General features: G+C 47.0%; 14 non-coding genes and 2 pseudogenes across 14 annotated transcripts; 8 read left to right on the forward strand and 8 right to left on the reverse strand.

The window, feature by feature from the left end:
* Positions 1–5256: 5256 nt before the first annotated feature.
* trnav-cac (transfer RNA valine (anticodon CAC)) lies at positions 5257–5329 on the reverse strand. Its single transcript has one exon. It is a non-coding gene; the product is annotated as a tRNA-Val (tRNA).
* A 2656-nt stretch (positions 5330–7985) lies between these two features.
* On the forward strand, positions 7986–8057 carry trnad-guc (transfer RNA aspartic acid (anticodon GUC)). Its single transcript has one exon. It is a non-coding gene; the product is annotated as a tRNA-Asp (tRNA).
* A 14099-nt stretch (positions 8058–22156) lies between these two features.
* LOC148812128 (U1 spliceosomal RNA) lies at positions 22157–22320 on the forward strand. Its single transcript, XR_016086358.1, has one exon. It is a non-coding gene; the product is annotated as a U1 spliceosomal RNA (small nuclear RNA).
* A 623-nt stretch (positions 22321–22943) lies between these two features.
* On the reverse strand, positions 22944–23062 carry LOC148812129 (5S ribosomal RNA). The gene has a single exon (XR_016086364.1). It is a non-coding gene; the product is annotated as a 5S ribosomal RNA (ribosomal RNA).
* Positions 23063–32947: 9885 nt separating this feature from the next.
* Positions 32948–33019, reverse strand: trnah-gug (transfer RNA histidin (anticodon GUG)). The gene has a single exon. It is a non-coding gene; the product is annotated as a tRNA-His (tRNA).
* A 2504-nt stretch (positions 33020–35523) lies between these two features.
* On the forward strand, positions 35524–35596 carry trnaf-gaa (transfer RNA phenylalanine (anticodon GAA)). Its single transcript has one exon. It is a non-coding gene; the product is annotated as a tRNA-Phe (tRNA).
* A 742-nt stretch (positions 35597–36338) lies between these two features.
* Positions 36339–36410, reverse strand: trnah-gug (transfer RNA histidin (anticodon GUG)). Its single transcript has one exon. It is a non-coding gene; the product is annotated as a tRNA-His (tRNA).
* Positions 36411–37829: 1419 nt separating this feature from the next.
* On the reverse strand, positions 37830–37901 carry trnad-guc (transfer RNA aspartic acid (anticodon GUC)). Its single transcript has one exon. It is a non-coding gene; the product is annotated as a tRNA-Asp (tRNA).
* Positions 37902–39406: 1505 nt separating this feature from the next.
* Positions 39407–39479, forward strand: trnaf-gaa (transfer RNA phenylalanine (anticodon GAA)). Its single transcript has one exon. It is a non-coding gene; the product is annotated as a tRNA-Phe (tRNA).
* Positions 39480–40221: 742 nt separating this feature from the next.
* Positions 40222–40293, reverse strand: trnah-gug (transfer RNA histidin (anticodon GUG)). Its single transcript has one exon. It is a non-coding gene; the product is annotated as a tRNA-His (tRNA).
* Positions 40294–41712: 1419 nt separating this feature from the next.
* On the reverse strand, positions 41713–41784 carry trnad-guc (transfer RNA aspartic acid (anticodon GUC)). The gene has a single exon. It is a non-coding gene; the product is annotated as a tRNA-Asp (tRNA).
* A 1500-nt stretch (positions 41785–43284) lies between these two features.
* On the forward strand, positions 43285–43357 carry trnaf-gaa (transfer RNA phenylalanine (anticodon GAA)). Its single transcript has one exon. It is a non-coding gene; the product is annotated as a tRNA-Phe (tRNA).
* A 109-nt stretch (positions 43358–43466) lies between these two features.
* On the forward strand, positions 43467–43539 carry trnav-aac (transfer RNA valine (anticodon AAC)). The gene has a single exon. It is a non-coding gene; the product is annotated as a tRNA-Val (tRNA).
* Positions 43540–44099: 560 nt separating this feature from the next.
* On the reverse strand, positions 44100–44171 carry trnah-gug (transfer RNA histidin (anticodon GUG)). The gene has a single exon. It is a non-coding gene; the product is annotated as a tRNA-His (tRNA).
* A 2974-nt stretch (positions 44172–47145) lies between these two features.
* Positions 47146–47264, forward strand: LOC148812140 (5S ribosomal RNA; annotated as a pseudogene).
* A 537-nt stretch (positions 47265–47801) lies between these two features.
* On the forward strand, positions 47802–47920 carry LOC148812141 (5S ribosomal RNA; annotated as a pseudogene).
* The last annotated feature ends 23277 nt before the right edge of the window (positions 47921–71197 follow it).

Raw genomic sequence — 71197 nt, forward strand, 5'->3', positions numbered from 1 at the left:
CAAAAACAACTCAGTAGCAGGCTATGTGGAACAATTGAACACATTAGAACTGTTGTGAATGCAGTGGAAATAATTTAGTCACTAAATAACAAGCTTATGCACCACTCTGATTTGTTCTGATTTGCCTTGAAAATATTTTTTATGATGGCAAAATGATTTTTGAACTGAAAATCCACCACTCGCTTGAAAATTATTATATTTAACAAAAATTGCTTTCCAGACACCACAACTATTCACAATAATTTTATCAATACATGTCTTAATGAAAAGTGTATTTTTTTAATAATTAACTTTAATGTCCATCTTTATTAGTAGATGTATTACATGTACAGCCTTTAATATGCGATAGTGAATTTTCAGGTATCCTGAGGAGGGAAGAAAACTGAAATAAAGGAAATACATATTTAAAGGGGTGTGTTCTGTCATATCTGGGTGTTTGAATAGATTTGTTGTATAAGTTATTGTGATTTCACTCTATACTTGTGTTTTTCAGGAGAAAGTAGTTACATTGGGGATTTGAGGGTATAGAAAATACGTTGTGCTGTACGGGTAAATGTAAGGATATGTTGAAAAAAACGTATTGTCACCTTCGTGAACGTCATTATTAGATACCTGTTGATCGTTTAGTGACCTAGGCCTCCCTCTGGACTCTGCACTGAGTTGAAAGCTACGGGAGCTCCTCACTGCTTGTCCTGTATTGTTACCTGTGCTCTTGTCTACATTATCTACGTGCAGCACAGCACCAAGAACACCATAAACTTTGTGACGGAAAGTGCTTAAGAGCATGAAAAATATTGAACAATTCAAACATTCATAGAACAACTTGAAAAACTGAGGGACAAAAGACCATCTATTTCGCAGGTTCACAGTAGTTGCAAGAAAATCAGTCGCCTGACTAGGGACCTAGAGATAAAAAGTTCGATATTCTACTGACTGGGCTATCCCTGTCTACTCAGTTTCTCTCTGAAACAACGTTTTTCAAGAAATTTGCAAAATTTGAAATACAATACTTGCTTAAAAGTGCAGATTATTTTTTACCCAAAACTGCAAATGGAGAAAACCAACTCGTTGGAGTCTCTGTGGTACAATTGCTTAGTCCGGCCACGTTGGGACTAAAATAATAGTAAGGTGATGGTTCAACTGCATCCAGGTATGCCTTTCTCACTGTTCCAAGGTGAACATCATCTATGGAAAAAATGGCATAAAATGTTTAACAGATTATTGACCTTATCGATACCGACGTCTTACCACTTGGCCACCACGCCTGCAGTTCCGCTTACTTTCCCATCAAGGCTAGCACGTTTTTTTAAAATACAAAAAAGTTCAATCTTTGAGCACAAATTGCCATGGTAGGAGGAATAAAACAAATATGACTGTTCAAATTAATTCTATTGAAACTGATTTAATCGCGCAGAATCTACAACAACAAAACCATGATTCTTAACAAGGAGATACTGGGCAGCAGTGGGATTCCAACTCACGCCCTCGAAGAGACAGCGCTTTAATCCAGCTCCTTAGAGCACTCGGCCGGGTTACGCTTGATAGCAGCTTTTCAGCACTTGTAGTCTGTCTTTGTGGTGTTATGCTGCATGGAAGAGACTGCACCTCCTTTTTCCGAGATGCTTTCTCTCACTTGGTGAAATATTCACTTCTTTGGCCCTCTGAATATAGTTCTTCTGTTAAGCAAGCTTCAGACTCTGCGTAATCGTCTTTTATCTTTCCCTCTTCTAGCTGTACTGTGGTTATTTTATATGTTCATCACTTGTATTTTCTTTAGTGTTTCCTTTCACAAACCGAAAATGTTCAAGGTGATCTTCTCACCACACTCCACGTAGATAAATTAAAAGAAATCACAGTAGAGTAAAAGACACGCAGTGAGGAGCTCCCGCAGTGAGTACCCTTGAATTCGAAAAGAGGAAAGGCGCACTGCACATCTGCGGAACATCGCAAAGTAATTTTTTTTATTAAAGGTTCAAGGAAACCTGAATATGTTTACTAGAAGTATTTCAGAATCACAGTCAAATCGAGTACGATTGCTGCACTGATCTGCCGTGTGAAATTAGAATACTGTTTGTGCGTTGTATAAAATACGCTGTTCAAAGCTTTTCTAAAACTACAGAGATACGTTTCGGAATGCGTCTTCCTGTAAAAATAAAATCTCCAAAACCGTAGACGAAGGAGAGAGCCGATAGTCCAGGGGAAGCCAGAGATCCAAACTCCAAAAGAGGGGAGAAACCAAAGTCGGAACCTGAACAGTACGAAGAGGTAGAAGGCGTAGCGCAACTAAGTAGCTCGAAAGGTAAACCAATACTGACCGAGGAAGTAGGGAAAGACTAGTGCTTAAATATAAAAGGAGACGGAGGTGTGGTGGTGAAAGCGTACACTAACAGGTAGACTAATGAACTAAGACTCCGCCTTCTTCTGCCTCTTTCGTTGCTGGGAGGCAGGGATCGTAACACATGGTTATAGTGTTACTACTGCTATTACAGCTACTACTACTGCTGCCACTGATACAACTGCAACTAATAAAATTTTACAGCTACTCCTACTGCTACTACTAATGTTTCTAAAGCTACTAGTAGTACTGTTACTGCTCCTAATACTGCTGCCACTGACACAACTGCTACTACCACTACTACCATTACTACTACGACCATGACTTCAGATTCTAATACTAATTCTGATACTAATACTCCTGCTACTATTACTGCTGTCATTACTACTAATAGTGATAAAAACAGAGCACTCACAGCTCTGTAGACATTGGTCTGGACTCTAGAAAGTGATTCGATTTGCATGCAGCTCTGGACCTCAACACCTGTTGATGGGTCACTTCTATCAGACACAACATTGGAGCCCAAGCCCACCTACAAACACATTCACACACACTGAGAGATACAGTATACACCTACACACTCACACACATTCACACACACAGACACTACACATACTGACTAACACCATACACATTTATACACACAATCAGACACATACATGCACAAATACAAACTAGCACACATTCACAGACACACACATACTGTAGACACTACACTAAGAGATACACACGCACACACTGATACGCACATTTACAGAATCACACATAGACAGTACACATACTCACAGACACAAACTCACATACTGACGGACACCACATACACTCTTACCTACAGTTACACTATTACAAACACTAACAAAAATACCACTAATATTACAACAGTAACACTATCACTATGACTAACACTATCATTATTACTAACAATAACACAAAGTTACTACTACACTACTAATACTAATAATAACAGTAATAATATCACTAAAACTAACATGACTACTAGTGTAAATAGTCTAACTGTAAATCTATAATAAGCACTAATATTAACATGAATACTAGCATTAATATTAAAACTACCAGTTGTACTCTCACTAATATTAACATGAATACACTAGTATTAGTAGCTGTCCGTGACGTCACACCGCTCTTTGTGATGAAGGCGAGACACCTAGCCGGGCACAGTGACTTGGTGCGTGTCGCCGTGGTTACCAAACTTATGATTTGTAAACAAATGGAAAATGCATTTAAACTGTTACTTAAACAAATTTATCAACTTGGAATATAACTATCTAGCTCTAGGATTAAATTCCTAAATAATAATTTGAATAACCATTCTTTAATTTTGGATTGAACATTATTAACACTAAACGCACTATGGTACTGTAATTGATCGATACAGGCGGTATTGACCGTTTTCTAGATATTTAAAACAGGGTCAAGAACGGGAAAAGAATCAGTACTCACCAATCGGTGAAGTTAATCGTTAATTCTACGGTTCTTCAGCTGAATTAATAGGTTGTCGATAGATAAGTGATCAATAACTCTCCACCGCAGTCTCGCTCTCTGATCCCGGCGCTCTGGCTGGTGTCTCTGACGTCACAGTGCTCTTTCTGACATATATAACATCTCCAAAAAAAAACACACCGGGCTTTGAAGAGAGGCGATTCATAACAGCTGGAGGAGGTGTAATATTTGTGTGCGTCAGCAGTAAAACTGCATGTTGATTGATGGAGGGCTGAGTGGGGAATAACGGTTGCTCAGGGTCACAGGTCATAGTGAATTTAGGAGCTAACTGGTTCGGAGTTACAGGTTAAATAATAAAGAGTTTCTTCGAGTGTCACATCTTCGTCCTGGGTTCTTAATTTTTACACTATACGTGTACGAGAAACAAGACAGTGTGTGTGTGCCCTTGTGATTCTGGGAGACAGATCGAACCTGGGCTAAAAGAGAGATGGCTTAGCCCTCTTCCATTCGCTAGTTCAAAGTTGTACAACCCATTTGTATCTGCTTGGCAGCACAGTCGTCATGCACAAAGAACGCTTTGAAAAGCGTCAAAAGCAAGTCATTCCGAGTTGGTCGTTTGTGTTTTCGAAATGCTGAATTGCTGCGAAATGCTGAAATGATCTCACGGCTCCTCGGTTGTCATTTCTGCTCCGTAAAGGAATCACAGCACGCGTCGCCTTCCAGCACGCTGGGTCGGGACACGATGCCGGGGATCGGAAAGTGCGATGTCTTCCTCGTTAGTAGAGTGGCAAGTATCCCCGCCTGTCACGCGGGAGTCCAGGGTTCGATTCCCTGACGGGGAATAGAAAGCTTCTCTTTTACCTCCTTAGAGAAAGGACTGCCTTTCACTTCTCTGTTTTCTTTCACAGCGCCGTGCACCTTTTCATTGCTCTCGCTTTCAGAGCCTCCGCACGGCACACGACTCGACATCAGGAAGCACATTGAAGTGAAAGCAGGAAGCGCTGCGACATGCACTGTGCAGATCCCGCCACACTAAGAGGTGAGTGGGTCTGTTCGATGCACAAAGAACGCTTTGAAAGCATCAAAGGCAAGTCATTCCGAGTTGGTCGTTTGTGTTTTCTGTTCAGACGCGAAATGCTGAATTATCTCTCGGCTCCTCGGTTGTCATTTCTGCTCCGTAAAGGAATCACAGCACGCGTCGGCTTCCAGCACGGTGGGTCGGGACACGATGCCGGGGGTCGGAGAGAGCGATGTCTTCCTCGTTAGTATAGTGGTGATTATCCCCACCTGTCACGCGGGCGACTGGGGTACATCAGGACGCGCATTGAAGTGAAAGCAGGATGCGCTGCGACATGCACTGTGCAGATCCCGCCACACTAAGAGGTGAGTGGGTCTGTTCGATCACAGCGCTAGGCGAATCCCCAATCCCCTTTTGTGCGTGCCGACAAAAGAAGCCGGTCTGTTTCCGCCCGGTTTCGAACCGGGGACCTTTCGCGTGTGAGGCGAACGTGATAACCACTACACTACGGAAACGGTGGCAATCCCTGCCCAGCGGCCCAGCGCTGAGCTTCGCCAATGCGATTCAGCTGCTTCCAGTGCCTTTATTGGAGTGCGCTGATGGACCGTGCTCTCTCTCCAGAGACCAGCACGCCTGTCATGGACGGAGAAGGAAAGGCGGCGCCACATTCTACAGCCCTCTCCACGCAATCGACGAAATCGGGCTACTGAAGTGGAGAAAATCGCCTCTCCAGAAAGTGCAAATATCATCTTGGAGAGTATAAATCCTATTGCCGAAGGTCAGCCCTGTCTACCAGAGTAACCCTCCCACCTCCTGCAGGGATGATCAGCTCGTCTCACACGCGAGAAGTCTTCGGTTGGAAACAAGCGCCCCCTCTTCTCACGCGTTTTGCACGTTCGAGTGGTTTTAATGCGGCTCCTTCGTACACGGTGCTGATCTTTTGGAAAGCAGGAGGCAAAACTGACAGGTTTCCATACCTGGAGTCGAATCCGTGCCGCCGGGGTGAAAACCAGGAATTCTAACCGCTAGACCATATGGGAACACACAACCCCGCTCTTCCGGGCATCATGCAAGCAAACTACATAAATATGAGAAAACGCGCAAGAGAGTTGTCACTCAGAGTGTCGAAGGGTCGATGTATACTGGGGCTCAGTTGACATGCAACGTCAGGACTTTTCCGAATTAGGTCACACGAAGAGAGCACAGCCTTTTCCGCCCTGCCACGGGGGTATCGGTAACTCGCCGTGATTGTATAGTGGTCAGTACTTTGCGTTGTGGCCGCAACAACCCCGTTCGAATCCGGGTCACAGCAGAATAGGGGCGTCTGCTTTTACTACTTGCGCGAATGAAGGCAAAAAAAAAGCCAATCGATGTGAACGAACGGCGCTTTACAGAGGAGTAAAGCGCCTGACTGGATCGTTGATGAACGACAGAGGCCACTCCGACCTCTTCTCGGTTTTCTTCAATGACTTACTAAGGATCTTCTTCACATTCGCGCATGCAGGGGAAGCCAGTTACACCAAAGCAAACGCAGGAAAGTGCATTTCAAGCAGAGACCAGGAGGGACTTGTTTACACCGAGAGTGGTCGGAGAATGGAACAATGCGCCCAGCCCTGTTGCTGGAGCCGATTCTTGATGAGATCTTGGGCTCACTGGATGCTAATCTTTCTGTTGTTCTTGCAGGTCCTGCGCTGCTTTTGAGCCGACAGAGCTCGTCCTGGTCTGTCGGCACAGCCCAATTGCAAATGATCGGCTCCGCGTACAGAAGGAATGTGCGTTAGGTACAAGAGTGCATGAAGGCACCGGAAATACATTGGGAACAAATGACCGGTCGCTCAAGACCTCTGTGAAGTACAGGAGCGTGCAACAAGAGGCTGTTTCCGCCCGGTCTCGAACCGGGGACCTTTCGTGTGTTAGGCGAACGTGATAGCCGGTACACTACGGAAACCTGCAGGGACCGCTGCTGGTGTCTCGCTTGCGTTTCGGGCTGAGAAAGGGAAGCGTCACTTTAGGCAGGGGGCGCTGGAGAGAGGAACAAAGGGCGCGATGAAACAAAATACCGAAACGCGGGATCGAACCAGGGACCTTTAGATCTTCAGTCTAACGCTCTCCCAACTGAGCTATTTCGGCAGTGCACAGAGCCCACAGCCACCTGCTCCAGCCTTCCTATGTTGCGGCATGAGCGCACCAAGAGGAGCGGGAGAGTGTTGCAGGAACGTCACTCAGAAGGAAAGCCACCCAGCTGCGCCCTCTGGGCTCTGTCCAGCGCATCTTCCTCGCATGGACTCCTGCCTGCGACGGGCAGGAAACAATTAGCAAGAACAGAACAGCACCCCATGGGTGTCTCATGACCACACCTTAGGTTGTGACACGTGCAGGTGTGAGGGGTTGCCGGGCTACTCTGGAGCAGAGCTTGGGCGGAGGGGGGGCGGGAAAGCAGACAAAGAGGTGACACCTCAAGGTCTGCACGATCACAGCTCTCCGCCGCCCCAGGCTTCCGCTCGATAAGCTACTGGACACACCCGCCCCTCCTCACACAGACCGTGGTAAAGCCCCCGAGTGGGAGGGCTCTCTCTTCCTCCCAGGAGCTCTTGGACACGACGCACAGACAGAGCGCGGGGAGCCGCCGCCTGCAAACAAGGCTCCAGGCAGGACTCCACTCCACTCCACTCCACTCCACAGGAGCCGCAGAGCAGAGGAGATGGGGGCAGCTTAGCTCCTGTGCAGAGACCTGAGCTGTTGTTGCTGCGGACGCTGTCTTTTCTGTTCTCGGGGTAGGAGTGAATGTTGAGTTGCCCTTAGAAATGAAGCAGAGCACTTCAACGGCACGGGTGTGTGTGTGTGCGTGCGCCCTGGTGATTCTGGGAGACAGATCGAACCTGGGCTAAAAGAGAGGGGGCTTAGCCCTCTTCCATTTGCTAGTTCAGAGTTGTACAACCCATTTGTATCTGCTAGGCGGCGCAGTCGTCGTGCACAAAGAACGCTTTGAAAAGCGTCAAAAGCAAGTCATTCCGAGTTGGTCGTTTGTGTTTTCCGTTCAGACGCGAAATGCTGAAATGATCTCTCGGCTCCTCGGTTGTCATTTCTGCTCCGTAAAGGAATCACAGCACGCGTCGCCTTCCAGCACGCTGGGTCGGGACACGATGCCGGGGGTCGAAGGGTGTGATGTCTTCCTCGTTAGTATAGTGGCAAGTATCCCCGCCTGTCACGCGGGAGACCGGGGTTCGATTCCCCGACGGGGAGTAGAAAGCTTTTCTTTTACCTCCTTAGAGAAAGGACTGCCTTTCACTTCTCTGTTTTCTTTCACAGCGTCGTGCACCTTTTCATTGCTCTCGCTTTCAGAGCCTCCGCACGGCACACGACTCGACATCAGAAAGCACATTGAAGTGAAAGCAGGAAGCGCTGCGACATGCACTGTGCAGATCCCGCCACACTAAGAGGTGAGTGGGTCTGTTCGATGCACAAAGAACGCTTTGATAAGCGTCAAAGGCAAGTCATTCCGAGTTTTTCGTTTGTGTTTTCTGTTCAGACGCGAAATGCTGAAATGATCTCTCGGCTCCTCGGTTGTCATTTCTGCTCCGTAAAGAAATCACAGCACGCGTCGGCTTCCAGCACGGTGGGTCGGGACGCGATGCCGGGGGTCGGAGAGAGCGATGTCTTCCTCGTTAGTATAGTGGTGATTATCCCCACCTGTCACGCGGGAGACTGGGGTACATCAGGACGCGCATTGGAGTGAAAGCAGGATGCGCTGCGACATGCACTGTGCAGATCCCGCCACACTAAGAGGTGAGTGGGTCTGTTCGATCACAGCGCTAGGCGAATCCCCAATCCCCTTTTGTGCGTGGCGACAAAAGAAGCCGGTCTGTTTCCGCCCAGTTTCGAACCAGGGACTGCTGGAGCCGATTCTTGATGAGATCTAGCATCCCCCGCTGCAAGCTAATCTTTCTGTTGTTCTTGCAGGTCCTGCGCTGCTTTTGAGCCGACAGAGCTCGTCCTGATTGCCCAATTGCAAATGATCGGCTCCGCGTACAGAAGGAACGTGCGTTTGGTACAAGAGTGCATGAATGCTCCCAACCAGTTGATATTAATTTAATTCCTAAGGGTTATGTACTTGTTTTGAGTGATTGGGAACAAATGATCAGTCGTTTAATACCTGTGTGAAGTACAGGAGCGTGCAAAGAGAAGCTGTTTCCGCCTGGACTCGAACCGGGAATCTTTCGCGTGTGAGGCGAACGTGATAACCGCTACACTACGGAAACGGTTAGATTACAGGCTTAGCGGCAGTGAGTATTCAACTTCATTGCTTTACTGCTCCCAACCAGTTGATATTAATTTAATTCCTAAGGGTTATGTACTTGTTTTGAGTATCTAATGTAGAAGTTGTAAACAAGTTCAATTACGAAACGGTCTAAATGAATGATATACCGAACTTATGTCCTCTTGATATGTGTAAATTTGTAACTGAATGAATTTATATCTTTTGTATTCTGATAACCCTTACGATAAGATCTGTTTGGTTTACATGCATATTCTATATATTAATAAATGTATCCTCATGTATTAGTACCTGTGTGTGCGTTGTTTGAGTTATATCGCATGGTTGGATTCCAAGAACATTAAAAGAATCAATTTTGTGATTTACTGCCACAAAAATAATTGTCCCAGTAAATGCCCAAACCTCTACAGAACTGGTGCCTCATGAGAGCACACTACAATAGTGTGTGATCTCCTGTCCCAGCCTGAGGAGCAGACAGCGAGCCTGTCTCTCAATAATACTAATAATACAGTGTGTGATTCCCTGCCCAAACCAGAGGAACAGACAGTCAGCCTGTCTCTCAATAATAATAATACAGTGTGTGATCTCCTGTCCCAGCCTGGGAAACAGTGAAATAGCCTCTCAATAATTATAATACAGTGTGATCTACTGTCCCAGCCTAAAGAACACCAAGTGAGCCTGTATCTCAATAATAATAATACAGTGCGTGGTCTCCTGTCCCAGCTTGGGGAACAGTGAACCAGACTCTCAATAATAATAATACAGTGTGATCTACTGTCTCAGCCTGAGGAACAGTGAGTTTATCTGTCAATAATAATAATACAGTGTGATCTCCTGTCCCAGCATGAGGAACAGTGAGCTTGTCTCTCAATAATAATAATACAGTATGATCTCCTGTCCCAGCCTGAGGAATAGACAGTGAACCTGTCTCTCAATAATATTAATAACACAGTGTGTGACTTCCTGTCCCAGCCTGAAGAACAGACAGTGAGCCTGTCTCTCAATAATAATAATACAGTGTGTGACCTCCTGTCCCAACCTGAGGAACAGACAGGAGTGAGCCAGTCTCTCAATAACAATAAAGCAGATTATGATCTCCTGTAACAGCCTAAGGAACAGTCAGGTAAGAGCAGGTCTCTCAATAATAATAATACAGTGTGACTTCCTGTCCCAGCTTGAGGAAAAGACAGTAAGCCTGGCTCTCAATAATAATAATACAGTGTGTGACCTTCTGTCCCAGCCTGGGGAACAGTGAGCCAGACTCTCAATAATAATACTAATATACTGTGATCTACTGTTCCAGCCTGAGGAACAGACAGTTAGCCTGTCTCTGAGTAATAATAATACCGTGTGTGATCTCCTGCTCCAGCCTGAGGAACAGACAGTGAGACTGTCTCACAATAATAATAATAATAATAATAATAATAATAATAATACAGTGTGATCTCCTGTCCCAGCCTGGGGAACATACAGTGAGCCTGTCTCTCTATAATAATATAGTGTATGTCCTCCTGTCCCAGCCTGAGGAACAGACAGTGAGCCTGTCTCTCAATAATAATAATCCAGTGTGTGATCTCCTGTTCAAGCCCAAGCGAAGACACAGTGAGCCTATCTGTCAATAATAGTAATACAGTGTGTGATCTCCTGTCCCAGCCTGAGGAACAGTGAGCAGTCCTAATAGTTACCGCTTTCCGTATTATAATAATAATACAGTGTTGGATCTCCTGTCCCAGCCTGGGGAACAGTGAGCCAGACTCTCAATAATAATAATACAGTGTGATCTTCTCTCCCAGCCTGGGGAAAAGACCGTGAGCCTGTCTCACAATAATAATAATACAGTGTGTGATCTCTTGTCCCAGCCTGAGGAACAGACAGAGAGCCTGTCTCTCAATAATAATAATACAGTGTGTGATCTCCTGTCCCAGCCCAAACGACACAGACACAGTGTGCCTATCTGTCAATAATAATAATACAGCATGTGATCTCCTGCTCCAGCCTGAGGAACGGACAGTGAGACTGTCTCTCAATAATAATAATACAGTGTGATCTCCTGACCCAGCCTGGGGAACATACAGTGAGCCTGTCTCTCTATGATAATATTTCAGTGTGGGATCTCATGTCCAACTCTTAGGAACAGACAGTGAGCCTGTCTCTCATTAATAGTAATACAGTGTGTGATCTCCTGTCCCAGTCTGAGGAACAGACAGTCAGCCTATCTGTCAATAATAATAATAGTGTGTGATCTCCTGTCCCAGCCTGAGGAACAGAGAGTGAGCCTGTCTCTCAATAATAATACAGTGTGTGATCCTCTGTCCCAGCCTGAGGAACAGACAGTGAGCCTGTCTCTCAGTAATAATAATACCGTGTGTGATCTCCTGCTCCAGCCTGAGGAACAGACTGTGAGACTGTCTCTCAATAATAATAATAATAATACAGTGTGATCTCCTGTCCCAGCCTGGGGAACATACAGTGAGCCTGTCTCTCTATAATAATATAGTGTATGTCCTCCTGTCCCAGCCTGAGGAACAGACAGTGAGCCTGTCTCTCAATAATAATAATCCAGTGTGTGATCTCCTGTTCAAGCCCAAGCGAAGACACAGTGAGCCTATCTGTCAATAATAGTAATACAGTGTGTGATCTCCTGTCCCAGCCTGAGGAACAGTGAGCAGTCCTAATAGTTACCGCTTTCCTGATTTAGCTCAGCAGCTTTTATTTCGCCTGAAGCGCAAGCAACTTGTGAGAACAGGTTGGGTTTGCTGTGCTTAACCGGCTCGGCGTCTTCGTGTCGTAGTGCCGCAACGGTGTGTTTTCCTTCCTTCTCTTTTCAGCCCGGAAGAAATATTTTACTTGTTCCTTTTGTAGCCCACGCATGCCGACGCCTGTGTTGTGTTGTGGATTTTCTCCTTCTTTGAATTTGTACTCCTCCTCCCTCTCTCTCCCTACCTCTACCTCTCCCTCTCTCTACCTCTCCCTCTCTCCCTAACCCCCTCACCCTCCACCTCTCTCCCTCTCTCTACCTCTCTACCGCTCTACCTCTCTCTACCTCTCCCTACCCCTCTCTGCTCTCTCTCTCTCACTCTGGAGTTTATTTTCCAGACAGAAATCCAGCTCCGTTCCTCCTGTGGAAGATTGGTGATGCAGGATGAGAGCCCCTAACCGAGAGCACTGCAGCGGCAGGTTCTGTGGTCTGTTTCAAATCCGCCCGCGATGAGACACCGAGGAGAAATGAAGAGCCCCAGTCGCGCTAGAAAATCACCCGGGAAAGAGACTTTCAATGTAGGAAAAAAAAGTCGTTAGTAATGGACATAATATGTTTGTTTTGTTTTTTTAATCGCTGAGATGTGTGACTAAGCTCATACGACTAAGAGTTGCCCCCTTTGTCAAGATCTGGTAACCTGCTCGTCGCTGGTGGGCCAGATCGTGTCCCCCATCACTATACTGGGACAATAGGATCCACACAGACCGCAGGGTGAGCACCCCCTGCTGGCCCCACAGAGAGGGAGAGGTAGAGGTAGGGAGAGAGGTAGGGAGGGGAAAGGGGAGAGGTAGGGAGAGAGGTAGAGAGAGGGAGAGGTAGAGGTAGGGAGAGAGAGGAGGAGTACAAATTCAAGCAGAGGCCTGAGTGGAGCACTGTAGTATGGCCCTGACATCAATCCCTCAACTCTCTGCATAAAGCAGTGTCTTATGGGCATGACATCCCACCCCCACCACTCTCAGTGGAAAGCACTGTCATATAACCATGACATCCCACCTCCTCTGGTCTCTGCGATAAGCAGTATCTTCAGGCCCTGACATCCCACCCCCGCCACTCTCTGTGTAAAGCAGTGTCATATGGCCCTGACATCCCAACTCCGCCACTCTCTATGTAAACCAGTGTCATATGGCCCTGACATCCCACCCCCACTACTCTCTGTGTAAAGCACTGTCGTATGGCCCTGACATTACACCCCCACCACTCTCTGCGGAAAGCACTGTCGTATAGCCCTGATATCCACCCCTCCACTCTTTGAATAAAGCAGTGTCGCATGGCCCTGACATCCCACCCCTCCACTCTCTGCATTAAGCTGTGTTGTCAGGCCCTGACATCCCACCCCCGCCACTCTCTGTGTAAAGCAGTGTCATATGGCCCTGACACCAATCGCTCCACTCTCTGCATAAAGCAGTGTCTTATGGCCCTGAAACCCTCCCCACCACTCTCTGCATAAAGCAGTATCGTCAAGCCCTGACATCCCTCCCCCGCCACTCTCTGTGTGTAAAGCACTGTCGTATGGCCCTGACATCACACCCCCACCACTCTCTGCGTAAAGCACTGTCGTATAGCCCTGACACCCACCCCTCCACTCTCTGCATAAAGCAGTGTCGTCAAGCCCTGACATCCCACCCCCGCCACTCTCTACGTAAAGAAGTGTCGTATGGCCTTGACACCCACACCTCCACTCTCTGCGTTCAGCTGTGTTGTCAGGCCCTGACATCCCACCCCCGCCACTCTCTGTGTAAAGCAGTGTCATATGGCCCTGACACCAATCCCTCCACTCTCTGCATAAAGCACTGTCGTATGGCCCTGACATCCCACCCCCGCCACTCTCTGTGTAAAGCACTGTTGTATGGCCCTGACATCACACCCCCATCACTCTCTGCGGAAAGCACTGTCGTATAGCCCTGACACCCACCCCTCCATTCTTTGCATAAAGCAGTGTCGTCAAGCCCTGACATCCCACCCCCGCCACTCTCTACGTAAAGAAGTGTCGTATGGCCCTGACACCCACCAGTCAACTCTGTGCTGAAAGCAGTGACGTCAAGCCCTGACATTCCACCCCCTTTACTCTCTGCGTAAAGCACTGTCATATGGCCCTGACATCCCACCCCCACTACTCTCTGTGTAAAGCACTGTCGTATAGCCCTGACATCCACCCCTCCACTCTTTGAATAAAGCAGTGTCGTATGGCCCTGACATCCCACCCCTCCACTCTCTGCGTTAAGCTGTGTTGTCAGGCCCTGACATCCCACCCCCACCACTCTCTGTGTAAAGCAGTGTCATATGGCCCTGACACCAATCGCTCCACTCTCTGCATAAAGCAGTGTCTTATGGCCCTGAAACCCTCCCCACCACTCTCTGCATAAAGCAGTATCGTCAAGCCCTGACATCCCTCCCCCGCCACTCTCTGTGTAAAGCACTGTCGTATGGCCCTGACATCACACCCCCACCACTCTCTGCGTAAAGCACTGTCGTATAGCCCTGACACCCACCCCTCCACTCTCTGCATAAAGCAGTGTCGTCAAGCCCTGACATCCCACCCCCGCCACTCTCTACGTAAAGAAGTGTCGTATGGCCCTGACACCCACACCTCCACTCTCTGTGTTCAGCTGTGTTGTCAGGCCCTGACATCCCACCCCCGCCACTCTCTTTGTAAAGCAGTGTCATATGGCCCTGACACCAATCCCTCCACTCTCTGCATAAAGCACTGTCGTATGGCCCTGACATCCCACCCCCGCCACTCTCTGTGTAAAGCACTGTTGTATGGCCCTGACATCACACCCCCATCACTCTCTGCGGAAAGCACTGTTGTATAGCCCTGACACCCACCCCTCCATTCTTTGCATAAAGCAGTGTCGTCAAGCCCTGACATCCCACCCCCGCCACACTCTACGTAAAGAAGTGTCGTATGGCCCTGACACCCACCCCTCCACTCTCTGCGTTAAGCTGTGTTGTCAGGCCCTGACATCCCATCCCCACCACTCTCTGTGTAAAGCACTGTCGTATGACCCTGACATCACACCCCCACCACTCTCTGCGTAAAGCACTGTCGTATAACCCTGACACGCACCCCTCCACTCTCTGCATAAAGCAGTGTCGTCAAGCCCTGACATCCCACCCCCACCACTCCCTGCGGAAAGCACTGTCGTATAGCCCTGACACCCACCCCTCCACTCTTTGAATAAAGCAGTGTCGTCTAGCCCTGACATCCCACCCCCGCCACTAACTGCGTAAAGTAGTATCGTATGGCCCTGACACGCACCCCTCCACTCTCTGCATAAAGCAGTCGTCTAGCCCTGACATCCCATCCCCACCACTCTCTGTGTAAAGCACTGTCGTATGGCCCTGACATCACACCCCCACCACTCTCTGAGGAAAGCACTGTCGTATAGCCCTGACACCCACCCCTCCACTCTCTGCAGAAAGCAGTGTCGTCAAGCCCTGACATCACACCTCCACCACTCTCTGCGTAAAGCACTTTCATATAGCCCTGAGACCCACCCCTCCACTCTCTGCGTTAAGCTGTGTTGTCAGGCACTGACATCCCACTCCCGCCACTCTCTGCGTAAAGCACTGTCGTATGGCCCTGACATCCCACCCCCGCCACTCCCTGCGTAAAGAAGTGTCGTATGGCCCTGACACCCACCCCTCCACTCTCTGCATTAAGCAGTGTTGTCAGGCCCTGACATCCAATCCCCGCCACTCTCTACGTAAAGAAGTGTCGTCAGGCTCTGACATCCCACCTCCTCCGCTCTCTGCGTAAAGCAGTGTCGTACGACCCTGACATCCCACCATCGCCTCTCACTGTGTAAAGCAGTTTCGTATGGCCCTGACACCCACCCCGCTACTCTCTACGTAAAGAAGTGTCGTATGGCCCTGAGACCCACCCCTCCGCTCTCAGCATAATGCAGTCTCGTCAGGCCCTGACATCCCACCCTCATCACTCTCTGCATAAAGCAGTATCGTCAGGCCCTGACATCCCACCCCTGCCACTCTCTGCGTAAAGAAGTGTCGTATGGCCCTGACACTCACCCCTCCACTCTCTGCGTTAAGCAGTGTTGTTAGGCCCTGACATCCCTCCCCCTCCACTCTCTGCGTAAAGCACTGTCGTATGGCCCTGAAATCCTGCCTCCTCTGCTCTCTGCGTAAACCACTGTCGTCAGGCTCTGACATCCCACCCCCACCACTCTCTGCATAAAGAAGTGTCGTATGGCCCTGACACCCCACCCCCTGCACTCTCTGCATAAAGCGGTGTCTTACGGCCCTGACATCCAACCCCCGCCACTCTCTGCGTAAAGCAGTATCGTCAGGCCCTAACATCCCACCCCTGCTAATTTCTGCGTAAAGCAGTATCGTCAGGCCCTGACATTCCACCCCTGCCACTCTCTGCGTAAAGAAGTGTCGTATGGCCCTGACACCCACCCCTCCACTCTCTGCATAAAGCAGTGTCGTAAAGCCCTGAAATCCGACCCCCACCACTCTCTGCGTAAAGCAGCATCGTCAGGCCCTGACATCCCACCCCCACCACTCTCTGCGTAAAGCACTGTCGTATAGCCCTGACATCCCACCTCCGCAACTCTCTGCGTAAAGCACTGTCATATGGCCCTGACATCCCACCCCCTCCAATCTCTGTGTAAAGCAGTGTCGTACGACCCTGACATATCTCCCCCACCACTCTCTGCGTAAAGCACTGTCGTCAGCCTCTGACATCCCACCCCCACCACTCTCTGCGTAAAGCAGTCTTATGGCCCTGACACACACACCTGCCACTCTCTGCATAATGCAGTCTCATCGGGCCCTGACATCCCACCCCCGCCACTCTCTGCGTAAAGCAGTATCATCAGGCCCTGACATCCCACCCCCACCACTCTCTGCGTAAAGCAGTCGTGTTGCCCTGACACCCACCCCCTCCACTCTCTGTGTAAAGCGTTGTCGTATGGCCCTGACATCCCACCTCTTCCGCTCTCTGCGTAAACAGTGTCGTACGACCCTGACATCCGTCCCCCACCACTCTCTGCGTAAAGCAATGTCGTATGGCCCTGACATCCAACCCCGCCACTCTCTGCGTAAAGCAGTATCGTCAGGCCCTGACATCCCACCCCTGACACTCTCTGCGTAAAGAAGTGTCGTATGGCCCTGACACCCACCCCTCCACTCTCTGCGTTAAGCAGTGTTGTCAGGCCCTAATATCCCACCCCCTCCACTTTCTGCATAGAGCAGTGTCTTATGACCCTGACATCCCATCCCCACCGCTCTCTGTGTAAAGCACTGTCGTATGGCCCTGACATCCCACCCCCGCCACTCTCTCCGTAAAGAAGTGTCGTCAAGCCCTGATATCCCACCTCCGCCACTCTCTCCGTAAAGAAGTGTCGTATGGCTCTGACATCCCACCCCCGCCACTCTCTGCGTAAAGCAGTAATTAATTAATAATTATAATTGCTTACACTTACATAGTGCTCTTTTGGACACTCCACTCAACCCGCTTTACAGGCAATCGTGTCTCCCCTCCACTACCAAACAGGAGGGGATGATGCGACGGCAGCCATAGTGCACCAGAATGCTCACCACACATCCGCTATTAGTGGGGAGGAGAGCAGAGAGTAATGAAGCCAATTCATATATGGGGATTATTAGGAGGCCATGATTGGTAAGGGCTAATGGGAAATTTGGCCAGGACGCCGGGGTTATACCCCTACTCTTTTCGGGAAACGCCCTGGGATTTTTAATCACCACAGAGAGTCAGGACCTCGCTTTTACGTCTCATCCAAAGGATGGCACCTGTTTACAGTATAGTGTCCCCATCACTATACTGGGGCATTAGGACCCATGTGGACCACAGGGTGAGCGCCTCCTGCTGGCCCGACTAATACCTATTCCAGCAGCAACCTTTCCCAGGAGGTCTCCCATCCAGGTACTGACCAGGCTCACACCTGCTTAACTTCAGTGGGTTGCCAGTTGTTAGTTGCAGGGTGATATGGCTGCTGGCAGAGTCAGGGTCAGAGTTAGGGATGATCGTCACTATCGTCAGGGTTAGGGTTAGGTGCGATCGTCGGGTTTTGTCAGGGTTAGGGTTAGGGTTTGGTACGATCGTCAGTATCGTCAGGGTTAGGGTTAGGTGCAATCGTCAGTATTGACAGGGTCAGGGTAGGGAAACAAAGCTCTTTCTCCCAGATTTTCTCTAAGAAGGGACCATCTGGGACAAGGAGTGTTGCACTCTCCTTCCAACGACTGAAACCCTCCCAGTTTATTTTCTGATGTTCAGGCCTTGTGGAAAGGTAATATGAAGTCTTTTGATCCACTCCGTTTCCTTTTTCTTTCTTTCCATCTCTGTCCAGTTGGGGTTGCTCTCCAGTCCTGTGGCCTCCAGCGCTTCCAGCCCGTGCTGTAGGAAGTGTGCCACCAGGTGAGTCCTCCTTTCCCGCTGGTTCCGGATGTTGTACCTGTGTTGTGCCAGTCGGGTTCGGATGGAGTTACCCGTTTCCCCCACATAGGTCACCCCGCATGTTTTGCACTGGATGCCATAGACAGCATTATTGGTGTTTTCTGAGAGCACCCTTTGCAACTGGAAGATTTCTTTGGTTTTGTTGTTTTGGATCGTTGTTTTCTGTTTGAAGTGTTTGGCTTTTGGTGTATTTGATCTGTTTTGTACTGGTTTTAGTTTGCTTTGGACTAAATAATCCTGTAGGTTTTTGTTTTTTCGTTATGCAGATATGATTTTGTGTTCCCTCAGTAGGTTTGTGTTTTCTAATATCGTGGTGAATGTAGACTTTAGTTTTTGGTTGGTTATTCCGCTGAGTTGGGAGTATGTTGTGATGAGGGGGATTATTTTGCTGTCATCAGGTGTTTTTCTGTTTAGAAATGTTTGTGCCACATTTCTGAGGAATCTTTGTGTATATCCTCTCGGGCGTAGAGCTTGGGCTTGGAAGAGTGTGTGTTTGGCTTCCTCAAAGTCTTGTTGTTGTGTGCAGATTTTGTGGAAGCGTAGGAGTTGTGATTTTCCCAGTCCTTTGAAAGTATGTTTTGGGTGGAAGCTGTCTTTGTGCAGTAAGCCGTGTGTGTCCGTGTCTTTGAAATATACCTTGATGTCCAGTTTGCCTGTGTTGTTGAAGGAGGAACCCTTGTATGTGGTGGTGTCTAGGAAGTCTATCTGGTTTTCATGCTTGGTGTATTTGAGTTTAATGGACCTGTGGTGTGTGTTGAGAGTGTTAATGAATTCTTGAAAGGACTGTGGGCCGTGCGTCCACGTTCCCCAGATGTCGTCAAGGTACCTGAAGTAGTGTGTAGGTTTGTGTGTACATTTTGGGAATACTGTGGCTTCCCAATGGGCCATATAGATGTCAGCATAGGCCGGAGCAAAGCGTTTCCCCGTAGCAGTTCCTTTTATTTGTAAGTAGTATTGCTCTTCAAATTCAAAATCGTTTTTGTTGAGGCTAATTTCCAATAGCTTCAGAATTTGTGTTTCTGGTCTGTTGCGGTCAGAGTATTTGAGAAATACTGCTTTCAGTCCCTCCGTAGTTTCAATGTTGGTGTATAAACTGTCAATGTCAATGGTGAACAGGAAGGCTTCCTGTTGTATTGTAGCATTTTTGACTTCGGCTACAAAGTCATAGGTGTCTTTGATGTAACTTGGGTGGTGTTTAGAAATGGGGTTGAGGAAATGGTCTAGATATTCTGCTATTATGTAGGATTCACTGTTGCAGTCGGACACTATGGGCCTCCCAGGTGGAATTTCGTAGTGGAGTGGCCATGTTTCTGGGGCTTTATGAATTTTTGGGAGGAGGTAGAAAATCCTCGGTCGTGGTGATTCCTCTCCTCTTAGGTAGAATGCCTGTTTTTTGGTTAGGTGTTTTAATTCAACCAGAGTTTGTAGGATTTGCCCTATTTCTAGTGCTGTTTGTTTGTACAGCGGTTCTTCCAATGTAGTATAGTGTTTCTGATTATTTAATTGTCTGTGTGCTTCTGCAATGTATTTTTCTCTATCCATGATAACTATTGCACTCCCTTTGTCTGCTGGTTTTATGACTATATGTTTGTTTTCCTTTAAATGTTTTAAGGCTACGGGTTCCTCCTTTGTTATGTTGTGTGAGTCCCTGTATGGTCGGAGTTTTTGTAGAATTCTGTTGTCCTCTTGAATTATTTCCTGGATTTCTGGTGGCAGTTGGTTTTCCCTTGGTTCCCAACTGGATTTAGGCAGGAAGGGAACCCTTTCTGTGTCGGTGTCTTTATCCTCAAAGAAGGCGGTCAGTTTAAGGCGACGGTGGTATTGTCGGATTTTGCTTTTCAGTCTGGTTTTCTAACCTTTCTTTGTCCCTACTGTGGGGACAAATGATAAGCTCTTATTGAGGAGGTTTATTTGTTCAGTTGTGGGGTGGAAGTTGTTGCTTAGATTTACAATATTTTTGTTGTTCTTGTCCCCATCTTGTTCTGCGGCTTTGGGGCTTACCAGTTTAAATGTTGTGACCAGTGGTCTAGCATTTTTTTAGCTGTTGCGGTGGTCCAGTGAATTCCATCTCTTTCTGTCTTGAAAAGAGCTTCTTCCAGTTTGGGGAGGTATGGCATGTTTTGCTGTATGTGATTGTTTATTGTGTCCAGGTTTTTCCTGGTCTCTGGAGTAATTAATCAGTGGGATGTATATTTCTGCAGATGGGAAGGTTCCCTTAGCCTCCCGTAGCATCTGTCATAGTTGTTTGATAGCTGTTTCCTTTGCTTTTTGTGCCTTGTTATTGATTCCAAAGGATAGAATGATTTTCTCCACTACTGTGTTCCGGGGGGTGTGTTGTAGGAGGTTTGCTGCATTGTAAAATGATGCTCCTGGGTAGCTTTCTATCTGTAGATCTGGATTTTCATAGGGGGGTATTCTTGATAAATTGGAGTCCCCTATGCAGAGCCAGCGTTTGTGGGTTTCCAGCTTCCTGTCCATTAGCTTTCTTGTGGTCTTGTCATGTCGGTGTGGTCTGTATCTTGGTTGGGCTGGTGCTGGTGTGGGGGGGTAATAGTCGGGGTCGGAGTCAGGGTTAGGATCAGGGTTAATGTCAGGGTTAAGATTAGGGTTAGGGTTAGGACCAGGGTCAGGGTTAGGATCAGGGTTAATGTCAGTGTTAGTATTAGGGTTAGGGTAGGGGAACAAAGCTCTTTCTCCTAGATTTTCTCTAAGAAGGGACCATCTGGGACAAGGAGTGTTGCACTCTCCTTCCAACGACTGAAACCCTCCCACTTTATTTTCTGATGTTCAGGCCTTGTGGAAAGGTAGTATGAAGTCTTCTCTGTCTTCTTGCTTCTCTGCTCTCTTCGGATCCTTTGTGGCCTGGGGATTGGAGGAAAGTAATCTATTTCTGGAGTATATGCTCTGGCTCTCATGGGGCCAGATTTCTGGGTTGGATGTCTGCTTTCCCAGTGTCTCTTCACTGGTTCTGGAAGGGATTCTGCCTGGGTTACGTATGTCTCTTCTGAGCCATTTACCTCTTCCCTGATTAGTGTGTCGAGTATTTGGAATCTGTTTGGAGACGTGGGGATAGTGGATTCCTTGTTGCTAAGTGTAGCAGTAACCATAGCTTGTGTATGGTCCAACGTGTCCTTCTGTATTTTCCTCCCATAATTTTTCTTTGCCCAGTTGGAGGCAACCGCGAAAGCTTGTTCCCAGCCGGGAAGCTCCAGGTCCTCCAGTCGTCTGGACAGATGTGTGAGAGTTTCCTCGTAGTGCTCTTCGAGGATCTGCAATGTGGTGTGGAGCCAGTTTTTGGCATTGCTTACTAGCTTCAAACATGTGAGTTCGGTTGGGTTGGCCGGTCTTATGAGGTGCTTGAGTTCCTCTGTCTTCCGTCGTAGGCTGGCGGGTGCCTGGTTCTCCCCTCCGGAAACTGCTGTGTTTTTTAGGTGGTTGACTGTCTGGATCATTTTGTAGATGATCCTGGTTCCTAGTTGGAAGGTATCCTGTCTGTTTGATGTGTCTGATGTGGTGTGGTTTGGTGTGTAGGCGGTGTGGGTGGCGGTGTGGGGAGTGACCGTAAGGCAGCGTGCGTTGTCAACTCTGGGTTGACGCATACCATAACGATCCATACTTAAAAAAATAAAAAAAGCTTCGTTCATAAAGCTTCGTTGGCACCGTTAGGTTTCCACTGTTAGGCAATTTACCTCTGTAGAGTCTATGGCTCCGTGAAAAGGCAATCTTGCTTTTCTTTGTGTCGCGGCGTTTCGACCTGCCTGGGTCTTCTTCAGGCGTTGTTATGCGGTGGCGATGCGGGGCGAGGAGCTGGTCTAGGCTGCGCGCTTTTTGCTGTGGGTGCGGGCCACTTGCAGGGGCTTGTACAACTCATACTTACCTGGCAGGGGAGATACCTTGATCAAGAAGGAGGTTCACCCAGGGTGAGGCTCGGCCATTGCACTCCGGCTGTGCTGACCCCTGCGAACTCCCCAAATGTGGGAATCTCGACTGCATAATTTCTGGTAGTGGGGGACTGCGTTCGCGCTCTCCCCTGATGTGCTTGGTCCATATCGGATACGGAAGAGTTACGACACCACAAGCTGCGATAGAATCCCAGTTCGAAAGGAGTCGATGCCACTGCTGGTTCCCGGTTTCTTTTAGTTAGAGGTCCGGAGAAGCATTTCAAGCTGGTTACACTACTCCTTCCGGACATTCATTCCCTTTTCAAAGTCAGTCGTTTTGCTGTAATCTGCATTATTTAGGCTGATTATCGAGGTTAGCCTTTATTTGGTCATGGGGGCCTCGGTACTGTATGCTAATTCTCAAGACAGTTTCACCCGTTTTCTGATTGCTAGGTTCTGTAGCAGTGCAGACATGTCAAACAGTGAATGGCTGTACCTCTATTGTATCCGTGCTCAATGAATGAAATCAGTAATAAATGAATATATGTATAGTTATACGAAAAACAAGTGGTTTATCGACTCATCTTCATTTGCAGATTTAGAGGCAGCTTCGATATTTGTTTTACAAACGGGTTTTTTTTTTATATGGGTCACACACATGCCATAGCAACAAAACATCTCTAGAGATGAGGCTATAGATCACCTTTCCATCCTCCAGGTTTTCCTCCCAAAGCCTACGGTACCAACGGCGACCCCTGCTGGCCGAGAGAGCAAAAGCTTGCAGCACCTGGCATTCCCAGGCGGTCTCCCATCCAAGTACTAACCAGGCCCAACCCTACTCAGCTTCCGAGATCAGACGAGATCAGGCGCGTGCAGGGTGGTGTGGCCGCAAGCGAAAGCCATGACGCCTGACTCGCTACTTGAAGCTGTGTGTGGCTGGGGCTCCGTGCCCCCCGAGCGGGACTGAAGGATCGTTCGTGTGCAACTCTTTGGAAAGGAGCTTCTTTCCAAATCGCATTGCGTACCTGGATGTTGGCGAATGTGCTCCCTTGTGTTGGCTTGTCCCGCACTGGAGGAGAACAAACAAACTGCTCGGAGGAGCACAAGGCAAGTCTTCACAAGACAAAAACCTCCAGTGCACAGCACTCTGAAAACATTTCTGGGCTGTCGCGTGTTTATTTCAGCACATAAAGCGCACCAGTCCAACACGTCGGCCGGGCGCGCGGTGCCTCCCCCCTCTTGTGGCCTTGCGGCGTCAGAGCAAGAGGCTCCTTCTCGCTGCCTTTCCGCTGTGTTGCAGAGCCCCGAGAGGAAACCTGGAGCGCACACTTTGCGGGGGGCGGGGGACCGCGTTCGCGCTCTGCCCCCGGTCTCTTGCGCAAGGACTAAATCTCACGGCGCCAGCCAGCGGCCAGGAGACAAGTACAATATCGCAGGACAGGAGGGCCTCGTCATTGATTGTTACATATGAGACGCTGATTAGGAGGAGACCCCGACTGATTGGTAAAGGGGAACACTAACACCAGAGTGACACCTCCGGCATCTCTTTTTGAGAGACGCCTTGGAATTTCTTAATGGCCAAGGAGGGTCGGGACCTCGGTTTTACGCCTCCCCCGAAGAGCGGCGCCTGTTTGTGCAGCAGAGTGTTGCCATCAGGATGCTGGGGCATAAGAAAGCCACACAGACCGCAGGGTGAGCGCTCCCTACTGGTCCCAGTCACACCTCTTGCAGGAGCAGCAGCAACCTGAGCTTTTCTGGGGGGAATCTCCCATCCGGGTGCCAGCTAGGCTCACACCTGCTGGGCTGCCGTGGGTGAGCCCAGTCGAGAGTCGCAGGGTGAGATCTAGTCACCGGGGAGAAACGATACAAGCGAAGGATTACTCGGCTCCCAGCACTTGAAAACACTGACAAATGACTCGTTCCGGCCGGAACTGAATGTACCTGCATGTGTCGTGTCGTCTTCTTCCCCTGCCCCGTTGTGTTTGCTGTATTGTCTTTGAAGCCGGCCCCCGAGACAAGACGGGCTGTTCCTGTGCCCCAATTAAGACTTTACAGGTGCCATTCCCCGGCTTTGTGGCCATTGTCGGTGGTCACACACTCTATTATTATTATTATAATTATTATTATTATTATTATTGAGAGACAGGCTCACTGTCTGTTCCTCAGGCTGGGACAGGAGATCACAAACTGTTTTTTTATTATTGAGAGACGGGCTGACTGTCTGTTCCCCAGGCTGGGACAGTGGATCACACTCTTTATTATTATTACTGAGAGACAGGCTCACTGTCTGTATCTCAGGCTAGGACAGGAGATCAAACAGTTTATTAATATAATTGAGAGATAGGCTTACTGTCTCTTCCTTTGGGCTGGGACAGGACATCACACACTGTATTATTATTATTGAGAGACAGGCTCACTGTCTGTTCCTCAGGCTGGGACAGGAGATCACAAACTGTATTTTTATTATTGAGAGACAGGCTCACTGTTCCTCAGGCTGCGACAGGAGATCACACTGTATTATTATTATTGAGAGTCTGGCTCACTGTTCCCCAGGCTGGGACAGGAGGTCACACACTGTATTATTATTATTGAGAGACAGGCTCACTGTCTGTTCCTCAGGCTAGGACAGGAGGTCACACACTGTATTATTCTTATTGAGGGAAAGGCTCACTCTCTGTTCCTCAGGCTTGGACAGGAAGTCACACACTGTATTATTATTAATGAGGGAAAGACTCACTGTCTGTTCCTCAGGCTGGGACAGAAGATCACACACTGTATTTGTATTATTGAGAGACAGACTCACTGTTCCTCAGGCTGGGACAGGAGATCACACTGTATTATTATTATTGAGAGTCTGGCTCACTGTTCCCCAGGCTGGGGCAGGAGGTCACACACTGTATTATTATAATTGAGAGGCAGGCTCACTGTCTCTTCCTCAGGCTGGGACAGGAGGTCACACACTGTATTTTTATTATTTTGAGAGACTGGCTCACAGTCTGTTCCTCAGGCTTGGACAGGAAGTCACACACTGTATTATTATTATTGAGAGACAGGCTCACTGTCTGTTCCTCAGGCTAGGACAGGAGATCACACACTGTATTATTATTATCGAGAGACCTGCTCTTTCCTGACTGTTCCTTAGGCTGGGACAGGAGATCATAATCTGCTTTATTATTATTGAGAAACCGGCTCACTCCTATCTGTTCCTCAGGTTGGGACAGGAGATCACACACTGTATTATTATTAATGAGAGACGGGCTGACTGTCTGTTCCCCAGGCTAGGACAGTGGATCACACACTATATTATTATTACTGAGAGACAGGCTCACTTTCTGTTCCCCAGACTGGGACAGGAGATCACACTCTGTATTATTATTATTGAGAGAGAGGCTCACTGTCTGTGTCTCAGGCTGGGACAGGAGATCACACAGTTTATTAATATTATTGAGAGATAGGCTCACTGTTTCTTCCTTTGGGCTGGGACAGGAGATCACAAACTGTATTATTATTATTGAGAGACAGGCTCACTGCCTGTTCCTCAGGCTGGGACAGGAGATCACACTGTATTATTATTATTGAGAGTCAGGCTCACTGTTCCTCAGGCTGGGACAGGAGATCACACTGTATTATTATTATTAAGAGACAAGCTCACTGTTCCTCAGGCTGGGACAGGAGGTGACACACTGTATTATTATTATTGAGAGACAGGCTCGCTGTTCCTCAGGCTGGGACAGGAGGTAACACACTTTATTATTATTATTGAGAGAGAGGTTCACTGTCTGTTACTCATGCTGGGACAGGAAGTCACACACTGTATTATTATTATTGAGAGACAGGCTCACTGTCTGTTCCTCAGGCTGGGACAGGAGGTCACACACTGTATTATTATTATTGAAAGACAGGTTCACTGTCTGTTCCTCAGGCTAGTACAGGTGATCACGCACTGTATTATTGTTATTGAGATATAGGCTCACTGTCTGTTCCTCTTGCTGGGACTAAAGATCACACAGTTCTATTATTATTGAGAGAAATGCTCACTGTTTGTTCCTCAGACTGGGACAGGACATTCCACACAAGGTTATTATTATTGAGAGACAGGTTCACTGTCTGTTCCTCAGGCTAAGACAGGAGATCACACACTGTATTATTATTATTGAGAGTCAGGCTCACTGTTCCTCAGGTTGGGATAAGAGATCACACTGTATTATTATTATTAAGAGACAAGCTCACTGTTCCTCAGGTTGGGATAAGAGATCACACTGTATTATTATTATTAAGAGACAAGCTCACTGTTCCTAAGGCTGGGACAGGTGATGACACACTGTATTATTATTATTGAGAGACAGGCTCGCTGTTCCTCAGGCTGGGACAGGAGGTCACACACCTTATTATTATTATTGAGAGAGAGGCTCACTGTCTGTTCCTCATGCTGGGACAGGAAGTCACACACTGTATTATTATTATTGAGAGACAGGCTCACTGTCTGTTCCTCAGGCTGGGACAGGAGGTCACACACTGTATTATTATTATTATTGAGAGACAGGTTCACTGTCTGTTCCTCAGGCTGGGACAGGAGATCACACACTGTATTATTATTATTGAGAGATAGGCTCACTGTCTCTTCTTTTGGGCTGGGACAGGAGGTCACAAACTGTATTATTATTATTATTGAGAGACAGGTTCACTGTCTGTTCCTCAGGCTAGTACAGGTGATCACGCACTGTATTATTGTTATTGAGAGACAGGCTCGCTGTTCCTCAGGCTGGGACAGGAGGTCACACACCTTATTATTATTATTGAGAGAGAGGCTCACTGTCTGTTCCTCATGCTGGGACAGGAAGTCACACACTGTATTATTATTATTGAGAGACAGGCTCACAGTCTGTTCCTCAGGCTGGGACAGGAGGTCACACACTGTATTATTATTATTATTGAGAGACAGGTTCACTGTCTGTTCCTCAGGCTGGGACAGGAGATCACACACTGTATTATTATTATTGAGAGATAGGCTCACTGTCCCTTCTTTTCGGCTGGGACAGGAGATCACACACTGTATTATTATTACTGACAGAGAGGTTCACTGTCTCTTCCTCAGGCTGGGACAGGAGGTCACGCACTGTATTATTATTATTGAGATATAGGCTCACTGTCTGTTCCTCTTGCGGGGACTGGAGATCACACACTGTTCTATTATTACTGAGAGACATGCTCGCTGTTTTCTCCTCAGACTGGGACAGGACATTCCACACAAGGTTATTATTATTGAGAGACAGGTTCACTGTCAGTTCCTCAGGCTAAGACAGGAGATCACACACTGTATTATTATTATTGAGAGTCGGGCTCACTGTTCCTCAGGCTGGGACAGGAGATCACACTGTATTATTATTATTAAGAGACGGGCTCGCTGTTCCTCAGGCTGGGACAGGAGGTCACACACTTTATTATTATTATTGAGAGAGAGGCTCACTGTCTGTTCCTCAGGCTGGGACAGGAGATCAAACTGTATTATTATTATTGAGAGACAAGCTCACTGTTCCTCAGGCTGGGACAGTAGATCACACTGTATTATTATTGTTGAGAGTCTGGCTTACTGTTCCCCAAGCTGGGACAGGAGGACACACACTGTATTATTATTATTGAGAGACAGGCTCACTGTCTGTTCCTCAGGCTGGGACAGGAAGTCACACACTGATTATTATTGAGAGACAGGCTCACTGTCTGTTCCTCAGGCTGGGACAGGAGGTCACACACTGTATTATTATTATTATTGAGAGACAGGCTCACTGTCTGTTCCTCAGGCTGGGACAGGACGTCACACACTGTATTTTTATTATTATTGAGAGACAGGATCACTGTCTGTTCCTCAGGCTAAGACAGTGGATTACTATTATTATGAGACAGATTTACTGTCTGATCCCTGGCTGGGAAAGGAGATCACACACTGTAATATTATTATTGAGTGGCAGGCTCACTGTCTCTTCCCCAGGCTGGGACAGGAGGTCACACACTGTATTATTATTATTGAGAGACAGGCTCACTGTCTGTTCCTCAGGCTGGGATAGGAGGTCACACACTTTATTATTATTATTGAGAGACAGGCTCACTGTCTGTTCCTCAGAATAGTACAGGAGATCACGCACTATTCTATTATTACTGAGTGACATGCTCATTGTTTGATCCTCAGACTGGGACAGGACATTCCACACTAGGGTATTATTATTGAGAGACAGGATCACTGTCTGTTCCTCAGGCTAAGACTGGAGATCACACACTGGATTATTATTATTGAGAGACAGGTTTACTGTCTGTTCCCCAGGCTGAGACAGGAGATCACACACTGTATTATTATGATTGAGAGACAGGCTCACTGTCTCTTCTTTAGGGCTGGGACAGGAGATCACACACTGTATTATTACTACTGATAGAGAGGTTCACTGTCTCTTCCTCAGGCTGGAAATGGAGGTCACACACTGTATTATTATTATTGAGAGACAGGTTCACTGTTACTCAGGCTGGGACAGGAGATCACACTGTATTATTATTATTATTAAGAGACAAGCTCACTTTCCTCAGGCTGGGACAGGAGATGACACACTGTATTGTTATTATTGAGAGACAGGCTCGCTGTTCCTCAGGCTGGGACAGGAGGTCACACACTTTATTATTATTATTGAGAGACAGGTTCACTGTCTGTTCCTCAGGCTGGGACAGGAGATCACACACTGTATTATTATTATTGAGAGATTGGCTCACTGTCTCTTCTTTTGGGCTGGGACAGGAGATCACACACTGTATTATTATTACTGACAGAGAGGTTCACTGTCTCTTCCTCAGGCTAGGACAGGAGGTCACACACTGTATTATTATTATTGAGAGACAGGTTCACTGTCTGTTCCTCAGGCTAGTACAGGTGATCACGCACTGTATTATTATTATTGAGATATAGGCTCACTGTCTGTTCCTCTTGCTGGGACTGGAGATCACACTCTGTTCTATTATTATTGAGAGACATGCTCACTGTTTGCTCCTCAGACTGGGACAGGACATTCCACACAAGGTTATTATTATTGAGAGACAGGTTCACTGTCTGTTCCTCAGGCTAAGACAGGAGATCACACACTGTATTATTATTATTGAGAGTCAGGCTCACTGTTCCTCAGGCTTGGACAGGAGATGACACACTATTATTATTATTGAGAGACAGGCTCGCTGTTTCTCAGGCTGGGACAGGAGGTCACACACTATATTATTATTATTGAGAGACATGCTCACTGTTTGTTCCTAAGACTGGGACAGGACATTCCACACAAGGTTATTATTATTGAGAGACAGGTTCACTGTCTGTTCCTCAGGCTAAGACAGGAGATCACACTGTATTATTATTATTAAGAGACAAGCTCACTGTTCCTCAGGCTGGGACAGGAGATGACACACTGTATTATTATTATTGAGAAACAGGCTCGCTGTTCCTGAGGCTGGGACAGGAAGTCACACACTGTATTATTATTATTATTGAGAGACAGGTTCACTGTCTGTTCCTCAGGCTGGGACAGGAGACCATACTGTATTATTATTATTGAGAGACAAGCTCACTGTTCCTCAGGCTGGGACAGTAGATCACACTGTATTATTATGACTGAGAGTCTGGCTCACTGTTCCCCAGGCTGGGACAGGAGGTCACACACTGTATTATTATGATTGAGAGACAGGCTCACTGTCTGTTCCTCAGGCTGGAACAGGAGATGACACACTGTATTATTATTATTGAGAGACAGGCTCACTGTCTGATCCTCAGGCTGGGACAGGAAGTCACACACTGGATTATTATTATTGAGAGACAGGTTTACTGTCTGTATTCCAGGCATGGACAGGAGATCACACTGTATTATTATTATTGAGAGACAAGCTCACTGTTCCTCAGGCTGAGTCAGTAGATCACACTGTATTATTATGACTGAGAGTCTGGCTCAGTGTTCACCAGGCTGGGAGAGGAGGTCACACACTGTATTATTATTGAGAGACAGGCTCACTGTCTGTTCCTCAGGCTGGGATAGGAGGTCACACACTGTATTATTATAATTGAGAGACAGGCTCAATGTCTGTTCCTCTGGCTGGGACTGGAGATCACACACTATTCTATTATTATTGAGAGACATGCTCATTGTTTGTTCCTCAGACTGGGACAGGACATTCCACACTAGGTTATTATTATTGAGAGACAGGATCACTGTCTGTTCCTCAGGACTGGAGATCACACACTGGATTATTGTTATTGAGAGACAGGTTTACTGTTCTTCAGGCTGGGGCAGGAGATCACACTGTATTATTATTATTGAGAGACAAGCTCACTGTTCCTCTGGCTGGGACAGGAAGTATCACACTGGATTATTATTATTGAGAGACAGGCTCACTGTACCTGAGGCTGGGACATGAGATCACACTGTATTATTATTATTGAGAGTCTGGCACACAGTTCCCCAGGCTGGGACAGGAGGTCACACACTATATTATTATTATTGAGAGACAGGCTCACTGTCTGTTCCTCAGGCTGGGACAGGAGATCACACACTGTATTATTATTATCGAGAGACCTGCTCTTTCCTGATTGTTCCTTAGGCTGGGACAGCAGATCATAATCTGCTTTATTATTACTCAGAGACTGGCTCACTCCTGTCTGTTCCTCAGGCTGGGACAGGATATCACACACTGTATTATTATTATTGAGAGACGGGCTGACTGTCTGTTCCTCAGGCTGGGACAGTGGATCACACACTATATTATTATTACTGAGAGACAGGCTCACTTTCAATTCCCTAGACTGGGACAGAAGATCACACACTGTATTATTACTGAGAGACAGGTTCACTGTCTGTTCCTTATGATGGGACAGGAGATCACGTTCTGTATTATTATTATTGAGAGACAGGCTCACTGTCTGTTCCTCAGACTGGGACAGGAGATCACACAGTTTATTAATATTATTGTTGAGAGACATGCTCACTGTCTCTTCCTCAGGCTGGGACAGGAGGCCACACACTGTATTATTATCATTATTGAGAGACAGGTTCACTGTCTGTTCCTCAGGCTGGGACAGGAGATCACACACTGTATTATTATTATTGAGAGACAGGCTCACTGTTCCTCAGGCTGGGACAGGAGATCACACTGTATTATTATTATTATTGAGAGACTAGCTCACTGTTCCTCAGGCTGGGACAGGAGATCACACTGTATTATTATTATTGACAGATAAACTCACTGTTCCTCAGGCTGGGACAGTAGATCACATTGTATTATTATCATTGAGAGTCTAGTTCTCTGTTCCCCAAACTGGAACAGGAGGTCACACACTGTATTATTATTATTGAGAGACAGGCTCACTGTTCCTCAGGCTGGGACAGGAGATCACACTGTATTATTATTATTGAGAGTCTAGTTCACTGTTCCCTAAGCTGGGACAGGAGGTCACACACTGTATTATTATTATTGAGAAACAGGCTCACTGTGTGTTCCTCAAGCTGGGACAGTAGATCACACTGTATTATAATTATTGAGTGGCTGACTCACAGTTTCCCAGGCTGGGATAGGAGATCACACACTGTATTATTAGTATTATTGAGAGACAGGCTCGCTGTCTGCTCCTCAGGCTGGGACAGGAGATCACACACTGTTGTAGTGTGCTCTCACAAAGCACCAGTTCTGTAGGGGTTTGGGCATTTACTGGGACAATTATTAATTGTGGCAGTAAATCACAAAATTGATTATTTTAATGGTCTTAGAATCTAACCATGCGATATAACTCAAACAACGCACACACAGGTACTAATACACGAGGATGCATTTATTATTATATAGAATATGCATGTAAACCTAACAGATCTTATCGTAAGGGTTATCAGAATACAAAAGATATAAATTCATTCAGTTACAAAAAGTTACACATATCAAGAGGACAAAAGTTCGGTATATCATTCATTTAGACCGTATCGTAATTGAACTTGTTTACAACTTCTACATTAGATACTCAAAACAAGTACATAACCTTTGGAATTAAATTGATATCAACTGATTGGGATAACATTTGAATTCTCGAGCACTAATGCTGTGAAGTTGAATACTAACTGCCGGGGGACCCCTTTTCCCACTGTTTCCGTAGTGTAGCGGCTATCACGTTCGCTTAACACGCGAAAGGTCCCCGGTTCGAGACCGGGCGGAAACAGCCTCTTGTTGCACGCTCCTGTACTTCACAGAGGTCTTGAGCGACCGGTCATTTGTTCCCAATGTATTTCCGGTGCCTTCATGCACTCTTGTACCAAACGCACGTTCCTTCTGTACGCGGAGCCGATCATTTGCAATTGGGCTGTGCCGACAGACCAGGACGAGCTCTGTCGGCTCAAAAGCAGCGCAGGACCTGCAAGAACAACAGAAAGATTAGCATCCAGTGAGCCCAAGATCTCATCAAGAATCGGCTCCAGCAACAGGGCTGGGCGCATTGTTCCATTCTCCGACCACTCTCGGTGTAAACAAGTCCCTCCTGGTCTCTGCTTGAAATGCACTTTCCTGCGTTTGCTTTGGTGTAACTGGCTTCCCCTGCATGGGCGAATGTGAAGAAGATCCTTAGTAAGTCATTGAAGAAAACCGAGAAGAGGTCGGAGTGGCCTCTGTCGTTCATCAACGATCCAGTCAGGCAGTACTCCTCTGTAAAGCGCCGTTCGTTCACATCGATTGGCTTTTTTTTGCCTTCATTCGCGCAAGTACTAAAAGCAGAAGCCCCTATTCTGCCGTGACCCGGATTCGAACCGGGGTTGTTGCGGCCACAACGCAAAGTACTGACCACTATACGATCACGGCGAGTTACCGATACACACATGGTAGGGCGGAAAAGGCTGTGCTCTCTTCGTGTGACCTAATTCGGAAAAGTCCTGACGTTGCATTTCAACTGAGCCCCAGTATACATCGACCCTTCGACACTCTGAGTGACAACTCTCTTGCGTGTTTTCTCATATTTATGTAGTTTGCTTGCATGATGCCCGGAACAGCGGGGTTGTGTGCTCCCATATGGTCTAGCGGTTAGGATTCCTGGTTTTCACCCAGGCGGCCCGGGTTTGACTCCCGGTATGGGAACGTGTCAGTTTTGCCTCCTGCTTTCCAAAAGATCAGCACCGTGTACGAAGGAGCCGCATTAAAACCACTCGAACGTGCAAAACGCGCGAGAAGAGGGGGCGCTTGTTTCCAACCGAAGACGTCTCGCGTGTGAGACGAGCTGATCATCGCTGCAGGAGGTGGGAGGGTTACTCTGGTAGACAGGGCTGACCTTCGGCAATAGGATTTATACTCTCCAAGATGATATTTGCACTTTCTGGAGAGGCGATTTTCTCCACTTCAGTAGCCCGATTTCGTCGATTGCGTGGAGAGGGCTGTAGAATGTGGCGCCGCTTTTCCTGCTCCGTCCATGACAGGCGTGCTGGTCTCTGGAGAGAGAGCACGGTCCATCAGCGCACTCCAATAAAGGCACTGGAAGCAGCTGAATCGCATTGGCGAAGCTCAGCACTGGGCCGCTGGGAAGGGTTTGCTACCGTTTCCGTAGTGTAGTGGTTATGACGTTTGCCTCACACGCGAAAAGTCCCTGGTTCGAAACTGGGCGGAAACAGACCGGCTTCTTTTGTCGCCACGCACAAAAGGGGATTGGGGATTCGCCTAGCGCTGTGATCGCACAGACCCACTCACCTCTTAGTGTGGCGGGATCTGCACAGTGCATGTCGCAGCGCATCCTGCTTTCACTCCAATGCGCGTCCTGATGTACCCCAGTCTCCCGCGTGACAGGTGGGGATAATCACCACTATACTAACGAGGAAGACATCGCTCTCTCCGACCCCCGGCATCGTGTCCCGACCCACCGTGCTGGAAGCCGACGCGTGCTGTGATTTCTTTACGGAGCAGAAATGACAACCGAGGAGCCGAGAGATCATTTCAGCATTTCGCGTCTGAACAGAAAAAACAAACGACCAACTCGGAATGACTTGCCTTTGACGCTTATCAAAGCGTTCTTTGTGCATCGAACAGAACCACTCACCTCTTAGTGTGGCGGGATCTGCACAGTGCATGTCGCAGCGCTTCCTGCTTTCACTTCAATGTGCTTTCTGATGTCGAGTCGTGTGCCGTGCGGAGGCTCTGAAAGCGAGAGCAATGAAAAGGTGCACGACGCTGTGAAAGAAAACAGAGAAGTGAAAGGCAGTCCTTTCTCTAAGGAGGTAAAAGAAAAGCTTTCTACTCCCCGTCGGGGAACCGAACCCCGGTCTCCCGCGTGACAGGCGGGGATACTTGCCACTATACTAACGAGGAAGACGTCACACCCTTCGATCCCCGGCATCGTGTCCCGACCCAGCGTGCTGGAAGGCGACGCGTGCTGTGATTTCTTTACGGAGCAGAAATGACAACCGAGGAGCCGAGAGATCATTTCAGCATTTCGCGTCTGAACGGAAAACACAAACGACCAACTCGGAATGACTTGCTTTTGACGCTTTTCAAAGCGTTCTTTGTGCACGACGACTGCGCCGCCTAGCAGATACAAATGGGTTGTACAACTCTGAACTAGCAAATGGAAGAGGGCTAAGCCCCCTCTCTTTTAGCCCAGGTTCGATCTGTCTCCCAGAATCACCAGGGCGCACGCACACACACACACCCGTGCCGTTGAAGTGCTCTGCTTCATTTCTAAGGGCAACTCAACATTCACTCCTACCCCGAGAACAGAAAAGACAGCGTCCGCAGCAACAACAGCTCAGGTCTCTGCACAGGAACTAAGCTGCCCCCATCTCCTCTGCTCTGCGGCTCCTGCGGAGTGGAGTCCTGCCTGGAGCCGTGTTTGCAGGCGGCGGCTCCCCGCGCTCTGTCTGTGCGTCGTGTCCAAGAGCTCCTGGGAGGAAGAGAGAGCCCTCCCACTCGGGGGCTTTTCCACGGTCTGTGTGAGGAGGGGCGGGTGTGTCCAGTAGCTTATCGAGCGGAAGCCTGGGGCGGTGGAGAGCTGTGATCGTGCAGACCTTGAGGTGTCACCTCTTTGTCTGCTTTCCCGCCCCCCCTCCGCCCAAGCTCTGCTCCAGAGTAGCCCGGCAACCCCTCACACCTGCACGTGTCACAACCTAAGGTGTGGTCATGAGACACCCATGGGGTGCTGTTCTGTTCTTGCTAATTGTTTCCTGCCCGTCGCAGGCAGGAGTCCATGCGAGGAAGATGCGCTGGACAGAGCTCAGAGGGCGCAGCTGGGTGGCTTTCCTTCTGAGTGACGTTCCTGCAACACTCTCCCGCTCCTCTTGGTGCGCTCATGCCGCTGGAGCAGGTGGCTGTGGACTCTGTGCACTGCCGAAATAGCTCAGTTGGGAGAGCGTTAGACTGAAGATCTAAAGGTCCCTGGTTCGATCCCGGGTTTCGGCATTTTGTTTCATCGCGCCCTTTGCTCCTCTTTCCAGCGCCCCCTGCCTAAAGTGACGCTTCCCTTTCTCAGCCCGAAACGCAAGCGAGACACCAGCAGCGGTCCCTGCAGGTTTCCGTAGTGTAGCGGCTATCACGTTCGCCTAACACGCGAAAGGTCCCCGGTCCGAGACCGGGCGGAAACAGCCTCTTGTTGCACGCTCCTGTACTTCACAGAGGTCTTGAGCGACCGGTCATTTGTTCCCAATGTATTTCCGGTGCCTTCATGCACTCTTGTACCAAACGCACGTTCCTTCTGTACGCGGAGCCGATCATTTGCAATTGGGCTGTGCCGACAGACCAGGACGAGCTCTGTCGGCTCAAAAGCAGCGCAGGACCTGCAAGAACAACAGAAAGATTAGCATCCAGTGAGCCCAAGATCTCATCAAGAATCGGCTCCAGCAACAGGGCTGGGCGCATTGTTCCATTCTCCGACCACTCTCGGTGTAAACAAGTCCCTCCTGGTCTCTGCTTGAAATGCACTTTCCTGCGTTTGCTTTGGTGTAACTGGCTTCCCCTGCATGGGCGAATGTGAAGAAGATCCTTAGTAAGTCATTGAAGAAAACCGAGAAGAGGTCGGAGTGGCCTCTGTCGTTCATCAACGATCCAGTCAGGCAGTACTCCTCTGTAAAGCGCCGTTCGTTCACATCGATTGGCTTTTTTTTGCCTTCATTCGCGCAAGTACTAAAAGCAGACGCCCCTATTCTGCCGTGACCCGGATTCGAACCGGGGTTGTTGCGGCCACAACGCAAAGTACTGACCACTATACGATCACGGCGAGTTACCGATACACACATGGTAGGGCGGAAAAGGCTGTGCTCTCTTCGTGTGACCTAATTCGGAAAAGTCCTGACGTTGCATTTCAACTGAGCCCCAGTATACATCGACCCTTCGACACTCTGAGTGACAACTCTCTTGCGTGTTTTCTCATATTTATGTAGTTTGCTTGCATGATGCCCGGAACAGCGGGGTTGTGTGCTCCCATATGGTCTAGCGGTTAGGATTCCTGGTTTTCACCCAGGCGGCCCGGGTTTGACTCCCGGTATGGGAACGTGTCAGTTTTGCCTCCTGCTTTCCAAAAGATCAGCACCGTGTACGAAGGAGCCGCATTAAAACCACTCGAACGTGCAAAACGCGCGAGAAGAGGGGGCGCTTGTTTCCAACCGAAGACTTCTCGCGTGTGAGACGAGCTGATCATCGCTGCAGGAGGTGGGAGGGTTACTCTGGTAGACAGGGCTGACCTTCGGCAATAGGATTTATACTCTCCAAGATGATATTTGCACTTTCTGGAGAGGCGATTTTCTCCACTTCAGTAGCCCGATTTCGTCGATTGCGTGGAGAGGGCTATAGAATGTGGCGCCGCTTTTCCTGCTCCGTCCATGACAGGCGTGCTGGTCTCTGGAGAGAGAGCACGGTCCATCAGCGCACTCCAATAAAGGCACTGGAAGCAGCTGAATCGCATTGGCGAAGCTCAGCACTGGGCCGCTGGGAAGGGTTTGCTACCGTTTCCGTAGTGTAGTGGTTATCACGTTTGCCTCACACGCGAAAAGTCCCTGGTTCGAAACTGGGCGGAAACAGACCGGCTTCTTTTGTCGCCACGCACAAAAGGGGATTGGGGATTCGCCTAGCGCTGTGATCGCACAGACCCACTCACCTCTAAGTGTGGCGGGATCTGCACAGTGCATGTCGCAGCGCATCCTGCTTTCACTCCAATGCGCGTCCTGATGTACCCCAGTCTCCCGCGTGACAGGTGGGGATAATCACCACTATACTAACGAGGAAGACATCGCTCTCTCCGACCCCCGGCATCGTGTCCCGACCCACCGTGCTGGAAGCCGACGCGTGCTGTGATTTCTTTACGGAGCAGAAATGACAACCGAGGAGCCGAGAGATCATTTCAGCATTTCGCGTCTGAACAGAAAACACAAACGACCAACTCGGAATGACTTGCCTTTGACGCTTATCAAAGCGTTCTTTGTGCATCGAACAGACCCACTCACCTCTTAGTGTGGCGGGATCTGCACAGTGCATGTCGCAGCGCTTCCTGCTTTCACTTCAATGTGCTTTCTGATGTCGAGTCGTGTGCCGTGCGGAGGCTCTGAAAGCGAGAGCAATGAAAAGGTGCACGACGCTGTGAAAGAAAACAGAAAAGTGAAAGGCAGTCCTTTCTCTAAGGAGGTAAAAGAAAAGCTTTCTACTCCCCGTCGGGGAATCGAACCCCGGTCTCCCGCGTGACAGGCGGGGATACTTGCCACTATACTAACGAGGAAGACATCACACCCTTCGACCCCCGGCATCGTGTCCCGACCCACCGTGCTGGAAGCCGACGCGTGCTGTGATTTCTTTACGGAGCAGAAATGACAACCGAGGAGCCGAGAGATCATTTCAGCATTTCGCGTCTGAACAGAAAACACAAACGACCAACTCGGAATGACTTGCCTTTGACGCTTATCAAAGCGTTCTTTGTGCATCGAACAGACCCACTCACCTCTTAGTGTGGCTGGATCTGCACAGTGCATGTCGCAGCGCTTCCTGCTTTCACTTCAATGTGCTTTCTGATGTCGAGTCGTGTGCCGTGCGGAGGCTCTGAAAGCGAGAGCAATGAAAAGGTGCACGACGCTGTGAAAGAAAACAGAGAAGTGAAAGGCAGTCCTTTCTCTAAGGAGGTAAAAGAAAAGCTTGCTTTCTACTCCCCGTCAGGGAATCGAACCCCGGTCTCCCGCGTGACAGGCGGGGATACTTGCCACTATACTAACGAGGAAGACATCACACCCTTCGATCCCCGGCATCGTGTCCCGACCCAGCGTGCTGGAAGGCGACGCGTGCTGTGATTCCTTTACGGAGCAGAAATGACAACCGAGGAGCCGAGAGATCATTTCAGCATTTCGCGTCTGAACGGAAAACACAAACGACCAACTCGGAATGACTTGCTTTTGACGCTTTTCAAAGCGTTCTTTGTGCACGACGACTGCGCCGCCTAGCAGATACAAATGGGTTGTACAACTCTGAACTAGCAAATGGAAGAGGGCTAAGCCCCCTCTCTTTTAGCCCAGGTTCGATCTGTCTCCCAGAATCACCAGGGCGCACGCACACACACACACCCGTGCCGTTGAAGTGCTCTGCTTCATTTCTAAGGGCAACTCAACATTCACTCCTACCCCGAGAACAGAAAAGACAGCGTCCGCAGCAACAACAGCTCAGGTCTCTGCACAGGAACTAAGCTGCCCCCATCTCCTCTGCTCTGCGGCTCCTGCGGAGTGGAGTCCTGCCTGGAGCCGTGTTTGCAGGCGGCGGCTCCCCGCGCTCTGTCTGTGCGTCGTGTCCAAGAGCTCCTGGGAGGAAGAGAGAGCCCTCCCACTCGGGGGCTTTTCCACGGTCTGTGTGAGGAGGGGCGGGTGTGTCCAGTAGCTTATCGAGCGGAAGCCTGGGGCGGCGGAGAGCTGTGATCGTGCAGACCTTGAGGTGTCACCTCTTTGTCTGCTTTCCCGCCCCCCCTCCGCCCAAGCTCTGCTCCAGAGTAGCCCGGCAACCCCTCACACCTGCACGTGTCACAACCTAAGGTGTGGTCATGAGACACCCATGGGGTGCTGTTCTGTTCTTGCTAATTGTTTCCTGCCCGTCGCAGGCAGGAGTCCATGCGAGGAAGATGCGCTGGACAGAGCTCAGAGGGCGCAGCTGGGTGGCTTTCCTTCTGAGTGACGTTCCTGCAACACTCTCCCGCTCCTCTTGGTGCGCTCATGCCGCTGGAGCAGGTGGCTGTGGGCTCTGTGCACTGCCGAAATAGCTCAGTTGGGAGAGCGTTAGACTGAAGATCTAAAGGTCCCTGGTTCGATCCCGGGTTTCGGCATTTTGTTTCATCGCGCCCTTTGTTCCTCTTTCCAGCGCCCCCTGCCTAAAGTGACGCTTCCCATTCTCAGCCCGAAACGCAAGCGAGACACCAGCAGCGGTCCCTGCAGGTTTCCGTAGTGTAGCGGCTATCACGTTCGCCTAACACGCGAAAGGTCCCCGGTCCGAGACCGGGCGGAAACAGCCTCTTGTTGCACGCTCCTGTACTTCACAGAGGTCTTGAGCGACCGGTCATTTGTTCCCAATGTATTTCCGGTGCCTTCATGCACTCTTGTACCAAACGCACGTTCCTTCTGTACGCGGAGCCGATCATTTGCAATTGGGCTGTGCCGACAGACCAGGACGAGCTCTGTCGGCTCAAAAGCAGCGCAGGACCTGCAAGAACAACAGAAAGATTAGCATCCAGTGAGCCCAAGATCTCATCAAGAATCGGCTCCAGCAACAGGGCTGGGCGCATTGTTCCATTCTCCGACCACTCTCGGTGTAAACAAGTCCCTCCTGGTCTCTGCTTGAAATGCACTTTCCTGCGTTTGCTTTGGTGTAACTGGCTTCCCCTGCATGGGCGAATGTGAAGAAGATCCTTAGTAAGTCATTGAAGAAAACCGAGAAGAGGTCGGAGTGGCCTCTGTCGTTCATCAACGATCCAGTCAGGCAGTACTCCTCTGTAAAGCGCCGTTCGTTCACATCGATTGGCTTTTTTTTGCCTTCATTCGCGCAAGTACTAAAAGCAGACGCCCCTATTCTGCCGTGACCCGGATTCGAACCGGGGTTGTTGCGGCCACAACGCAAAGTACTGACCACTATACGATCACGGCGAGTTACCGATACACACATGGTAGGGCGGAAAAGGCTGTGCTCTCTTCGTGTGACCTAATTCGGAAAAGTCCTGACGTTGCATTTCAACTGAGCCCCAGTATACATCGACCCTTCGACACTCTGAGTGACAACTCTCTTGCGTGTTTTCTCATATTTATGTAGTTTGCTTGCATGATGCCCGGAACAGCGGGGTTGTGTGCTCCCATATGGTCTAGCGGTTAGGATTCCTGGTTTTCACCCAGGCGGCCCGGGTTTGACTCCCGGTATGGGAACGTGTCAGTTTTGCCTCCTGCTTTCCAAAAGATCAGCACCGTGTACGAAGGAGCCGCATTAAAACCACTCGAACGTGCAAAACGCGCGAGAAGAGGGGGCGCTTGTTTCCAACCGAAGACTTCTCGCGTGTGAGACGAGCTGATCATCGCTGCAGGAGGTGGGAGGGTTACTCTGGTAGACAGGGCTGACCTTCGGCAATAGGATTTATACTCTCCAAGATGATATTTGCACTTTCTGGAGAGGCGATTTTCTCCACTTCAGTAGCCCGATTTCGTCGATTGCGTGGAGAGGGCTGTAGAATGTGGCGCCGCTTTTCCTGCTCCGTCCATGACAGGCGTGCTGGTCTCTGGAGAGAGAGCACGGTCCATCAGCGCACTCCAATAAAGGCACTGGAAGCAGCTGAATCGCATTGGCGAAGCTCAGCACTGGGCCGCTGGGAAGGGTTTGCTACCGTTTCCGTAGTGTAGTGGTTATGACGTTTGCCTCACACGCGAAAAGTCCCTGGTTCGAAACTGGGCGGAAACAGACCGGCTTCTTTTGTCGCCACGCACAAAAGGGGATTGGGGATTCGCCTAGCGCTGTGATCGCACAGACCCACTCACCTCTAAGTGTGGCGGGATCTGCACAGTGCATGTCGCAGCGCATCCTGCTTTCACTCCAATGCGCGTCCTGATGTACCCCAGTCTCCCGCGTGACAGGTGGGGATAATCACCACTATACTAACGAGGAAGACATCGCTCTCTCCGACCCCCGGCATCGTGTCCCGACCCACCGTGCTGGAAGCCGACGCGTGCTGTGATTTCTTTACGGAGCAGAAATGACAACCGAGGAGCCGAGAGATCATTTCAGCATTTCGCGTCTGAACAGAAAACACAAACGACCAACTCGGAATGACTTGCCTTTGACGCTTATCAAAGCGTTCTTTGTGCATCGAACAGACCCACTCACCTCTTAGTGTGGCGGGATCTGCACAGTGCATGTCGCAGCGCTTCCTGCTTTCACTTCAATGTGCTTTCTGATGTCGAGTCGTGTGCCGTGCGGAGGCTCTGAAAGCGAGAGCAATGAAAAGGTGCACGACGCTGTGAAAGAAAACAGAAAAGTGAAAGGCAGTCCTTTCTCTAAGGAGGTAAAAGAAAAGCTTTCTACTCCCCGTCGGGGAATCGAACCCCGGTCTCCCGCGTGACAGGCGGGGATACTTGCCACTATACTAACGAGGAAGACATCACACCCTTCGACCCCCGGCATCGTGTCCCGACCCACCGTGCTGGAAGCCGACGCGTGCTGTGATTTCTTTACGGAGCAGAAATGACAACCGAGGAGCCGAGAGATCATTTCAGCATTTCGCGTCTGAACAGAAAACACAAACGACCAACTCGGAATGACTTGCCTTTGACGCTTATCAAAGCGTTCTTTGTGCATCGAACAGACCCACTCACCTCTTAGTGTGGCTGGATCTGCACAGTGCATGTCGCAGCGCTTCCTGCTTTCACTTCAATGTGCTTTCTGATGTCGAGTCGTGTGCCGTGTGGAGGCTCTGAAAGCGAGAGCAATGAAAAGGTGCACGACGCTGTGAAAGAAAACAGAGAAGTGAAAGGCAGTCCTTTCTCTAAGGAGGTAAAAGAAAAGCTTTCTACTCCCCGTCGGGGAACCGAACCCCGGTCTCCCGCGTGACAGGCGGGGATATTTGCCACTATACTAACGAGGAAGACGTCACACCCTTCGATCCCCGGCATCGTGTCCCGACCCAGCGTGCTGGAAGGCGACGCGTGCTGTGATTTCTTTACGGAGCAGAAATGACAACCGAGGAGCCGAGAGATCATTTCAGCATTTCGCGTCTGAACGGAAAACACAAACGACCAACTCGGAATGACTTGCTTTTGACGCTTTTCAAAGCGTTCTTTGTGCACGACGACTGCGCCGCCTAGCAGATACAAATGGGTTGTACAACTCTGAACTAGCAAATGGAAGAGGGCTAAGCCCCCTCTCTTTTAGCCCAGGTTCGATCTGTCTCCCAGAATCACCAGGGCGCACGCACACACACACACCCGTGCCGTTGAAGTGCTCTGCTTCATTTCTAAGGGCAACTCAACATTCACTCCTACCCCGAGAACAGAAAAGACAGCGTCCGCAGCAACAACAGCTCAGGTCTCTGCACAGGAACTAAGCTGCCCCCATCTCCTCTGCTCTGCGGCTCCTGCGGAGTGGAGTCCTGCCTGGAGCCGTGTTTGCAGGCGGCGGCTCCCCGCGCTCTGTCTGTGCGTCGTGTCCAAGAGCTCCTGGGAGGAAGAGAGAGCCCTCCCACTCGGGGGCTTTTCCACGGTCTGTGTGAGGAGGGGCGGGTGTGTCCAGTAGCTTATCGAGCGGAAGCCTGGGGCGGCGGAGAGCTGTGATCGTGCAGACCTTGAGGTGTCACCTCTTTGTCTGCTCACCCGCCCCCCTCCGCCCAAGCTCTGCTCCAGAGTAGCCCGGCAACCCCTCACACCTGCACGTGTCACAACCTAAGGTGTGGTCATGAGACACCCATGGGGTGCTGTTCTGTTCTTGCTAATTGTTTCCTGCCCGTCGCAGGCAGGAGTCCATGCGAGGAAGATGCGCTGGACAGAGCTCAGAGGGCGCAGCTGGGTGGCTTTCCTTCTGAGTGACGTTCCTGCAACACTCTCCCGCTCCTCTTGGTGCGCTCATGCCGCTGGAGCAGGTGGCTGTGGGCTCTGTGCACTGCCGAAATAGCTCAGTTGGGAGAGCGTTAGACTGAAGATCTAAAGGTCCCTGGTTCGATCCCGGGTTTCGGCATTTTGTTTCATCGCGCCCTTTGTTCCTCTCTCCAGCGCCCCCTGCCTAAAGTGACGCTTCCCATTCTCAGCCTGAAACGCAAGCGAGACACCAGCAGCGGTCCCTGCAGGTTTCCGTAGTGTAGCGGCTATCACGTTCGCCTAACACGCGAAAGGTCCCCGGTTCGAGACCGGGCGGAAACAGCCTCTTGTTGCACGCTCCTGTACTTCACAGAGGTCTTGAGCGACCGGTCATTTGTTCCCAATGTATTTCCGGTGCCTTCATGCACTCTTGTACCAAACGCACGTTCCTTCTGTACGCGGAGCCGATCATTTGCAATTGGGCTGTGCCGACAGACCAGGACGAGCTCTGTCGGCTCAAAAGCAGCGCAGGACCTGCAAGAACAACAGAAAGATTAGCATCCAGTGAGCCCAAGATCTCATCAAGAATCGGCTCCAGCAACAGGGCTGGGCGCATTGTTCCATTCTCCGACCACTCTCGGTGTAAACAAGTCCCTCCTGGTCTCTGCTTGAAATGCACTTTCCTGCGTTTGCTTTGGTGTAACTGGCTTCCCCTGCATGGGCGAATGTGAAGAAGATCCTTAGTAAGTCGTTGAAGAAAACCGAGAAGAGGTCGGAGTGGCCTCTGTCGTTCATCAACGATCCAGTCAGGCAGTACTCCTCTGTAAAGCGCCGTTCGTTCACATCCATTGGCTTTTTTTTGCCTTCATTCGCGCAAGTAGTAAAAGCAGACGCCCCTATTCTGCCGTGACCCGGATTCGAACCGGGGTTGTTGCGGCCACAACGCAAAGTACTGACCACTATACGATCACGGCGAGTTACCGATACCCACGTGGTAGGGCGGAAAAGGCTGTGCTCTCTTCGTGTGACCTAATTCGGAAAAGTCCTGACGTTGCATTTCAACTGAGCCCCAGTATACATCGACCCTTCGACACTCTGAGTGACAACTCTCTTGCGTGTTTTCTCATATTTATGTAGTTTGCTTGCATGATGCCCGGAACAGCGGGGTTGTGTGCTCCCATATGGTCTAGCGGTTAGGATTCCTGGTTTTCACCCAGGCGGCCCGGGTTTGACTCCCGGCATGGGAACGTGTCAGTTTTGCCTCCTGCTTTCCAAAAGATCAGCACCGTGTACGAAGGAGCCGCATTAAAACCACTCGAACGTGCAAAACGCGCGAGAAGAGGGGGCGCTTGTTTCCAACCGAAGACTTCTCGCGTGTGAGACGAGCTGATCATCGCTGCAGGAGGTGGGAGGGTTACTCTGGTAGACAGGGCTGACCTTCGGCAATAGGATTTATACTCTCCAAGATGATATTTGCACTTTCTGGAGAGGCAATTTTCTCCACTTCAGTAGCCCGATTTCGTCGATTGCGTGGAAAGGGCTGTAGAATGTGGCGCCGCCTTTCCTGCTCCGTCCATGACAGGCGTGCTGGTCTCTGGAGAGAAAGCACGGTCCATCAGCGCACTTTAATAAAGGCACTGGAAGCAGCTGAGTCGCATTGGCGAAACTCAGCGCTGGGCCGCTGGGAAGGGTTGGCCACCGTTTCCGTAGTGTAGTGGTTATCACGTTTGCCTCACACGCGAAAAGTCCCTGGTTCGAAACTGGGCGGAAACAGACCGGCATCTTTTGTCGCCACGCACAAAAGGGGATTGGGGATTCGCCTAGCGCTGTGATCGCACAGACCCACTCACCTCTTAGTGTGGCGGGATCTGCACAGTGCATGTCGCAGCGCATCCTGCTTTCACTCCAATGCGCGTCCTGATGTACCCCAGTCTCCCGCGTGACAGGTGGGGATAATCACCACTATACTAACGAGGAAGACATCGCTCTCTCCGACCCCCGGCATCGTGTCCCGACCCACCGTGCTGGAAGCCGACGCGTGCTGTGATTTCTTTACGGAGCAGAAATGACAACCGAGGAGCCGAGAGATCATTTCAGCATTTCGCGTCTGAACAGAAAACACAAACGACCAACTCGGAATGACTTGCCTTTGACGCTTATCAAAGCGTTCTTTGTGCATCGAACAGACCCACTCACCTCTTAGTGTGGCGGGATCTGCACAGTGCATGTCGCAGCGCTTCCTGTTTTCACTTCAATGTGCTTCCTGATGTCGAGTCGTGTGCCGTGCGGAGGCTCTGAAAGCGAGAGCAATGAAAAGGTGCACGACGCTGTGAAAGAAAACAGAGAAGTGAAAGGCAGTCCTTTCTCTAAGGAGGTAAAAGAAAAGCTACTCCCCGGTGGGGAATCAAACCCCAATCTCCCGCGTGACAGGCGGGGATACTTGCCACTATACTAATGTAGAATTTGGGCATTTAAGGGGACAATTATTAATTGTAGCCGTAAATCACGAAATGGATTCTTTTAATGGCCTTAGAATCCAACCATGCGATATAACTCAAACAACACACACACACACACACACACAGGTACTAATACACGAGGATACATTTATTAATACATAAAATATGCATGTAAACCTAACAGATCTTATCGTGACGGTTTTCAGAATACAAAAGATATATATTCATTCAGTTACAAAGAGTTACATATATCAAGAGGACATAAGTTCAGTATATCATTCATTTAGACCGTTTCGTAATTGAACTTGGTTACAACTTCTACATTAGATACTCAAAACAAGTACATAACTCTTAGGAATAAAATTGATATCAACTGGTTGGGATAACAATTGAATTCTCAAGCTGTAATGCATTGAAGTTGAATACTCATCCAATCTCTGGGGATTCAGATCTCCTGCGGGCTCTTTGGCTCCGTGCCAGGCTGTGCTGTGCTGCAGATGCTCACTGACCGGCTAGTTAGTGTTGGCTTTAACTAGCAAAGTTTGTGCACAGGAGAAAAGATGACTGTGGGTCCCAGCAAGTCAGGAAGAGGACCGGTTCATTCCTGATGAAGCGCTAGTTCTGAATAGTGATTCAGCTGTCCACAGTTCCGACCTGTTCACAAGGCTTGCTGCTGGTGCTTACCTCAGGTGGATCCTCTGGTTACTCTCTGGCAACCTCCGCTCTAGACTCTTAGAACAAAGGAAAGTTCTGGCACTCGGACACACTGGTCGTTCCGTGGTTGTCCAGGCTGACTCTTAGGATGGTCAGGAGGCGCGCTGCGAGAATGTCCTGCCCTTGGGAGCCTTTGGCTCCTGGGCCGTCCTGCCCTGGAATTCTCCTTTGAATTCCCTTTAGAAAAGTCCAGGAAATAGTCTCTCAGGCCCTCTGTGTTGCCTGTTTTTACCTGGAGGAACTTCAGCTCGTTCATTGGCTGAAAGTTCCATGGGCATCAGAGTCCCACGTAGGTTACTCGGCCCTACCAGTCCCTGATTGGTTGTTGAAGGTGAGATGTGAGTCACTTACTCCTGACACTTAGGAATGCAGTCCAGATGTCCATCTGGCACACCCTAGAAAGATAGGCGCCAATGGATGACCATTGATCATGATAGCCAGGCTTAGCTAAGTGCATCCCCATTTGGGAGCTGTCCCTTATCAAAAGAAAACATCTTTAAATCAGCCTGCATGAATAGTTTCTCTGTGGCTGCACCACAGAGATGAACAGAGAGATGGGGCCTCATTTGAAAAAGCACAGCAACACTTAATTCTGTCTTATTAACAACCATTGCCGCTACAAGTGAAAGGCTGAAGTGAAATAGAGCGGGGACGAAGGCAGTGAAGAGAGAGAACGTGGGAAGAAGAGAAAAACGCAAGGGAAAAAAAGCAGCGTCGTAAAAGAGGTGACGGAGCTGTCCTCTCTAATAGAAGGGTGCCAGTGAGCCCTGCTGTCCCTTATGGCCACACCCCCTTGAGCACGCCTGATCTCGTTTGATTGCGGAAGATAAGCAGGGACGGGCCTGGTTAGTACTTGGATGGGAGACCGCCTGGGAGTACTAGGTGTTATAAGCTTTTAAGCGCAGGAGGCGCCCTATCCCCGCTCGCTCGCTCATTCCCCTGTTCACACGTGCAGTGCGGCTTTTCTGTCTGTTTATTTGTCAGCTTTGGCGAGACACGGGTGCTTGTGTATTAGCGTGAGCCTTTTTTATTCTGATCATGAACAGTTTTACAAGTCCGCAAAGGATCGAGGAAAGGTTTATCGCCAGCTGAAAAGAGACACAGCGCTTCGGTTGTGGAGACTTGTTCGGCTGGCATTCGGGGAGTCGCCTTTTTCAGAATTGTATTGAGATCATTTTCCACAGAGCTCAGATGTCAAAGCACAGCAGCAGCTCTCCACAGCGATCCTCTATAGCGCCCTTTCTCCCGCAGCTCCGTCCTCATTGGAAGGAAGCAAGAGTGAAAGGCTGAAGTGAAATAGAGCGGGGACGAAGGCAGTGAAGAGAGAGAACGTGGGAAGAAGAGAAAAACGCAAGGGAAAAAAAGCAGCGTCGTAAAAGATGTGGCGGAGCTGTCCTCTCTATAAGAAGGGTGCCAGTGAGCCCTGCTCTCGCTTACGGCCACACCCCCTTGAGCACGCCTGATCTTGTCTGATTTTGGATGCTAAACAGGGATGGGCCTGGTTAGTACTTGGATGGGAGACCGCCTGGGAATACCAGGTGCTGTAAGCTTTTAAGCGCAGGAGGCGCCCTATCCCCACTCGCTCGCTCATTCCCCTGTTCACACGTGCAGTGCGGCTTTTCCGTCTGTTTATTTGTCAGCTTTGGCGAGACATGGGTGCTTGTGTAATAGCGTGAGCGTTTTTTATTCTGATCATGAACAGTTTTACAAGTCCGCAAAGGATCGAGGAAAGGTTTATCGCCAGCCATTTATTCTTATCATGAACCTTATATACTGTATCTCTACATCCCATAACCTTTAACGGCAGGTGCCTGAGTGTGGACATGTTGTGATGTAATATTTATTTTAAAAGTAAACATTTTAGTAAAGTCTGTTATATTGTTAAAATCTATAAGCGTCTATAATCTATAAGATCAATTTTTGCTCGTGCTTATAAGTTATCGCTGCTAAATGTGTCTTATTCAATTATTTTAACACTTTTATGACCTATCCACTAAAATATAAAGACCCGCCCTACAATGCTCTTCTCAAAAGATAAAATAAGTTTTACATTTTTTGATTCAATGTAATTTCTTTTCTAGAGAAACACACATCATTTGAGGCTTGGGTTGCATGTTAATATTTTTAAGGTTTAAAGACTTTACGTTCACGGTACGTGGAAAATCATTTCAAACTTTTGAAAAGTTGTTGAGAATTTGTCATTGAAATAAGCTTACATATTTTAATTCAACGTGATTACTTTTCACTCTCGATAAAACACGTGTGATTTTGGGGCGGGGGGATATGGTGGGGCGTTCTAAAACATCACAACCATTTGAAAAATGTCTTGAGCATGGTTACAAATTTGGAGTTTATGCTTAAATTAGCCGACTTGCCAGTTTTGAAGTGTGACACCTGAGCTGTGAGGCCCCGATATTGACTGCTGCGAAGATGGCTTCTTTGAGTAGTGAATCATCGGATTCCTCTGCTATGCAAACTGAAGAAGTAGGTTGCTAAAATATTTTTTCTGATCGTGGAATTGTTGTTTCAATCTGCGTTTAGCGTATTTCGTTTTCAACACTTTGTCTTCTTTTTAGCAAAAGCTGACTCAGCACTCAGTGGTGTGTGACAGTGGCTGTCATGTGAACTCTGATGGCGATTCAGGTGTTGGGGGTCCGTCAACGACTGATGAAGAGTTGCTACAAATGGTAAATATTAAACCACAGCAAGTTCGAAGCAAACAAAGAACTCTAACACAAAAGAGGCATTACAATTTAAATATTTTAGGTAAAAAGCATGCCTATTTATTTTGTTAAGCCTTCCTTTTCTTTTTTCCTTTAATAGAATAACGAAGAGGTCGATGCATCAATCTTCAAACTACCATCAAGCTTGAATGTTTCGTGTCTGTTCATGTGTGTTCGCCAAAATGTGATTAATGATAATGTTCAACCTAGTTTAGCTAACGATGGCTCTAATGAGCCCGATGCTATGGATCAGATTGTAAAGTGGGTGGTATGTTGCACCTTCAACCATTGTTTAAAGGGGGTTGTGGTTGATGAATGCGCGGCCTGTTTGATTAATCATCCAGGTCAACGGGGTCACACATGCCTGGTTGTCGGGTGCGCGGATGGGTACTGTGGTGTCTCCGGGGGAAAGTTTATGTAAATGAAAGTAGTACTCACACCACACTTTTCTTTCCTGAGTTTTGTGGCGTTTCTTCCTCCAACTATCTTCCAAATACAGTCCGTAATCCGTTCCCTTAATCCTGATCCGATCCGAGTTCCAAAAGTCCGTAATAAAGCCAATCCGCGATGTATCTTTATCCAGTGTCCGTAATCCAAAAACCATAAACCTTTTCTCCTTTCAGTAGTCCGTTATTCTTTAGCCCGATCTTTAACATACACCTCTTTCCTCTCTTTTCCTCCAAACCGCATTCACCTTATCGGCTTCCGCCCTGTTCACTGCCTCCGGGGCACTTATATTTCGGTTCCTGATGCGGCTCAGCTGTGTCTCATTGTTTCTCAGGGTAGACCCTTTCCATTTACCGGTCAGCTGATTCTTTTTGGCAGCCATTTTGCTAAGGTCCATATCTAGTATTTTAAGTAGGTCATTCCGAAAATACCTGTTATGAATGACCCTTCCCCTGGTCATGTTACAGTACAAAGATGTGTTGTTTGCCGCATTAGAAATTTATAAGTGTCTCAGTTTAGCCCGAATTTTATCGGCTGTTCTGTACATCGCCAGTGGCCTGGGTGCCTATACTTTTACAGATGATACTGAGCAGATTATAAAGCACTTGCTGAGAAAAATAATTGACGACCGCTCGCCATATGAGAATGTACGCTCCTTACTTGTAAAGGTAGATGGAAAAATACTACACGTGACTTTTGGTGCGTTGCAAAACTTATTTTATACTTATTTATACTTATTTTTACAGAAAAGAAAAAAGATCTATGTAAAACCAGGGCTGTGAAATACTCGCAATGTGAATAGAGCTTTCACTCTGTTTTACAGACACAGGTGTGCCATTGTGAGAAGAACGAAAAATTTCGAATGTATACGTAAGAATTCTTACAAAAAGTGCTTTACACTCTTCTTTCTGCAAAGCTTGAAATGAAAATCAATTAACTGAATGCTAATGTCCTTGAATTTGTTAAAGAGATAGATGTGCATGTAAAGAACATGAGTGAAATTACTGCGATTCTGATGTTTTCAGATCAGAAACTGAAGCCTGGCGGATTCAGCGGTGTGTATTCCAAAATACAACGTATTTTACATAGAACCTGTGGTAACACCGTCCCTCTGATCACTCAGGCTAATTTATTTGCTCTGTTAGGGTCGCCCAGTTCGGTGTTCATGGCTATAAAAAATGGCAAGAGAAAGGGCGTTATGAATGCTTTTTCAGATGCTGCTGAGTTTCTGAACAATGTTGGGGCGATAGCTACAACTAATTTTCTGCACCAACATTTAATTGGCGATTGCAAGCAGTAGTCTGTAATGTGTGTGAAAAGTTTAAAAGTGTATACTGGGATGTTTCTGTAATTTAAAACCTACCGATGAAATAAAGTGGTTCACATTTCACATGCTATTTGTCCTGCGAGTTCTTTCTGTGACACTTTACTCAGTCAGTCAGTGTGCATGCGTGCGTGCGTGCGCTCACACCCAAGAAACTCGCGGCACTCACCAGACTTCCCACACCGCCGATTCCCTAGGGTTATAATAGATTGCATTCAAACCTGCAGCAGACATGATCACCTTCCATCCCTCGTTGCTAATACGCTCTTTCACACACTTATTTATAAATCGAAGGGGATGCGGTGGTGGGCATTTGGACCCTGAGGCCTGGGGCTGCTAGGGGTGGAAGGCGGGACAACAACACTCATTATGACACACCATTGGCTCTCGAGGGGGCGGGACATCCGCCCATAACATTGCACCATTGGCCGATAAGGGGGCAGGACATCTGCCCATGGCGGCCTCCCATTGGCTGAAAAAGGGGGCGTGGTACCTGTCAAAATATTTGATGAAAGGTGTCGCTTTATTCTACTCCCGGGCCAAAAACAGCCCTCGGATCATCAACTCAATCAGGAACTCCCAGTCTCACAACTGCATTCCCTCGGTGCTTCCCTACCACCCTAACCCAATTTCTATCCCCAGGACCATCATTAACAATGACTACATTTTACAGGACGATCCCTCCATTGGTACTCTTTTTTCCGACCGCCCAATCATCTCTTATCGCTGACCACCACATAAGCTTCTTCTTCACAGCTCCCTCACACTCAGCACCTTCCCCTGCAATAGCACTCGCTGCATCACTGGCAAATACATATCTAACGACAATCAGGGCATCACAGGACAATTCCAGATAACCCTGACAACATCCTGAATCTCATTTACTGTATCTCTTGCAAAAAATGCCCAGCTATCTACATTTGGGAAACCGAAAGGAGACTAGGAGAATGCTTCAGAGAACATATTAGGGCTGGGAAGGTTAAAGATTTCTCCAAGCCCATAGTTTTTCTTTTCACCTCAAATAGCCAGGATCTCTCAATGACTGACTTATTTTAATGTAATCTTCTCTATTCTCTTGCAGGTTTTGACTTCACACCTTTCTTCACCTCTCTCCATTTTGCACTTCCTGAGTGGCCTCTCTGCTGCTCCTGCCTCCTCCCTTCTCCCAGCTTTTGTTCTTCTGTGCTATTTAATCTTTGTAATCTGCCCTGTCTTTCTCACACCTGAAGAAGGCTTCACAGCCGAAACATTGAGTTTTCTCTCTTCTCTTTTCAGTATGGAATAAACCTATTACTTGTTCCTTTGCAGACTACACATGCTGACATAGTGTAGTTCAGGTGGGTAGCTGCTTCAATATACATTTGTAAATGTCAATTTAAACTGTAAAAATAGTAAGATTGTAACTCCACTTTAAAACGTGGCAAGAAATAGACACATGGCAGGCTACACCCTGGAAAGGACACCAGTCCATCCCAGGGCAAAGATATAAAAAATAAACATATAGGCAGCACATATCAAGCCTTACAAGAAATCATTAACAGCCTCAACACACACCACAGGTCCATTAAACTCAAATACACCAAGCATGGTAGCCTGATAGACTTCCTAGACACCACCACATACAAGGTTTCTTCCTTCAACAACACAGACAAACTGGACATCAAGGTATTTTTCAAAGACACATTCACACGGCTTACTGCACAAGGATAGCTTCCACCCAAAACATACTTTAAAAGGACTGGTAAAATCACAACTCCTACACTTCCACAAAATCTGTACACAACAACAAGACTTTGAGGAAGCCAAATACACACTCTTCCCAGCTTTATGCCAGAGAAGATACACACAAAGTTTCCTCAAAAATGTGGCACAAACATTTCTAAATAGAAAAACTCCAGATGACAGAAAAATACCCCTCAACACATCATATTCTCAACTCAGCATAAAAACCAACCAAAAACCATGATATTAGAAAACACAAACATACTGAGGGAGCACAAAATCATATCTGCACACAGAAAAAAACAAAAACCTTCAGCATTAATTAGTCCAAAGCAAGCTAAAACCTGTACAAAACAGATCATATACACCAAGAGCCAAACATTTCATAACAGAAAACAATGATCCAAAACAAAGAAACTAAAGAAATCTTCCAGTTGCAAAGGGCACTCTCAGAAAACATCAATAACGCCATCTACAGCATCCAGTGCAAAAAGTGCGGGGTGACCTATGTGGGGGGAACGGGTAACTCCATCCGAACCCAGCTGACACAACACAGGTACATCAGGAACCACGGGACTGGAAAGCAACCCCAACTGGACAGAGATAGAAAGAAAGAAAAAGGAAAGGGAGTGGATCAAAAGACTTAATACTATCTTTACACAAGACCTGAACATCAGAAAAACCGGGAGGGTTTTAGTCGTTGGAAGGAGAGTGCTCTCCTTGTCCCAGATGGTCCCCTCTCGGATAAAATCTGGGAGAAGGAGCTTTGTTCCCCTCTCCTCAATAGCCAGACCCTACAGGGACTGGAACTCTTCACCATACTAACACGCAACAAACAGAAGAATAACTGAAACCAATCAGCTATGGAAACACACACAGCTTGCACAGTCCTACTAGGGAGGAAAACAAAAAGACCCTGATTTCCTATTGAGATGTTAATGGTCCATGCATAATCCCCACCAGGGAAAGCAGAAACCCATTCACCAACTGAAACTGCACCTACTCGTACAGAAACGTACAGAAGGAACACAGACCATAGGATACAAACTAGCCCCCTAGGAGGAACTACAACACACTGCCCCTTACAAAACAGGATAAAAACAGGCCAGCATGGACACAGTGTTCCAGAACAATGCCTGAAGAAGACCCAGGCAGAAACATAGCGACACACAGAAAGGCAAGATTGTCTTCCTATGGAGCCACAGATTCTACAGAGGTAAAGCTGCCTAACAGTGGAAACCTAATGGTGTCAACGAAGCTTTAGGCATTTAAATGGTAAGTATGGATCAATCCAGAGTTGACAACGTACGCAACCGTACGGTCACCCTCCACACTGCCTACACAACAAACATGTCAAACAGACAGGATACCTTCCAACAAGGAACCAGGATCATCTACAAAATGATCCAAACAGTCCACCATTAACAAAACACAGCAGTTTTATTGGACGGGAGAACCGAGCACCCGCCAGCCTACGACGGAAGACCGAGGAACTCATAAAACCTGCCAAGCCACCCAAACTCACATATTTGAAGCTGGTAAGCAATGCCAAAAATTGGCTTCACACCACACTGCAGATCCTCGAAGAGCACTATGAGGAAAATCTGTCATACAACTAGAGGATCTTGAGCTTCCCCACTGGGAGGAAGCTTTCACACTTGCTTCCAACTGATCAAAGAAACATTATGGGAGGAAATTGCAGAACACCACCTTTGGACCCTACAGTACACAAGCTATCAATACTTGGTTAGGGAAGGACACTCGGGCAGATCAAATTATCACAGCAGTTCTTAAATTCTACAACGACTTCTACTGGAAAGACTGCGAACAAGACCAAGTAAGAGTTAAGTTGTTTTATAAAGTCATTATTTTAGAGCAAGGTATAATTCTGATAAAAATTCAATAAACAATATGGTGAAGCTATTGGAGAGAAAATTAAGGCTCGGTTAAGAAACTGAAACAGTCTTGACTTGTTCCTTTACACAAAAGTTATTTATTTTCAAAAGAGACCCATGAGGATTCCTCTGGTGTGCAAGACCTGCCTGAAGACATTTGACCAGTTTCCTCTTCACCTAAAGAGGGTGTGTATGAAATGAGCCTCAGCAGAGGAGATCAGCAAGTTCCTTCTCCAGGCCAGGAAGGACTTGTTGAATCACCTGAGGAATGGGCAGGTCGGGGATTGCAAGAGCATAGGGCTCATGTGTGGTGAGAATGTGAGACTGGCGGAGTCCATGGACTGTTTTATGTGGAATCCTGAAGACACATCAGCAAGGTAAGATATTTATAATTTATAAGGGTTCTTCTGTTTCATTTCTAACCTTTACCTTTATGTAAGGGTATGTTAAAATGATATACCAGTGGTCCAGATGCCCTGAGCAAGAGGCTGCTGTCCAGGAGGAAGAGATGCCAGAGACTGAAGTGGAAGAGGAAGGGGAAGATGTGAGTTCTGGAGAACTTTCTATTTTTTCCAAATGTATCTTTTGTTTTATACTTGTATTCTAGTTTGTCTTAGAAGTAAAAATGTTTAAATGTGTATTTTGTATTCCTACTGTCCTCCCAGTTCTTAAAAGCCATCAGCAGGCTCTCAGGAAGACGGTGACCCAGGCTGGACTGGACAGAACGCACTCCCTGGATGCTCCTCACCTGGCTGGGTTTAAACAGGACCTTACCAAGGATCTTGGAGTGGCAGATTGCTCTCAGGAGGTATTTATTTTTAAAGGCATTTAAAATTGAGCAGTGATATTTCCATAGCACATGTTTTTACTCCTTAGCTTAAAATTCACCCATGTGAAATCTCAGCCATAAACATAGTGACTCTACATTTGTGAGGTAGAAAATGTTTCCAGATTCCTGTTTTTATGGATCCATCTGCATCTTCCTTAAACTTTGTAAAGGGCCTATCCAAAACAACAATTATTGTAACCAAATGAAGACCACTGGACTGTCTCACCAAATCATTGCTAATTATATTAAGAACATAAACCATTTTCCGGGCTACATCCTAAATGATATCAGTGTGAAAGTAGAGGATCCCAGCCTGGCTAACCTCATCATCAACTTCCAAAGTATCCTAAAGGATATTCAGAAGAAGAACAGTAAGAATGTTGCCAAGAGATTACTAAAAATAGGTCATTTTCATTTTAAAACTTCTTTCAGTTGTACTTTTAATTTGAATACAAAAAAAGTTGATGAGTATTAATTTCTCCCACAGATATAGACAGTTGCAGAGTCCAGAACCAAGTACGAAGGATTGCTGGAAGGTGTTGCAAAGTGTTGCAAAGAGAGATGTGTTGCACAGACTGGGCAAGACATCACCTTGCCTGAGCAGCTTCTTGTACTGTATTACCTGCAGGCCTTTCTCCAGCTGAAGCACCTGTAGCACCCAGGGGTGGTAAAGAACATGACAGTAAGAATACTTTCATACAACAAAAGTAAGAAATTACATAGATGGGATTTTTACAGTTTGGTGTATTCATTTTTATTTTCTCGCTATTACAGGTTGAGGAATGGGTGCAAAGAAAGTGTTGTTTCAACAAGTGGGCACAAAAATGGTCATAATTCCTGTTAAAGAGCACAAAACCTCAAACAACAGCTGGCTTCCTTTGCATTGAGTGAAGAAGAGGAACATGCAAGTTGATGGCTACATTGATATACCCATCCACTCAATTCAGGGTTGTGGTAGAACTGGAACCATCCTGGCAAGCAGTGGATGCAAAGTACTGTATCACCCATAATGTGACACCAGTCCATCACAGGACTCACTCACACCATGGCCAATTTTCATAGAAGCCAATTAAAATCCATGTTAATATCGAACAAAAGACCTCCACCTGCATAGCTCCAATCATGTACAGTATTTAAGAAAATCTGGAATGTACCTTAATTGCATTTTATTTGTGTTTTATCAGCCGTTTCATCTTTACTTCACTAAACTGTGCTGTACTGCCCAGGTCAGCAGCTGTGAAAGGAGACGGAGAAGATGGACTGGTCAGCCAATGTATCAACAGTGTCTGAAGTGCTTGAGGAGTGGAAGCCCAACACAGGACTGCCACCAAATGGCATGCAAATTAAAAAGTTGATAAAGTATCAAATCTGGGAAGGCCTGAGCATCACTGACGATCCTGTGAAGGGGAAGAAGTTTGTGACTTCCAGGTGTTTCCAGAAGGGAGAGGTGGTGTGTGATTACAACGGCAAGGTCATCACAAAGACAACTGCTGAAGCTCACAGATGACAGAGGGAGACATGAGATGTCTTTTCTTTTCAGATGAACCTGCACAAAAACTGTGCATTGATGCTCGTGAAAAACACTGAGCCTGCCTCCCGGATAAGGAGGCAAATTGGAAGATGGATAAATCCATCAAAGAGAAAAGACAATGTAAGGGCTGTAAGAAAGTCATTTATAATCAACGAACAGCCTATCATAATTCTGTCTGTGACAAAAAGGGACATTGTTGAGGGGAGAAGAGCTCCTCTGTGATTACAGCATTTCCAGGAAATAATTTCAAGGTTGAAGGACAAGCTCTGGAGTGGTTGGTTCACTGACCATTTCCAAAAAAGAAACTAAGTAAGTTTATTAAAGTGCATATTTTGAAGATATTCATTTTCTTGTACCTTGGAATTAATGTAAAAATTATATTCGTGTTAATGTCTTGAAAATAGCATTTCTCATTCTCATCAGCAAGCATATAAGGAAAGGATATGGGACTGCTAAAAAGATACATGATTTTCAAAAGAGTATAGAAGGCAGATAACTATCCCACTCAATTGTTACTGCAAAGAAATGCCACAGTGTAAACCAAAAGGTGAACCATTCTTGAAATTTATTGACAGAATCTGAATAGCACAGCATTCCCAGACCAGGCACTGGAGTTTCCTGCAGCGTTAGATGGGTAGTCTCTTGGTAAGAGAGAGATCGACAGAGTACTGGACTTCATGAACGACACCTTTCCAATTCATCGAGAACAGAGCCCACAAGATCTAGAGTCTAGAGAACAATTTCTTACAATATTAGTGGTAGTTTCTGAATAGGTTAAGGACAACATAGTTGTAGAGATATCTTGCAACTTCTTAAAAGTTGTAAAAGTGATTACCACATTGCCAGTGGTTTATATTTAAAACCTAAAGATTTTAAATTGAATCTTTCTTAAACAAAGGACATTTTTCACAGGAACAGCAGCCTAAATCAGTTGATGACTGTAAATATGACAAGCTTGTGATAAATTGTAAAGTGCAAAACAAAGTTGTTTGTTTTGGTTTTGTCTTCAACATCATATTAATAGGCATGTTATTTTTAGAGCAGCTGCCTGCCATTCACCATCAGCCAAGATGCCACAAGGTACATGAAATGACCCAGAAGTACTTAATGATACAGAGAAGAGCATATGGGGGAAAAAAAAAGAAGACAAGAAATATCCATTAACACGTCCATCTAGAAGCCAGAAGACGGGTGATGATCAGCATTTCAAAAGCAGACACTGGAGGTTGAATTCAAGTTTTAACAGTGATTGTCTATGTTTGGCTTCAACACAAATCATATTTATATGCTCACATTATTAATTTGTACAAAGTCCCCAATATTCATTACAGGCGACGTTCCCAGGAGTACACACGACCCAGCCAGAACGTGGCTAGCTGAAGTGCAGTGGACCTCAGGGAAAGAACTCTTGCCCACACGGAAGTCTCTGCTCTGAAAACCACTGGATAAAGGTATATGGCGGTCTGTTCTCAGCTGTTGATTTTGTGAAAAATATTGAATATGAAAGATTGAAGTGTCACTATTCAATGAAGTTCAGACATAAGTATTATGTTGAGAAGCTAGATCTGTTCTACTAATAGCTTTAGTACCTTAATATTGTACTGTTTGCTCTGGTTTTCAGACATCAGTCCAAGATCATTGGTGGGTTAATTGATTTCTGGTAAGATTGGCCCCACGTGTGAGTGTGTGTTTACATTTCTATCTGGCATCCTCAAAAGATGGTTTTGTTTCCTTTTCTTAATTGCTCTTGATTACTAGAGTTTATTTGGCATGATACATTTGTGATAAATGCTTTTTCTTTGTGAATAGTCTTATTTTAATCTACATAATGTCAATGAGTTAGTACCTTAAAGAACAAGCAGTAAAAGAAATGACATTTCAGGTTTATTAGCTAAAGTTTTTATAAGTGAACTGAGATTCCTTTACAGTGCAGAGACCCATCTTTAATATGCTGTGTGTGCTCATAATGGACTTGAAATTTGTTTTTGTCACAATGTAAAGGTATAATAAATAGATAATATACTCTATTTATCAAGACTTGACTATTTTAATTCCATACTTCCATTGACTGCTTTGGAATGCATTCCTTACAATTTTCCTAAATAATCATTGTCTCACAGTGTAGACCTGGGTGACATAACAGGGGTCAGGGCTGTGTTGACTGGAGGTTTGTGTAGACTGGCCATTGTCTATGTGAGACTGTGGGATCACTAGGGGTTCCCCCCCATCACCTGTAACATTGTCAAGTGGTATAATTACCTACAAAAGCTAAAGTTTCCTCCATTAAGGGGTCACTATTTGTTACATTCTGGCGGAACAAGAGACAAGATAAACCTCTCACTGTCACTGACCGAGCAGTCCGGGACACTCTATGCTAGATTGGACTGTTGTCTTTGGAAGATGGGGTCACAGGTGATGAAATAGACCACAGTGGCAGTCCTGCCTAGCTGTTATATCACTGAGAGACTCACCCACACATTGAGAAGAGAGCACTGGTTTCTGTGCAGAAAGCAGAACAACTCACTTTAACTGTTCAATTAGGTCTAATGAGTTTTATTGCCCTTGACATCTAACTTACTCCAGCCCCCCTTGTGGAAACAACCCCTAATTACTGTTCATGAGCTCCTGGCCACACTTGTTCCCAGTGGAACCAACCTGGAGCAGCAGAACAGAGGTTTTTGTTTCTTTAAGTTGTCTGCTGTTGTAAAACAAGTCATTCCTTAGGAATAAAAACTCTCCCTCTAGTCTGGTTGCTATCTCCTTTATTTGCCCCACATTCCCAGGGCAATGCAGCTGAGTGATCGAAAGCTGAACTGCAAGGAGCTGAATTTCACACTGGCTTACAACAGACCCTGGTGGGAGAATGGGCAGGAGAGGGCCGGTTGTGCTCCTGAACTAGTCCCCTCCTCTCCTACTCTCGTATTTGCATCACAGTCTATAAACTCCAGCCCTATTGCTTTTCTTCCAGTTCATTTTTTTTAATACAGCTCGTGGATTATGTATACTCTTGTGAAGTATCAAGAAAGCACTCTTATCTTTATTTCACGTACAGTATACAGCAGACTGCTTGACAAAAAAATAAATAAAAGCGCTATTCCCGACGGTCTAGCACAGTAACCACAACTCCAATAACTTTAACTAGAGGAAGAAACCCAGCTTCTGCTCAAAAGGAAAAAAAAACATTGAAATCATAAATCTCCAACACTGGCTGGAGACTTTGTGTGTCCGTGCTCAGCGGTTATATAGGACAGGACTCAGCGCGCAGCAGGTGCGGCTCATTGCTCTACGCTCCCCGTGCGGAATGCGCGTCTCCTCCTTCCAGACTAGTAACACCGCTGCACACATCCCTCTTAAATCCCAGAAACACAGAAACTCCGGGGTGTTTCTGTGAGTCAGTACTGGGTTTCTCTGTTCGAGGTTACAAGCAGAAACAAAAAAAGCGCTGAAAGCAGGAAGTTATTTCTGCTCGTAGGCATAAACGTGTAGAAATAAATTTTCTGATTCCTAAAACCCTAATAAAATCCATCTAAGTCTCCCTTTCGTTCCCAATGCACATAACTGAATATAAACCAGTCAAGTTCAGGTACTTTTCTGATGTACAGTATCTGAATAGTTCTGGCGCGGCTGTTGTAACAAAGATACTTAAGAACTTATTTTTCATACGAACTCTTGCCGTTTTTAAAATGAATATTTTTTTGAATTCGCTAAATCACACGAAACACCAGCATCACTTATCGTAAGCATCTGACCAATTACATTCCTGAATGTTAAACCCATTTAGTATTTATTTTTAACTTGTTTTATTTTTTTTTTAAATTACACACCTGTTAACTTAGTCCGGATCGCGGTCACCGAGGACCACTCCTGTCTCCCCAAATGACACTTTTTATTTTTAAGATAAACGCGAGATAAACAACGTTTGTTTGAAACCGCTCCACAAATTTTCTCACATGCACGTATTCTCAAATATCACCACAACAAAACCATAAAGTTTGTTTCCACAGACATGACACTATTATGCAATAAACCAATAAATTAATGAACTAGCAGAATCCCAATAGAAACACACGGCAACCCGGCAAGCACAACATGTCAATATCATACATTTTTACCAACAAAACCACAAAAGCAAAAACCAGCAAATATATATATATCCCATGTTTTTACCTTATTCTGGAGCATGATATATATCCAAAATAACGCAGACTAGTTTATCTCAAGAGCTAGAGACTAGTAAACGTTACTGATTACGTAATAAATTTTTGAAGAATGAGCGCCAGAAATAAGGCGATTTGATTGGTAAAAAACGCTGTCATTCTTTGTGTTTTCAGCCATTCAGAGCCCTTAGGGGGTGAGACTTCCTCTAGAAGCTTCAGGCTGCATTTTTAGCTGTCAATCATTGACTCAGAAGGGATAATCAAACAGTTTTTTATCAGTTTCTTATCAGTGCTCCTTTTTTTCACACCAGAAGGCAACTCTGAGGTTTTTTTTCATTGCATAACAGAAGATAAAGGCTCTCTAGCAGTGTCTTAAGGTTTTTATAGCAATTGCAATGGTTTTTATTCTTATTATTTTCAATATTTTTATGATTTTTTATTATAGGCCGGAAATTTCATTCCAGGTCCAGTCTTCACAAAACATGATGTAAAATTTTTTCTAATTGATCAATTTGTCCCAATTTTTTATCCAAGCTAGTAGCCACCTAGAACAAGGTTTACAAATCATTCCCAGGCCCTTGACATGCATATAGTTGAAAATCTGACCTCTGAAGACCAAAAAAAATGTTCGCCAAAACTGTTTTTTTTGTTTTTTTTCATATGTTTGTCTGCTGAGTGGACACATTAAGAAATATAAGAAATTTGACTATTCACACTCAAAGCCAAAGGGGTTAGCTTCAATTTAAGACCTGAACCAGGCTCCTGCTATGTTCTGCTGCAGAGATATAACAAATGTTTAAGGGGGAGGAAATTCCAGGTGGACATTGGCTAAATAAGTCACTGGTAGTAAAAGGTTAAGTATTCTTGCCATTTTTAGCATATTGTAAGTGGATTTTTTGCAAACATTTTATTTTTTATATCACATGAAACACAATCAACCCATTGTAACTTCACATTGATAATTCCTGAGCTTTATAACTGTGTATTATTTCTTTGTACCTTGTTTTAATATTTTTTTTATTATTTTTGCATTTTACAGAGCTTTCTAATATATTGTGAGCATTTTAGTGTCATTTTAAAATAGGACTATCAATGCTCCTGACTTTTAAACCTGTATTTATTCTGACATTATTCTCTCCACCTGCAGATGAGGGAGGTATTTGATTTTAAATTTGTTGATTTGGGGGGAAAATATACATTCATTTCCTTGTATGTATCACCAGTGGGAAACTTGGCATTTTTGGATGAATTGCAATCTTTACTGCAAGGCGTTCAGACTGATATAGAAATGACTGGAGATTTAAATGACACATTTGATAAATCAGACAGGAACAGCATAACATCTAAAATGGCAGAACCCTCTAAAGTACTGAAAAATTTCCGGCACATTCATAATCAATAAAATTTATTTAATTTAAAGCATAAAATTTGCTTTAAAAAGAAAACCACAATTTGTACGATATCATATTTCAATATCGACGTTCAGATGAAGAATTTGAGGATTTGAATATCAATGGAGAGTACATTGATTTTGGGACAATGTTTGCATCTGAATAATCCTTCCTCCTGGAAAGAAGGAAAAAAAAAGTTTTGAGTCTCAGTCTTCAGGATCCCCCCCAAAAAACGTGCAAATTTGTTTCCGATGTATTTTGGATAAAGATATAACTCTCATAGAAGATACATTTTATCAGTTGAATGCAGTCGATACTTTCGACTTTTTATATGATGATAGGACCTACATTTAGGGCTCAGTACTGATAACACTGCTGCTATTGATGGATTAGAAATAAGTGATGTACTGGCAGTTTTTTTTTCTGAGGCAAGAAGTCCTTGAACACCTCCTATAAAAATGTTAAGATTCAGAGCAAGAAATATTTTTCCACCTCACCTAATGCTATTGCATTAACGAGGCTGAAGTTGGCTTCTTATTCGCCAGCTGCTGCTTTGCGTTTTTCGTTCCATCTTAAATGCTGCTGCTGTGATGTTATGTCGTCTTTCGCCTGTAGATGGCTCATTTTTAAATGAGTCATTTAAATAGTCATTTTTAAAAATACTTATCCGGATGTATTACTGTACATTTCCTCAGTAAAGGGGAATATGTAAGTAGAGACTGTCCAAATTGCATTTTTGTATGAAGCACATTTCAGAAACACAACTCACAATAAAACAAACTGGCATGTTATACCACGAGTAAATAAGACAAAGGCAAAACGTAAATTCACTGGCACTTTCTGCATATTTTCCACGACCTTGCCTTCTGATCATAAAAAGTCTCAAACTCTTGCATTTTACAAGAAATTTTAATATAGCAGTTTTAAATGGGACATTTAGAACATGGCATATGAGACTATATGGTTAACTGAGGATGAGCAGAGGGTGATCAAACCTACCTCCTGGTTATAAAAATGTCTAAAAATTCTGACACAGATGTGAGAGACACAATGGAAAAGACTATCAAAATCCTGAACTTCAGAACATTGTACTGTACCGTTTTTTAAATACGACCCTCTGAACATGGCATGAGAGAATACATTGTCAAATGGTAAATGCAATGTTTGCTATATTGCTAGGGCCCTCCCTCCTGATTTTAAAATCGTCTCATATTTCTGATGTAGTGTTTCATAGCCGTTCAGGGACGCCAAATAAATAATCATAGTGGCTCTCTGAAGGCACCAGTTCTGTAGGGTTTGGGCATTTACTGAGACAATTTTCAATTGTAGCAGTAAATCACAAAGTTGATTCTTTTGATGGCTTTAGAATCCAACCACGCGACATAACTCAAACAACGCGCACACACAGGTACTAATACACGAGGATAAATTTATTAATACATAGAATATGCATATAAACCTAACAGATCTTATCGAGAGGGTTATCAGAATACAAAGATATATATTCAATCAGTTACGAAGTGTTACACATATCAAGAGGACATACGTTCAGTATATCATTCATTAAGACCGTTTCGTAAATGAACTTGGTTATAACTTCTACATTAGATACTCAAAACAAGTACATAACTCTTAGGAATTAAATTGATATCAACTGGTTGGGATAACAATTGAATTCTCGAGCTGTAATGCATTGAAGTTGAATACTCATCCAATTTCTGGGGATTCAGATCTCCTGCGGGCACAAAGAAACAGTTGCAGGCTGTTGCTGTCCAATCCGCGCTGTCTGGCTCGGTGCCAGGCTGTGCTGTGCGGCTTGCGACGGTGCGCTGCAGATGCTCACTGACCGGCTAGTTAGTGTTGGCTTTAACTAGCAAAGTTTGTGCACAGGAGAAAAGATGACTGTGGGTCCCAGCAAGTCAGGAAGAGGACTGGTTCGTTCCTGATGAAGAGCTAGTTCTGAATGGTGATTCAGCTGTCCACAGTTCTGACCTGTTCACGAGGCCTGCTGCTGGTTACTCTCTGGCAACCTCCACTCTAGACTCTTAGAACAAAGGAAAGTTCTGGCACTCGGACACACTGGCCGTTCCGTGGTTGTCCGGGCTGAGTCTCGGGATGGTCAGGAGGCGCGCTGCGAGAATGTCCTGCCCTTGGGAGCCTTCTGCTCCTGGGCCGTCCTGCCCTGGAATTCTCCTTTGAATTCCCTTTAGAACAGTCCACAGAATCCTCTCCAGAATCTTACTGAATCTCCCGAATCTGAATCTTGTTGAATCTCTATCTCCAGGCCTGTGTTGCCTGTTTTTACCTGGAGGAACTTCAGCTTGTTGATTGGCTGAAAGTTCCATGGGCATCAGAGTCCCACGTGGGTTACTCAGCCCTACCAGTCCCTGATTGGTTGATCAAGGTGAGATATGAGTCACTTAGTCCTGACACTTAGTAATGCAGTCCAGATGTCCATCCGGCACTCCCTAGACTGATAGGCGCCAATGGATGACCATTGATCATGATAGCCAGGCTTAGCTAAGTGCACCCCCCTTTGGGAGCTGTCCTAGGAAACCTTAAATCACCCTAATGGTCTCTCTGTGGCTGCACCACAGAGATGAACAGAGAAATGGGGCCTCATTTGGGAAGCTCAGAAACACTTAATTCTGCCTTATTAATAAGCCTCGCTGCTACATATCCCCCCTTTTTGAAGGTCACGAGGTCCTGAGGCGTTGTTGCCTTCAAAACAAAACAGAGTTAAGTGATGTCCCTTGCCATTAGAACATTAATCTTAAATGTCTACATTACTCCTCGAGAATTCATACCGGAACCAGCATTGGATACAAACAGGATGAATAACATCTGGAGTATGTATAAACACGGTAGGAGACATTATCTAAGGAATTACACATCAGGAAGTTCACTGTCAATATCTGATACCTCTGTGGTAGATATTTGGGGAGAAGTCACTTCCTTTCTTTTGACATGCTACCTTTGACTCATTCGTGCTACCCAGAGTACATCTTGATGTGAGAGTACAGCATTCAGAGTACATCCAGTCATGATCCAGCTACCCGGCGGTAGTGTTACAATAACAACAGTTCCTGTTCCCAGCCCCCCGATAAACCACAACACCTGTGTTGGGTATCTGCTAGGGTGGTTTGGAGGTTTGTTCCATTAAAGCAAACTAACTACCTGTACCTCTTCAGGGCTTACTGTTTCTTGGATTTCTATCCAATTCAATAGTGTGGCACCTGAAGGCATCCATGACCTCAAGTTTGGTCTTATGTTGTCTGGTTCTAGACCGTACAGTGTTAAGTTACCATGCTGTACTATGGCCTCCTCAGGAACTTAAAGGAACTGTTTTATTAGGTAGCTGCATCATGCCTGTCACAAGTCACAGTGTCAGTTAAACGTGGTGTGCTGACCAGCCATTTACTTCCCACCTGCTCTTCATGGGGTTCATTAACCTTCCTCTGCCCATTAGTAGCTTTACACCCTTCATTGGTGAATCGTTTAGACACAGCCAATGGATAGCTTTGGTAGCCATACCCATCTCAAGATTTGGAACCGAATTCAATCTTGGATTGCCTTCTGGGTGAGCTATGAGCGATGGGGTTAATGTCACATACTCCTCTACTGAGAAGAGTGGAATCGAGTGGGTTGGGATTTGTGCCGTGGTTAGACTGGCTACAGTGGCACTAAACTCCCTTAACAGGTCTTGTGTCAACATTCTGGCCTGTTGCACACAAGCATAAACCCACTGTATAACACCAACAATCATGTCCACTGGTTGGGGAATAAGGTTTAACCCTGTTGCATAGGAAGTTGCCTGTAGGATTTTCCCTAAGCTTTCCAACTTTTGCTGCTGTCGATACAGTCTGTCACTACCCTCTGGCCTCTCTGACACCTGCCTTCTTGGGGCAGTCAGGGTGAGAGTGCCAGTAGCACACAAACCTACCAGAAAAAGCAAACGTGCAACAGCGGCGGCAGCAATCAGTCCTCCCAAAAGTCTTTTCGGGTGGCTGATCCCAGTCATCTCCTTCTGAGTGACTGTTGCCTTTCTAAGCTGGCGCAGCGTGTACATGGTGTCTTTCTCAGTATGCCATGTGGCATCTTGGGCACCAACATCCTGGAAATCTGAGGAGATCTGACGCAGCTGCTGATGCTGCTCCTCCTTTTCCAGGGCATCTGCTTTTTCGATTTGTTCATGCCTGTGCTCTAGGAACCCTGCAGGGGGCGGTGCAGCGGTGGACCATGCCTGACCCTCGGCTGAGTGGTCATCTGGAGCACCTGAGTGATCTGGGATTGTTACCCCATTCTCACTGTTCAGGTCCACCCTGCACCCTTCCTGATTGAGGAATCCCTCTATCGGCATGTTTACAATCGTTCGCTGGGCGTGGGTGTAGGACACCTGCTCGCTCCCCCCTTCCCTCGCTAGGGGTTCAGGGAGCTGCCCCAGCACTGGGATAGCTAGTTCACTGTCTTTGAACTCGCTATCACCCACCAGGCCCATGTCAGTGCAGGCGGGGATTCTGACACCCCTCTTTGCGATGTCCTGCACTGGCAGGCGGGTGACTTGACCATCCAGCTCCAGTCTGGCTGAACCACTGTTGGTCAGACTCAGACTGACAGACTGAGCTGGTGGCTGTAAGAAAACCGGCTCGGCTTTCATTCCCTGTCCCTTCTGGGGGACTGGGTGTGTTGGCAACCCTGCTGTCGAGGCAGGAACAATCAGGTCAGTCTCACTCACTACCTGGTAGTTGTGAGAAATAATGTTACCTGACTGCAGGTTCCCTGGGTCACAGCAGAGGGAATCGGCATCTGGGATCAGGTGTGTCCACAGCGCAGTAGTCTCAGCGTCCAGCTGGACCTCCTGTCTAACCTGTGAATGTTGCACCAGGGGCACCTGGCGGTGGCCCTGTGACAGCTGCTCAAGCAGATCCTCACTAATAGAGGACCTCTCAGGGCTAAGGGTGAGGGCTACATCACCAACCTGCTCTCCTGCCATCTGGATCCCTTCCACCACTGCAGGGTGGTGGTCCTGACACCTCTTGGGTGCCAGGGTGCACAGGGAAAGCTCCTTTTCATCGCCAGGTGGGGAGATCTGCTCCTCTTTAGGGATGTAAAAGGGGTGTGCTTTACCTGGTGGATCAGGCGGCTGCTTGGAGCACCGCTCCTGTGGCAGGGAGGCTGTTGTGACCTCAGCCGGGACACGACTTCCCTGTATATCCGGGGAACAAGAAAATATTTTTATTTCTTGTCCAGAGGGAACAGAAGGAATCTCCACATAGGCTTCTGTGTTCGGTGGGCACTGTGTGAGCACAGTCTGCCTCTTGGCCCCCCTTTCCTTCTGTACAGAAGGCTTAGGAGCCTTGACCTGTTTCCACACTTTGCCTTTCTGGTGATCCACCAAAGGTTCCTCTCTGAGTCGCATGCCCTTTTCTTTTTCAACCCGTTTGAGCTTGCCGTGTGACATCAAACACCTTTCAACCTCAGTGTCAATCAGCGTCTCACTGGGTAAGACATCTCCCATGGCAGCCTTGAGGTAAAAGCTTCCTGCTTTTCCTCTGTGTTTTACTGCCTGCTCTGTGACTTCAGGGGTGGAGTCAGCACTCACTTGGGAGTGGCTGACCTCATCCAGGCAGGAACCCTTCCGCTCAATCAGATAGACTGAGGGAGGGAGAGGGGGCGGGTCTCCGCCTCCTCCAGTGGAGAGTATCAGCTCATTCACGCTTCCGGCAGCCTTGGGGAGCGGTTGTCCCTGTCCTAATAAAGCTTGTTCAAGCCTGGCCAGGCGGGCGGCTACTGAATCCTTTTGTTCAGCTTTATCTAGCCCTTTCCCTCCCCCGGTGTTCTCATGGCTCTTAGGACGCTGGGTGCGGTCCTGTGTGCCTGCTTTGGAACGGGGCTTAGCCAGCTCAGGAGCCTGTGCTCCTTCGAGCAGGGGGGAATTAACCCTGCTGGCTCTGACGGCGAACACAGTCGCTTTAACAGCTTTTTGCTCAGAGCGACTTTGGACATCATACTCCCAGGCTTTCTGCGCGAATCTCCTAATATCAGTCATTTTCATGGTCTGTGCATCTGTATGCATTAAGATCATCTTTCTGACTGACGGGTGGAGATTCGCAATGAATAAACCCTTGAAATGTGTGTTCTCTTCGCAACCCTCATAATTTCGCCCTGCAAAATAAGTTCGTCTAAGTCTCTCGTAATATTCGCGAGGGGACTCTGCTCTCTCGTGCTTAATGTTAAGAGCGGCGGCTATCGCAGCAGTCGGGTCAATAAACGCACTGTATTCTTCGATAAGTGCATGACATAGCTGCTCAAAATCATTACAGACTTCTTTCATCTGCCTAGCCATCCACTCATGTACAGCTCTGCTGGTAGTTTTCCTGACCAGAAACACTTTCTCCTGTTCTGTGGCGTTTGGCAGGTACTGCAGGGTATACCTGAGGTCCTGAATATAACTCTCGATATTATTCTCTGACACTGCGGGGTCAAATCTCTCTATGTCCTTCGCTAGCTCTCTCAGAGAATGGAGATTTATTCTTCTAGCTTCTCCGCTGACGGAGATATGGAAGAGATCGTGGTCAGACTTGTTGCTGCTAGAGAGAGTGCTTAATAGCGACTCGAATTCAGACCTTTTAGCAACCATCGTTAAACTTAAAGAGTATTACTTTTAAGTACGAAATCACAGTTTTACCACAGAAAACCACAAGATCAAGTATGCAATCAACCCGGTAGATTGCAAAAGATCACAAAACACTCAAGCACTGCTTAAAGAGCAAGGGGAACTTTTTCTTTCGGCTTTCAGCACACTGTATTATCGTGTATGAAACCCGCGGCGTTTTATATGAATTATTCCGCTTGGTTGATTCATTTCAGTCTTGCCACGCCCACCCAGGGACGCCATAAATGTAGTGTTTCATAGCCGTTCAGGGACGCCAAATAAATAATCATAGTGGCTCTCTGAAGGCACCAGTTCTGTAGGGTTTGGGCATTTACTGAGACAATTTTCAATTGTAGCAGTAAATCACAAAGTTGATTCTTTTGATGGCTTTAGAATCCAACCACGCGACATAACTCAAACAACGCGCACACACAGGTACTAATACACGAGGATAAATTTATTAATACATAGAATATGCATATAAACCTAACAGATCTTATCGAGAGGGTTATCAGAATACAAAGATATATATTCAATCAGTTACGAAGTGTTACACATATCAAGAGGACATACGTTCAGTATATCATTCATTAAGACCGTTTCGTAAATGAACTTGGTTATAACTTCTACATTAGATACTCAAAACAAGTACATAACTCTTAGGAATTAAATTGATATCAACTGGTTGGGATAACAATTGAATTCTCGAGCTGTAATGCATTGAAGTTGAATACTCATCCAATTTCTGGGGATTCAGATCTCCTGCGGGCACAAAGAAACAGTTGCAGGCTGTTGCTGTCCAATCCGCGCTGTCTGGCTCGGTGCCAGGCTGTGCTGTGCGGCTTGCGACGGTGCGCTGCAGATGCTCACTGACCGGCTAGTTAGTGTTGGCTTTAACTAGCAAAGTTTGTGCACAGGAGAAAAGATGACTGTGGGTCCCAGCAAGTCAGGAAGAGGACTGGTTCGTTCCTGATGAAGAGCTAGTTCTGAATGGTGATTCAGCTGTCCACAGTTCTGACCTGTTCACGAGGCCTGCTGCTGGTTACTCTCTGGCAACCTCCACTCTAGACTCTTAGAACAAAGGAAAGTTCTGGCACTCGGACACACTGGCCGTTCCGTGGTTGTCCGGGCTGAGTCTCGGGATGGTCAGGAGGCGCGCTGCGAGAATGTCCTGCCCTTGGGAGCCTTCTGCTCCTGGGCCGTCCTGCCCTGGAATTCTCCTTTGAATTCCCTTTAGAACAGTCCACAGAATCCTCTCCAGAATCTTACTGAATCTCCCGAATCTGAATCTTGTTGAATCTCTATCTCCAGGCCTGTGTTGCCTGTTTTTACCTGGAGGAACTTCAGCTTGTTGATTGGCTGAAAGTTCCATGGGCATCAGAGTCCCACGTGGGTTACTCAGCCCTACCAGTCCCTGATTGGTTGATCAAGGTGAGATATGAGTCACTTAGTCCTGACACTTAGTAATGCAGTCCAGATGTCCATCCGGCACTCCCTAGACTGATAGGCGCCAATGGATGACCATTGATCATGATAGCCAGGCTTAGCTAAGTGCACCCCCCTTTGGGAGCTGTCCTAGGAAACCTTAAATCACCCTAATGGTCTCTCTGTGGCTGCACCACAGAGATGAACAGAGAAATGGGGCCTCATTTGGGAAGCTCAGAAACACTTAATTCTGCCTTATTAATAAGCCTCGCTGCTACACTGACATCAAGGTGTGAGACACAATATAACAGACTGTCAAAATCCTGAACTTCAGGACATTTAATGATACCATTTTAAAAATATGACCCTCTGAGCATGGCATGTGAGAAAATGGCATGTGAGAATGCATTGGGAAAAGATGAATGCAATTTCTGCTGAATTGCTATGGCCCTCCCTCCTGATTACAAACTCGTCTCACAATTCTGACATCAAGGTGTGAGACACAATATAACAGACTGTCAAAATCCTGAACTTCAGGACATTTAATGATACCATTTTAAAAATATGACCCTCTGAGCATGGCATGTGAGAAAATGGCATGTGAGAATGCATTGGGAAAAGGTGAATGCAATTTCTGCTGAATTGCTATGGCCCTCCCTCCTGATTACAAACTCGTCTCACAATTCTGACACTGAGGTGTGAGACACAATGTAACAGACACTGTTAAA

This window comes from Atractosteus spatula, assembly GCF_055471065.1.
Source record: "Atractosteus spatula isolate fAtrSpa1 chromosome 10 unlocalized genomic scaffold, fAtrSpa1.hap1 SUPER_10_unloc_5, whole genome shotgun sequence".
Classification (NCBI taxonomy): Eukaryota; Metazoa; Chordata; class Actinopteri; order Semionotiformes; family Lepisosteidae; genus Atractosteus; species Atractosteus spatula.